The sequence below is a fragment of the Apteryx rowi genome, unplaced genomic scaffold (genome assembly GCF_003343035.1).
Source record: "Apteryx rowi isolate R43461 unplaced genomic scaffold, aptRow1 scaffold_165, whole genome shotgun sequence".
Lineage (NCBI taxonomy): Eukaryota > Metazoa > Chordata > Aves > Apterygiformes > Apterygidae > Apteryx > Apteryx rowi.
Window position 1 is genome coordinate 1,589,871 of NW_020447919.1, and position 72,089 is coordinate 1,661,959.

Here is a 72,089-nt window from a genome sequence, read left to right on the forward strand (position 1 = left end):
GACTTCAGGAGAGCAAACTTTGGCCTCTTCAGGGACCTACTTGGAGGAATCCCATGGGTTAGGGCCCTAGAAGGAAGGGTGGATCCAAGAGAGCTGGTTAATATTCAAGGAACACTTCCTCCAAGCTCAAGAKCRGTGCATCCCTRTGAGTTAGAAGYCAAGCAAAGGGGGCAGGAGACCTGCRTGGATGAGCAAGGAGCTCCTGGCAAAACTCAAACAGAAGAAGGAAGTATGCAGAAAGYGGAAAGGGGGACAGGCCACTTGGGAGGAATATAGGAACGTTGTCAGAGTATGCAGGGATGTGACGAGGAAGGCTAAGGCCCCTTTGGAATKAAATCTGGCAAGGGATGTCAGGGACAACAAGAAGGGCTTCTTCRAATACATCAGTGGCAAAAGGAAGACTAGGGAAAATGTGGGCCTGCTGCTGAAGGGGGTGGGCGCCCTGGTGATGAAGGATACAGAGAAGGCAGAGTTACTGAATGCCTTCTTTGCTTCAGTCTTTACTGSTCAGGCCAGCCCTCAGGAATCCCACACCCTGGAGGCAGGAGAGAAAGTCTGGAGAAAGGAAGACGTTCCCTTGGTCGAGGAGGATCAGGTCAGAGATCATTTAGGCAAACTTGACATCCACACATCCATGGGTCCCGATGGGATGCACTAACGGGTGCTGAGGGAGCTGGCRGATGTYATTGCTAGGCCACTCTCCATCATCTTTGAAAGGTCATGGAGATCAGGAGAGGTGCTTGAGGACTGGAAGAAAGCCAGTGTCACTCCAGTCTTCAAAAAGGGCAAGAAGGAGGATCCAGGGAACTACAGGCCACTCAGCCTCACCCCCATCTCTGGAAAGGTGATGAAGCAGCTCATCCTGGAWGCMATCTCCAAGCATGTGGAGGAAAAGAAGGTGATCAGGAGTAGTCAGCATGGCTTCACCAAGGGGAAATCATGCTTAACCAATCTGATAGCCTTCTATGATGGAATGACTGGCTGGGTAGATGAGRGGAGAGCAGTGGATGGTGTCTCCCTTGACTTCAGCAAGGCTTTTGACACTGTCTCCCATAACATCCTCATAGACAAGCTCAGGAAGTGTGGGCTAGATGAGTGGACAGTGAGGTGGATTGAGAACTGGCTGAATGGCAGAGCTCAGAGGGTTGTGATCAGCGGCGCAGTCTAGTTGGAGGCCTGTAGCTAGCGGTGTCCCCCAGGGGTCAGTACTGGGCCCAGTCTTGCTCAACTTCTTCATCAATGACCTGGATGAAGGCACAGAGTGCACCCTCAGCAAGTTTGCTGACGATACAAAACTGGGAGGAGTGGCCGATACGCCAGAGGGCTGTGCTGCCATTCAGAGAGACTTGGACAGGCTGGAGAGGTGGGCAGAGAGGAACCTCATGAAATTCAACAAAGGGAAGTGCAGGGTCCTGCACCTKGGGAGGAATAACCCCATGCAGCAGTACAGGTTGGGGGTTGACCTGCTGGAAAGCAGCTCTGCAGAGAAGGACCTGGGAGTGCTGGTGGACACCAAGTTAAGCATGAGGCAGCAATGTGCCCTTGTGGCCAAGAAGGCCAATGGTATCCTGGGGTGCATCAGGAAGAGTGTTGCCAGCAGGTCAAGGGAGGTGATTCTCCCCCTCTATTCAGCCCTGGGGAGGCCACATCTGGAGTACTGTGTCCAGTTCTGGGCTCCCCAGTACAAGAGGGATGTGGCACTACTGGAGCAAGTCCAGCAAAGGGCTACAAAGATGATTAGGGGACTGGAGCATCTCTCTTATGAGGAAAGGCTGAGAGAGCTTGGCCTGTTTAGCTTGGAGAAGAGAAGGCTGAGAGGAGATCTTATCAACGTGTACAAGTATCTGAAGGGAGGCTGTCAAGAGGATGGGACCAGACTCTTTTCAGTGGTGCCGAGCGACAGGACACGAGGCAACGGGAACAAACTGAAACACAGACACTTCCATCTGAACATGAGGAAAAACTTCTTTACTGTGAGGGTGACAGAGCACTGGAACAGGTTGCCCCGAGAGGTTGTGGAGTCTCCTTCTCTGGAAATATTCAAAAGCCGCCTGGACACGATCCTGTGCAATGTGCTCTAGGTGACCCTTCTTGAGCAGGGGGGTTGGACTAGATGATCTCCAGAGGTCCCTTCCAACCTCAACCATTCTGTGATTCTGTGATTCTGTGACTCTGTGTTTCACTTTGATCCCATCTGGTTCCAGGTGAATGAGCTGGACCCCTAAAAGCCTATGAATATTAACTCCCAGAAGCTGTAGTCTGATTCACATTCAGAGAGGCTGCGCTGCTCCTCTCTCAGCTTCATGCGGCTCCCTGGACACCTAAATTGAGAGCTGCGGAGGGCAGGTCCCGGCACCAAGGAGACATGGGGCTCGTGGGGAGCCGGAGCGCCCTGCATCCAGCCCCAGGAGACAGCGCTAGCTCTGCCCATGGCCAAAACCGTCAGAAAGCTCAAAGGGAGCTATTTGAACAACAGTGAATTATGCTGTTAAATGTTACATTGGGTTGTAGGACAAGGCTCAGAGCACTGTTGGAGAGATGACTGGGGCTGTGCGAACACACAAACATGCCTCTAAACAAAACATGCCTAGCTCATTCCCTTTTGTTGGTGCAGTAAAAGCCTTTCTGGAGTACAAATGAGCTATTTCAAATTCCAGTTAAATAGGATGCACAAAGGCCTGACAGTAATGTAGCCAACTTAATACATTATTTATCAAATCCTGAAAAGAACTTTTATATAAAAGTCTCCCTTTATAAGCTGAGAGGAGCAGAGCCGCTTCTCCCGCACCACTTTCCAGTGAAGGAAGACTTGTTTCCCGTCTAGTCTCTAACTAACCCTTCCTTCAAAGTGCACAAAAACTCTTCCCCATGTCACAACCCCAGCAAACATGCAGCAGCTCAGTTGTCGAATCCTGCTGTCACATACAAAGGCCAGGGGTAAATGTAGGCTGGAAATGAGAAGACTTCCAAACCAGTGACATTTCAGAACAGCTTCTAACAGGAGTAACAACAGGGGAGGGGCAAAAAAAGAAAATCCAACTGCATTTAGGATGAAGTTTGATCCCTCAGTGAAAAGAATTATATGATTATACGATAAGGGAGGAACTGCCCAAAGGCCCTTCCAGTCAGCTGTTCCTACAGAGCAGAGTTGTTGTACATTAGTTTCTTGCTTTCCTTCCTGCACCTCACGCACTTGGCTCTCCTAGCTCCATTTCCACAGAGAGCATTAATCAATTACAGACAGTTTGTAATGCAAAAAAATGACTGGACTCCAAAAGGCAGAACCTTCTGGTTAGCAACATTATTCATTTTGATATAAACAACTGTTAGATTATCAGTGATGATGTTAAAAACAAGAGGTCTTACACTGAACTGTTCATGCAGATATATGTGGATGCACACACACACACACAAACAGACGCTTTTTAATTTACAAATGGTACTGGGCCAAAACTTTAAGATGCAAATCTGGGGATCACGAGCTGATTAGCCAATAAACTCTTCAGAGAAATGAAGGGTTCTTCTGCTGTAACTTGTATGCAGACTTATTGCTGGGGCCTGAGATATAGGTAATGGCTTTGTTTTTCCCTGGTGTCTTCCTGTGACACATTACACTTGTGCTTTTTGATCTTTTACTACAAACTGTAACCTGATTTAAAGTATTGTATAGTTCAAGGTGAGTGTTGACATATGGAGTAGGCATCTAGTTCACAGGAATCCAGAACATCTATTACCCAGTTGCCTTCCACTGCAGAAATCAGTTTAGCTGGATAATTTGTTCTAGGTACCTTTTTCATCTTTCCATGTTCTTTGCTGCACTTAAATCAAACAAAGAAATAACAAGCATTTTTTTCCCAGTTTTAAGTATTACTGATCTTTCAGCAAGTATAGCTTTCGTGAGTTCTCCAAACATAGAATATGCTGGCTTTCTTCTGGAATTTTAATCTTAGAAGGAGATGTATTAGTAACAGAGCTTCTGCCTGAGAAGGAGTACTATAGAGTCAGGTGCTGTGAAGATAAATTCTCTCTGTTCCCTTTAGGAATAAAAATAGTGAATGGGAATTGAGCACCCTTTTACTGAGTCAGGTGCTATCATGTTTATGGTCTTGTAAACCACACACTCCTCTCTAATTTGTCCTAGTAACCCCTGATCCATGGTCAAGAGATGCAGCTAGCATCCTGATCAGATGAAAGCTGCTATTCTTTGCTTGACTGAGCCTTCTGCAGACACTACAAGCTTTGCTGTATATCATCTTGAATTGATGACTGAGTCATTGCTGCTTAATAACACATACACTGAATGATAATGTTCATGTTGCCCCTGTCACTGCAGGGAGCAACAGATTGTCACAGGAAGAGAGAGAAACAAAGCAAAGAGACTAATGTCATTAGAAGTCAATAAATACAAGGGCCTAGTGACAACAAGTCCAAAACAGAAGAGGAAAAAAACCCTAAACAAACAAAAAAAATGGAAGGAAAACATTAAGAAAAAGCAATTCAGAGTCATAAAGCAAATTAAATGGAGTCAGGATCCATTTACTCCCAAGATGAAACACAAAAATGTTAAATCATTTTTAATTGGCACTTAACTATCGGGGGACATGTCTTTTATGTATCCAAATCCCATATTTTGATTTAATTTTCTTGATAACCTCCTTCCAACGGAGATATCTTGGACCGTTAAAGAAAAAGGCTTCAAGTACAATCCATATCAGCTGGCAAAATGACTTTGTTTTGAGCAGGAGAACAGTTACCTCATCGGACATGTTAGCTTAGACTCTGGTGTAGATTTTAGCTCTCATGAAGTTGATTCAGTTCAAGATGATTAAATGTCAGCAAGAGTTAGGTTTGTCTACAAGAGGAGATTTACTTCTATGTTACTACTTTACCTCAGCCAGCACGAAGTAGCCATGTCCAAAGAGCCAGCGTTTATTTCATTGTGAGTCATTGCTTCCACATTTAGAGGAATTTCCTCCAAAGCTTGCACTTAGCACTGCGGGCCAGTATCCCATAGTCCTCTGTATCACAGGACTGTTTATGCAGAACTCATAAGGATAAAAAGGGGAATATAGCCAGAAAGTCACTGCATGCCTCATCCAATAGTTAAACTTCAAAAATCTCGTGATTTCTATCACAATTCCAAAATCTCATCATTTGCCCATTATGGGCAAAATGGTATATATCACCAAACAAGGGCAAAGCTTCTAGCCTARATGACGTAAATAAGCCATACGTATCATGGAGGAGAATGGAGTAACACTGGTATAACCTCACTTTAAGCAGTGCACATCTGCTTGGTTAGATATTGATTATTTACTTTTGAGCATACTCCTCTGCAAATATCACTGCCACATATCTTTAGATCTCTGCTCCAGGCCTGGCATTGATTCGCACACCGACTGGCTGCCTTTTGAAGCTTCTGGCAGTATGTTTCAAAGTCCAGATTAGTCACAGAATGGAAAGCATACCTCCCAACTGTTCACATTAACAAATGTTATTCTTCTGGGATGATCTGTGGTGACATTATAAACATGAACATAACACTTTATTCATGTCACCAAAACTCCGAATAGAATAATCACAGCCTTTTTTTATTAGCTTAACCAAAGGTCTCTCACGACCCTTATGACTGAAGTGCACATTCTAGTGTTTTTTCATATTTCTAAAACCCTACTTTTTGAGCTTGGTCTAATTTCTACTTGAGCCATAGGGATTCTTTTGATTCCTTCAAACAGGAGTTAATCGGACCCACTAGACTGCTGGACGTGTAAGGATAAAATTCAGATATCCTCTTTTAGATGCCCAAAACAGCATTCCAGAGCATGGGAGGAGGAAGATCACACATCAGCTTCAAAGAGCAGTAGAGAAAGGCTTCTTCCCTGAAGCACCTAACCCCGGATACACAGCCATACTGGTTCCTACACTTTGGATCACAAAATCATAAGGGGCCATAATGTCACAGGAGAGATTTTATGTGCAAGACAACTTTTATTTAAAAAATTAAATAAGTGAGTATTTTCCAGTCAGCTTAGTTAGTTGAACTGCCCCACCAAGATGTCAAATGAGCACTGGGACAAACGAAACAGTAGAAGTACAGATTGAGGACGGGAGCAACACCACCCCTTCCGGTGGCAGCTAACATCAACTCAGTCACCTCATGAAATCTCTCTTGCAGATGGGTGTTTGCCTAAGCAGTCAGTCACCTTGTAACTCCAAGGCAAGGTTGGGAGACACCAAAATCAACACAGCAGCCATGGGCACTTTAACTTAAAGTTTATTATTTACAGAGTAGTCTAGAGGGTAGAATATTTAATTAGGTTGCAAGATACTTAGTTTCACACTCTCCTGAGCCTGTGCTACATCTTCACCACAAGGCTACAGGCCTGTCCTTAGCCTGATACAGGCCTGATGGAACTGGACCATTGTACAGGCAAGCATGAAAGAGGGATGAGACAGGGAGGAGAACAGAGAATGTGTCTTTGGTTCCTGGAGGTCTGGAGACCCAGGCAGGACAGAGGAGCCCTGGCTCTAGTTTCTGCTGCCCTGGAGGGTTTCTGTATTGGTTTGGGATTTTTCCTGTAGCCCAGTAGTGTGTAATCCACCACACCCAGAAAGTCCAGGCATCTGGGACTAGAACCTCACCCTTCACATTGACTGCCTTATCCATCACAAAGTGGCTTCGACTTGCTTGCTGCCTTTCCAGCCCTGTGCCTCCATCACTGTTAGTTTGAAACACAAGGCTGCTCTGCCAAAGAATTAACCTCCTCTATAACTCGGTGGTCAATGACACATATTCCCTCTCCAGCTGTGCTGCATGGCTTGGTGCCTATCCACAGTGGAAGACTTGATGTCTCAAGTCCTAAGCAGATGGAGGGCGCAAAACCCCGCACTGAGCCAGGCACTCATGCTCTAGCCCAGGCAGGGGTTCAGACTTGTCCCATGCCTGGTGTTTCCTGCTCAGTGCCAACTAAGGGAAGAGGAGCACTCACTCTCCTCTGCTGGCCCTATAGTAAATCTAATCCTGCTGCTCTGAGTCGCTGTGCTGATGCCAAGTGCCTATGTTTCAAACACCACAATAGCTAAGCTGGATGTCTGACACACATTCTGAAAAAATACCATTTTGAAGCAGTCCAAAGCAGAACTAATTTCTGCATTAGGCAGAATATGTTAAATTTGTGCCTCAAGTTTCCTTGCTCTTGCCTTCTTTGCCCCCCACTTCTTGACAAATGGAAGGATTTATAGTGCTCATTACTGCCTAGAAATTTCCAAATTAACATTTGCAAACCTCTTAAACCAAATTAGCATAATTAAAAAGCCTCCATTTCACTCACTGTCACATTAATCATTAAAAAAAAACAAACGCACAAGTCCTCAGAGAAACTGAAAAACAAACTCATTTCACCAAAGCAAGCAGGAAAAAAACATTGAAAACAGTCTGAGATTTGGAGAAAATAACCCAGAGATAGTCAGGGGACAGGCCCTCGGCAGAGCTGGTGCTCACCGCAGCCCCAGCGCAGCGCGGGCAGTTGTTTCCCAAGTGTTGGCTGTTCAGGAGAATGTCACCAAGCCGGTTCCCATCAAAACGAATGGTGATTCATCAGCTGAAATTAAAGGGCTTTGCTCACCAGCTCCTGTTGGCTGTCAGGCTAAAAAGCACTCGTTCAAGCAGCTCTGCCAGCAAGTCTGAGGAGGCAAAAGTGTCCAGAAAGGTTGGAAGACGGGCACTTCCATCGGTACCATTCACTTTGGGTCTGTGCACCCAGAGCCCAAAAGGCAGAGCCGAGTCGGTTTGCTGCCCCAAAGGGCAAACTGTGCCTTGTCCCCCATGACTGCCCCCAGCGCAGTCATGCTGAGCTTTGGGGCAAACCATCCTCCGGCCCCCAACTCCTTCCAGCCTGGGTGTGAGAAACCCAGGTAGGGTGACAGAGGCCTGCCAATAACACAGCACCCAGAAATTAAATGATTTGGGGACCCAGAGTAGCCATCGGTATGAACCAGACAAATGGGTCACTCCTCAGGCTGCCACCAGTCCTCATGCTGCTTTCTCCCCCAAGGCATCACTCCCACACTGGCCGTGCCATCCCTATGACCTCTATAGTAAGAGGTATAACCAGCTTCATGGCTCACTCCCACTCTGCTTACAGTGATGGAAAGAGTGAGGGAAAAAGCTACATTTCCCTAAGGAATTTGAGAGTCACACTGATACAAACATGCCTATGGTACACCGCAAGGGAGGCAGGCAAGGGGTGAGGCTCTCCTGTAATTGTTTCCCTTATCTTTGTAATGAGTAAGTTACCACGTAGCAGCTGATCTTTCTTTAACCTGGAGGCTGCAGTCGGTATAAGCTGCGTGCTAATTTCGATCTTTACTTCTGCAGGGACAATTGATGTTTGACACAGCAGAATGAATATAGGAAGGCTGTGTAAAATATATGGATGATCCTTTCTAACCTGTGCTTTGTTTTGCTTTCTTTTGTCGGCTTCTCACTCACACTAAAGCTAATCAGAGCGCAGCCCCCAACAGCTCAGACCTGCAACTCTGGCAGAGCCTGAAAGATTGGGTGGAAAGCTGGCCCAGCTGACAGTCCTGCATTTATGATCCAGAGCAACACTTCCCCTTCTGGCAGAGCTTAATGAAACAGGGATTGAGCAGTGGAGCTGATGCTGAATTCCCAACAGTGGCAACAACACTAGAAGAGCATGTATCAACGCTGACAGCAACTGTTTGCAATGCTTTTTCATTATAAGCTTTATTTTCTTTAATGTAATATTTGCTTTTTGGATTCCCTATGACTGATTCAAAAAAGTTTTTTTCTAAAGGCTGAACAAATATCCATTTCCCAACTTTTGATTTATCAGGGTAGAAAATAATATACATTTCCCACCTAAGGGAACCCTATGCATTTTTGCCCCATACACATCCGCTCCATACCATAAAGGAAACTGAAATAGTCTGTCCTTTTGAAACCTGACAGGTAAAGAACAAGGAGGTTATGTATATATATGGTGAAGAAGAGTTAATGTTTTCATACCCTTGCTGCTTTCAGTGAACAATTTTGGAATAAGGAGCTGGGGGAGGGGGGATAACTTCCCACTACAGTCTTTGCAAATGAGGACAGCAGCAAAGGCGTGTTTGTCTTTACCCTCCCCATGCTTGGGGACTGCTCTACAATTAACCTGAAACAGTTAACATCTGCAGTCCATCAGGGAGCAGGCTGCAACATGAAGAACCCTACAAAGACTAGGAAAAGGGCATTAAAAAAAAAAAAAACTTGAAGGGGGAAAAAAAACAGGAGATTTTGCACCATTTGCCTTTCACATTTTAATAGTCTGATAATATGTGGTGGTCACTGCTTGCAGGGGAAAGCTGCCTCACTTGGAAGGGCCACATCACCCTTGTGGCTCCTACCCCCATTTCTGTGGACACCTTGACTTGCTCTAGAGCTTTCCCTGATGAAAGTTTATGAGATGTGATGGCCGTTTTCTCTGGTAGTAGTGCCAGTTGAAGAGGTCTTCACTGTCTGTGGGGGTGCTTCCTCAGCCGAGGGAAATGGAGAAATAACCTTCTTCTCCATGGTGGCAGCCCCCTGCCCTCATGCACTGGGTCCCTCACAGCCCAGTGGCGGCAGCACCCCCTGGCAGCAGGAGCACCAGCAGGGACTGTGCTGTCACCAGAAGAAACTGGGATCAAACCATGCCCTCACACTGCTGAGGCTTTTCATCCATAGACATTGCGTGGCAGCATTAAGCCCTTCACAAAGCGGGGCCAGCTGAAGCGCTGAAGACTTTCATCTTGACAGAATGAGCTAAAGCCTTCATTGTGGCGCTCTACATGAAATCTAGATTTCATGTATACAATAGAAGGCAGCGCAGAAAGACCTCACAACGATGTGTTTAATCCATGGGATTTCTCATTGCATCTGATAGTAGCCTCACACTGACTGCTGATTAGACCACATGAAGGATCAGGTTTCCTTGCTGCACATAATCTCTACCTGCGTGAAAGGCCTGTGACAGACCATGATATATTGTCATGGAACATAAGGCCATAGATCTATCTGAAGGAGCCATCAACATTTTAAACCTCAAGGATAGAACTGAAATGATTTATTACCACAACCCACGAAATAAAACAATCTCTTGAGGTGAGTGTCTGGGCAGCCAGTAATAACTCTGAGTTTATTAAGAGACAGGCAAAAGAGGAAAAAGAAGTAAAAGTAAAATGAATTTCCCCCTTTGGCTCAGCTTCCACACTTTAACAACCACACACAGTGACTATACACAACAACAGCCATGTGAAATACTGAATTATGGAAGAATTATTACATCTGAGCTTTTATTGATTATTCCCGCCCAGCTCTTTTCTTCTTCCCTAATACAAGGTCAAAACAAGAATAATACTGTAGTTACTAATCTTAACTAAACTTGCAAAATGTTTTTTGCCCATAAACAACCATACTGCAAATAAATAAACAACATTTGAGAAGTGCCGAGGGAAATAAAAATGGATTAAACTGAAACAATTACATATACTTTCTGTTAAGCAGACCAGATCCACATGTGGTAGCTTCTTATGTTCATTACTCCAGCAGTCCCAGTAATATTAGTTTGTCAGGAAATGCTTCAGGTAACTAAGTGCATATTACATCAGATTTTACAACATCGTTGAACACATTCATGTCCCACGACACACAATGTGGGGCTTGATCAGGGAAGGCTGTCAGAGCGCAGGATCCTGTTTTGCTGGATTTCAGATGTGCAGTTCCTCGAGAAGCATCAACCAAACCAAATCCTCACTGATGCCAAGGAGAGTCCTGCCTCCAGCCTTTGTCCCACGACCATGCATTCCCCCTGCTACCCTCAGGCCAACAGCCAGCACCAATTAGCTTGATCAGAGACCTGGCAGGAGAATAACCCTGATAAAAATTTGAAAAAAAATGTAATGCCAGCACTAGGAGGCATTACAATACATAATCATGTGGATACAGGCAGTTTAACTCCTTCCAGTGAGCTCCTTGTTTATGTCCCTTAGGGCTCAGTCTAATGCCATGGGTTTCTCCCAATGCCTGTGTCAGATCTGTCAGGCCCATGCAGATGTCTCACGTGCTCAGGTGGCCCTGGGCAGCTATGGTCAGGCAGCTGAGCCAATACATAGCTGCTGTTTAAAGGGAAGCTCAGTCTTTCACCTCCTCACAGTTCATGGGGCTAGAGAGACTGCAAATACTCCCTGCAGAAGCAATTCCCCTCAGCTTTCCTGGGATGTTTCCAGGCAGATCAGAGCTGGTGCTGGTATCATCTCTGGTATGTCTAGAAGACACAGGGTCCTCTTCAAAACCAAACCAAGGAGAGGAAGAAAAGGCCTCAGGAAAAGGGGGAGGGAAAGAGCCTCTGCAGGCAGACCTGAAACTGGGCTCATCCTCTAACACAGCCAGGACGGTCCATTTTCCAGGAATGGAAGGAGGAAATGGTTTCTGATACTTCCAAAAAAGTAAAATGTGAAAATGAGAGTGCACAAAAGAAGTTAACCCTTGGGAAAATAAAGGCTGACCCCAACATACAAACCATAGTTATGCATTACCTCCTCCAAAGCCTCACTTTTACAAGTAAACCAAAGCACAGAAAATCAAAGCCTTGCCTGCTGGTACCCAAGCAATGTCAAAAAACAGTTCAAGTCTCCCCAGAAAACTGCCAGGCTTGAAAAATAGCAATCCTCACACAACCACCCCAAAAAGTACAGGAGCAGGGCCAGGATGTTTTGCAAGCAAACCCATAACTCCACTTTCAGGTGCAGGCCGGTGTCCCTGCACTAAGGCTTCCCCCAGCAGCTCAGCGACCGCTCCCAGCCCCGAGGCCTAACTTCCAAGCCATGATACCCCTCTGGCCATGCCTCCCATAGGAGAGTGTGGCTCCGGCCCTGGGGAAGCATCACCACTGGCCGTTGGCCAGCAAGGGAGCAGCAGGAGTCCTCCTGCCCAGGGACGCCAGGGCAGCAATGCACAGTTTTCCTGTCCTCTGAGAATAGGGACCTGAGAAATGCCTCCTGCCATCTGGATATCCACCCAGTAGTGGATGCGGAATCCAGAGGGGAAAGTTTTGGGGACCTTCCCGGAGTTATGACCTGCTCCTGGGCCATTCGTGGTAAGAGCAGTTAGTTACAAGCCATTTTCCGCACAATTTATACCAATGCTTTGCATCATAAAAAAGTGGCTTGCTTCTAATGCAGCGAAAAACAAGAATGTTGAGTATCCTCCAATGCCTTCTAGTTGGTGAAGCAAAAAGCAGGGAAGAGGTAAAGAGTTTAATCAGCCTCCAATTCATTTTTATTGTTAGCAGATGCTTCTACTTGTTAGTTCGTGGAGGCCACTTCAATTTCTGTTTTCCAGTCTCCCAAATACCAAATACACTGTCAGCACTGACAATGACAAAAACACAGATGACAAAACCCAGCAATGCTCTAGCACATGACAGCACCGCTCTTTCCCCTGTTACTGCCCTAAAAGGGCTGCTCACTCCAGGGAGCGATTCTGGGGGCAGCACGAGAGACACGGGCCGAGCGATGGGGAGGCTGGCGAGGAGGAAGCAGGTGTAAGCAGCAAACGTGGCTCTTCAGAGGAGAGAAATTGAAATTTTGACACCTGCTCCATTGCTCTCCTGGAGCCCATGTGTGTCTGAGTCCAGCCGCAGGGCTGCGGGGCTGGTGCTTACCTTGATGGTGCGGTACCAGGGTCCGGAGAGGGGCCCATTCCCAGCGCTGGGGCCCCCAAAGGTCACATTCCCGGCGGCTGGGTCCCATGCGGGGAGGGCATCCATYGCCCACCCTCAGGCCTCTGCGGAGCAGCCACAGGAGCAGGGCCGCGGGCAGAGGTGGGTTGAAGGGCGCGCTCACTTTGAGAGTATTTGTGGCAAGAAGCATAGGAGAGGAAAGCRGGTTTTCCAGCAGGCTTTGCTGCTCCTTCCCCGGGCATTCAGGTGACTTTTTTTTCTCTGCCTTCCCCCATGCCCCACCCTGCTCCGAAAGGGCAGCCTGGGAATTTAACTCCTTCAAATCAGGGCCAAAATCTAATGGCCAAATTATTCATTCCTCACTGCCAGGTTGCAAGAGTTGGGGTGGGGGGGATCCATAGTTGTGTAGTCGTTCACATAAATTCTTGCTTCTGTCCTGTAACCTTTATTTGTAAGCGTTTCCTGCATAGTTTCTTTGCAGAGATTTCAGGCACTAGGTTTGTTTCCAAGCTGTGACTTCATTCATTTGTTCTGTTAGTTTTGATTTAATCACTTAAGCTCTCCTGCGGAAAATAACAACTTAAAAAAACTCCTTAAAAGGGAGCAAAACACTTGGGTTAGTAAGGTAGGAACTTAGCAGAATTACATGGGGGACAGAAGTGGGCACCTAGAGAAGTTATAGAGCAAAAATGAAGCCACTGCATCTTTGGGCTCAGGACAGGATAACTGCTTGTAATCTAGATAGCTCATAAAATACTGTACTTTCGAAGTATTGGGCCATCTCAATTTATACTGTCGATCAGCTGGGCTTGAAAATGCCCAAAGCCCTGACAATGTCTTTAGCAGATGAGGGTCAACAGGCAGTTGCTATACCACCCGCTACAGCTGAGTTTTCTCCTGCCCTTATATATAAGAGAAGAAAAGGGATTCATTGCTCATTTTCAGTGGTACTGGTGGTCCAGCCATCAGCAAGCTCCATCAAGAGAGAGGAGGACAAGTCGGCTGGCAGGAGAGCAGGCTCAGGAGTGAACTTCCAGCAAAGAGATATTAGAGGTAACAGAAATAAGAAGCAGCAAAGCTGACTGCAGAGAGAGAGAAGAGGATACAGCCCCTCGGTATAATTAACTTATTTGAAAAGGGGAAGAGCACATAATTACAGGAAAGAAACTGAAGTTAAATCAATACTCTCCTGCTTTCCTACATAAACAATGATTGCATTAGCCACAGGGATGTTATCTGAATCCATCCAGAAGGTAAACTGAGGTATGGGAAAGGCAGAAGTGGCAAGGTAGTGCTTCAGTTAGATGATGACATAACACCCCAAAGTATGAACCTTGCATTATACCAAGAAATGTTTTGTTCATGTGTGTGGTATAACTTGAAATACTGGTTTCTGTGATCACAACTCCAGTGAATCTTCTGTAAGCACTGGAACTAGGTGCAGCCCTGTGTACATAGGTACACTGAGAGAGAAACAGCTTCAGTATTTCATGGCTATGTAAATTGATGCAGTCTATTTTTACAGCATTGTGTAATTATGCTCTGGAGTCTAAGCTTACATTTAAAAAAAAAGTTTCTAGGCAGTTTGGATTACGGTTGCAAAAAACCCCTTTAAAGTGGAACTGGAGTGTAAACTGCCACAGTGATACTTGCCTGGATCTAGAGAGGGTTGAAACAATAGCTCTGAGGGATGTGTGAATGGACCCATTCTTCTAACTGGAGCATTAAACTGGAAGTCTGCTGACAATTTAAGTGTCAACATCAGCTACTTCAAGGCGGATCATTTTAGCAGAAACACCAGGGTAATGTTCTTATTTGTCATCTTCAATTTGCACTTATTGGATAGCAAGTCCTGGGGCAAAGAGGAAAAGCAGCAACTGGTTGTCAAAGGTTGCTGGCCTGAGGAAAGGCCTCTGATTCCTTCATCCAAAGTCACCTCTGCCCCAGCTCAAAATGTGGAGCAAAGAGGGTGACACTTCCCCAGACTGGTGCCTAAAACTGTTTTTGGTAGCCAAAAGCCACAGCAGTCCTAATCAGGCTGCTAATGACCTCTGCAGTATTGTTCTCTGTGGCCCCAAATGCCCAAATTGGTAAGAGATTGAAAAGGAGTGTAAGGGAGTGGGAGGAGAGGAGCAGTCCAAACTAACTTTCAAGGATAGTTCTTGTTTTGCTTCTTTCTCATTGGTTCACTGTCTGAAATTCAAATGTGACTGTGATTTTCTGCTGCATAAGAAAGCTATTGGAGCAGGTTTTCTGTAACGGTGTCTAAGGTGAGCCTTTGTTGAATTGCTTTTGAAATTGGTCTAGCAGTGATGGAACACTGTTCTGCACTGGGTCCAGACATACCCGCTCTGTCTTGCCTACACTSTAGGGACCCTTTTGGCATGCTTTATTTGTTAAAAATCTCAGATTGCCTTACATGTGTTATTCAGATGAATTTAACCTTTCTTTGGGTTGTAAGCTGGCCCTATTAAGAAAGTAAACAGCATTTTAGAAGCTATTTCTATTCAGTTGCCACCCTCTATTATTAAAATCAAATCAGTAAATGTAAATGTTCCTATAGCCGCACATGGCTGGTTTTCAGGCTGTAAGTGACACTGAACTGATTGACATAAATGTACTTGGGACTGACACTCAAAATATTCTAAGGAAATGCCCCATGGAGTAGAAGCAGAAGATGGGGACTTTGCAGGATGTTTTGACTGAGAAAGTTATTTCTTCAATGGAGCTCAGCTGTGCTGCAGTTTTCTGTCCAAAGTGAAGTTCTGTTTGAGGTTCCTTCAAAGCAGGTGTGTCCTCTGCCAGGTGAGCTGGCAGAATAGACTAGAGCCACTTCAAACCATGAAAATAAAATGTGTTTTGAGCAGACACTACAATAAATTAGCAAGACAGCACAGCAGTGATTTGGCACAAAGTGAGTCAGGGTCATATCACCAGGGCTGCAATCAGACTGCACCATGTATGGTTCCATGTATGCATGTGCATTTTGGGTTGTTGTCCTTGTTGCACTGTAGGGAGTTTGGAATAGCTCAGGAACTGCCTCAGGAAAAATATCTTCAAAAACATGGCCTGACTTGCTATTGCTGGCCTGGTGTGTCTTCCCTCCAGGGCAAAGGCAATAGCAGCACTGATCTGTGTTGGGTTAGGGTGCCCGGGCCACATCAGAATCAAGCCAGGACTGGGCCACCTAGTTCCCTGTGAGCAGCACATAGCAGGAGGTAGCTAGCACCTGTGAAGACGGGGTGGATGCTGCTTGAGTTGGTTTCATTGCTACAGAATGTCTAGGATGATTAAACTAAGACGTTTGAAAGCTGGCAATCTTTGGCTCCTCCCATTCTATCGCCAGTCATTCTGGGGTAGGAGAGACGGCGTTGCACAACCTGGGAAATGACATCCACCTTATGTAGTACATCAGCCTGGGTTACTTTGGAGCAATGGAAACACAGAAACTATTGTGGATTTCAATTGCGTGAGTTCCCTTTGATACTGTATTCCTATCTGATATTCCCTGGCCAAGCATGGGTCTTTATTAACAGAATATGACATTATTCTGTTGGGTCACAAGGATTTGCAGATTGCAATGGATGCTTTGTCACCCTTCGGTCCAGATGATATGGGAAGGTGCCTGGTCCATATAGAACTCCAGCCCAGTTGATGCTCGGACCACATAAAGCAATGGGGTCATTATGCCATCCTTACTATACACCTGCCTACCTCTGGTTGCCTTCACCTCTGGAAGTCATCCACATATAGTTTGACCTGGCACCAGGGTCACTTCCGTTCAGACACCCAATGCACTTGGGTGTCTGAAAAGGAAACAAGATGGCCTTTCATGTTTGAGAGGAGCTCAAAGCTCTTACTAAGGTTGTATTATGTTTGCTGGGTACCCTACAGATTTTGCAAGAGCTAGAAGAAATACAGGAACAGAATGATGCCCAAATAGAACAAGCTTCCAAGAACCTGCCCCACTGCCAGTGAAAGGACCAATTGTGAGGAATGCCGTGGTTCACATCATCAAAAATTCTCCTTTGCTAATTGCGCTTGCACCTAGCAAGCTCTTTTTTCTGCTGGTGCAATTTCTGGTGGCTTCTGAAAACAGCGTAATGGAAATACTACTTCAGATGACATGACAGAAGAAAAGTACAAGGACTTATGGAAAACAACGTATAAGCAAAAGCAAAATAGAAACCGCATAAAGTTGAACTGGAAGGGGAAGAAGTAGTCTGATTATCAGAGGAGTCATTTAGCACAGTCCTAGTCTAGCATAGGTCTCCGCTCAAATGGCCAAGCTAATATTACCTTGCTCCTTGCTCAAAGTCTATGTTGATGTACATTATCTTGATAGGAGCTGGAGTTGCAGTGAGCATTCACCATGGTTGCTCTGGAATGCTTCTGGAGATGCTTTCTTGCTTGTCCATGCCCCATTGCTTCTCTGAGTCTACATTTCATCACTGTAGTTAAACTCCTTTAGATGAGGTAAGAATCCGCATCCTTGACTGTTGGGCATTGGTCACAGTTACCAACACTCCCTAAGCCAGAACACAAAAAATGCTATGTTTCTCCTCTGCTGAAGAGGATAGTAACCCTTCTTCCAGGATATTTAGGCTTTTCCACCACCATCTGCTGCGAGGACAGAGCTCTGGTGATGGTAAGTTCACTGCTAGGATGGATGTTCCCAGCTGGGTGGTGCAGCGTCAAGGAGATGGCCTTGACTTTGACCTGTCATTCAGAGGGCATGGCTGCTAGTGTCATATTAGTGCCACAAAGTGCTAAACTTGTGCAGGATCCTCAGAAATGTTACTGAGTTAATTGTGCACCAGCAGACTTCTGCTGGGTCGGTTACTGTATGTACTCATGGAAGTCTTGCTGGATCTCCCATTGCTACTCAACAGGCCTGTCTGCCAGCATCCCCTTGCTTGCTTTCATTATGCATTTCCCAGAGGTGACTGCCCAGAAGCCTGTGATTAGACTATTGTGATGAACTTCTGGCAAGATAAAGTGAAGACCTCAGTGGTACCTGAAGACCTGAACCTGTGAGTTGGGGAACCATCCGAGGGCACGCTGCAGGCAGGGCATATCATGCATAGGACCACCTGTGCAAGACACATGCAGATACCTGGTGATTTTAACAAACAACTTTCATCTCCCTTCTCCCAGGAGCTTTACAAGTCCATGGTGCAAGTCTGTCCTGCTTCGTATGCTATCAATTACAGTTCTGATTGGAAGTTGCTTTCCACCTTGAAGTCTACAAATATAAGAAAAACAGGAATCCAGGTGTCCTGGAATCAAGATGTACTTTAAAGACCTTGGAGAAGACTTTTGTCCTTCCTTTCTGGATGATGGATCAATGAGAGATTTGTAGACTTTCGACATTTTCATTTTCGCCTTTCAGACCTTACCAATTTAAGCTTAATCCTGATCCTTTTGAAATCAATGGCAAAGCTCCTGCTGACTTCAAAAGAGCAGAACTGAGCTCTCGAATACTTTAAAGAACAATTTAAAGCAAACAAACCTAAGATGGATAAGAATTGCATTTTCTTTCTCTATTAGGCATACAACTTATTTTCTCCAAATGTAAACATTACCTGGAGAGCTAAGCAGTGATGTGTTTTTTATTATTTCTTTAGTAGGCTACAGTACCCAAAGTATATTCCATGCATACCTCATCATTTAGGAGCCAAACATAGCTATGTAAAGTGAGCAGCTTGTTTACAGTAGGCCCTTATGGCTTGCTATCAAATTAGTGGCAAATCAGGACTGCAGTAAACAGAGGTCAAAGATCAAACGCACAATTTCACATAAAGTTCCAGACCATGTACACAAAATTTAAAATGCAAAATCTTCAAATCACAAGACCATCAACCGCTCTTAAAACTAAACAAAAGCAGGATAAAGACTGGAAGAAATGAAATTTAAATGTGATTTTAATCCAGATTTTAACGGAACAGCTACATCATGGATATCTTTTAAACTATGACAGCTGACTGTGCTACTTATTCTCACTTGCCATGAGACAAGGTTTTGGTACCATGTGTCACTCACTGGTTAAACATGCTGTTTTGTATCTTTTTTTTTTCCGATTCATAGTAAAGATAACATAAATTATACTAAAAGTGCCACCTTATAAAGATGTGCAGTGGCTCTGTTCTTGTTAATGTCCACGGTAGTTTTACATCAGTCATTTCTCCCTATTCAGTATGGGAAATGATAAGATGCAGTTTGCTCCTTTTTGTAGTGGAATGACTGTGTTTAAATGCAGCCAGCTCACTCGACTGGAGCTCCCTTGCTTACCTGGCAGCCAGTCTTCAGGTAAGAGATCCAGGACTGTGCTAGTCACATACATGTGCACTGGGCTAAGTGCCCAGTCTGGAAAGGTTTAGGAGGTGTCCTTGGTTTTCTGATCCATCTAAGGGAAAATAAGAATGCAGACTCCTTAAGACTGAAACTTACTTGTTTAACGAAGATTTGGTTACTGAATGCCACCAGATGTCAGCATACACTATACGATTGAAAGCAAGTGTCTAAGACCGCTTAGAAATGAATGGTGATAAAACTGCCTTCTGTCTAATGGAAATGATGTATCAGATCAGCTTTGTTGTGGGAAAATTTATGGCAAGGATTAGCTGGAAGAAATTGCGAGGTTTCACTCAAACGTCTGCTCAGTTCCTCCACCCTTGCGGGGTGCCCATCCACCCCACAAGAGCTGGCGGTTTCTCCTGCCTTCCCTCACCACTTCACTAGCTGGATCTGCCCCTCCGCCTCAACCCGCCTTTCCCAATCTACATCCCCCTCCCCCCCGGAGTTTCCCAGCACGGGCCTAAGGACCTACATTTTCCTCAGATCCAGGACAAAGGGAGAAACTTGCTGTGGATTCAAAGAAGTGTTTTTCATATGGATAGTTAGTGAAGATACACCTCACCCCAAATACCATAGCAATATCGCTCTCATCTGTGTAGAAACAAGAGAACTCACTGAGGACGTGGGAGCAAAGAGTGACTAGTGATGACTTTGGAAAAAATATGTATAACAGGGAAATTATGGCATGTTTTTCTTTTTCCCTGATATACTCTTTCCAACTCTGGCTGAAGTTGTCCTATGGACCACCCGGTGTGATACCTGTACAGAACAATTGATATCATTTTTAGACTGTAGTTTATGTACATGAAGAGTCTATATTCTGCTACTGAAATCAATGACAAGCATCTTCAGATTAAGGGAAAACCTGTGGGAGCCTTCAGCCAGGCTTCCTCCCTATCTTTTGTTACCTGTCTTATGGCAAGACCTTGTAATACAACCAAACATGCCCAGTCTACATCCTGCTGCCTTGACAATTTAAATTTTGCAAAAGCTGGGCACACATTGTAAGCTTTCCTCTTCTCATAGCCATATGTACTTTTTAAAATAGCTATGGCAACAAAGCTTTTTGTTGTAGCCCTGTCTTGAAGAGGCCTTTCAAGGTATTTTTCTTAGTGAACATGTACAGAGCAGAAGACATTAGTCTGCCGCACTAAATTTTGACCTAAATCTACTGTTGTCTGTACAAATCCAGAGAAGTCCAAGAACATTGATCTACCAGAAACCATGAGTTCAAATGAGGTGGCCAGAGTCCTGGTGACAGTCAAGCAAGGCTACATTCATCTGGATCTGGGAGTCAAAATGCCATACAGCTGAGTTTTCCAGGACATGTCCTCACTTTCTCTCCAAGACATTTAATTGAATTTTGAGGATTTCTCTGTGTTTGGCTGGCTTTCTGGGTGTACAGCAGCTTTAGTTAAGGCCCAGTACATAACTCCAACTGCACTGGCACCCCTCCAGAACTCCCAGCTGGGGCTACCGTGCTTCAGGAGATAAATTCTGCTGCAGGCACGTGCTGTTGTCACCATGCACCAACACAGCCTGTCTGATGCTTTTGGGCAGCTTCAGAGGTTGTACATTCATAGAGAAGAAGCAAAAAGCACAGTGCTTCTGGACACTATCAACTCTGCTGCCTACATACTATCCAGCTGCTTTGCTCCTGCTCAGTTGGTCCGGTGCATCACAGAAACATCAGATGTATGTACCAGAAGCATCTCTATGCAAACCATCTGTGCAGCAAGCCTACTGCACACGCGCATGCAGTTTCATAGACAAGCTCAGGAAGTGTGGGTTAGATGAGTGGACAGTGAGGTGGATTGAGAACTGGCTGAATGGCAGAGCTCAGAGAGTTGTGCTCAGTGGCACAGAGTCTAGTTGGAGGCCTGTAGCTAGCGGTGTCCCCCAGGGGTCAGTACTGGGTCCAGTCTTGTTCAACTTCTTCATCAATGACCTGGATGAAGGSACAGAGTGCACCCTCAGCAAGTTTGCTGACGATACAAAACTGGGAGGAGTGGCCGATACGCCAGAGGGCTGTGCTGCCATTCAGAGAGACTTGGACAGGCTGGAGAGGTGGGCAGAGAGGAACCTCATGAAATTCAACAAAGGGAAGTGCAGGGTCCTGCACCTGGGGAGGAATAACCCCATGCACCAGTACAGGTTGGGGGTTGACCTGCTGGAAAGCAGCTCTGCTGAGAAGGACCTGGGAGTGCTGGTGGACACCAAGTTAAGTATGAGGCAGCAATGTGCCCTTGTGGCCAAGAAGGCCAATGGTATCCTGGGGTGCATCAGGAAGAGTGTTGCCAGCAGGTCGAGGGAGGTGATTCTCCCCCTCTACTCAGCCCTGGGGAGGCCACATCTGGAGTACTGTGTCCAGTTCTGGGCTCCCCAGTACAAGAGGGATGTGGCACTACTGGAGCAAGTCCAGCGAAGGGCCACAAAGATGATTAGGGGACTGGAGCATCTCTCTTATGAGGAAAGGCTGAGAGAGCTTGGCCTGTTTAGCCTAGAGAAGAGAAGGCTGAGAGGAGATCTTATCAATGTGTACAAGTATCTGAAGGGAGGGTGTCGAGAGGATGGGGCCAGACTCTTTTCAGTGGTGCCGAGCGACAGGACGTGAGGCAACGGGCACAAACTGAAACACAGACACTTCCATCTTAACATGAGGAAAAACTTTTTCACTGTGAGGGTGACAGAGCACTGGAACAGGTTGCCCCGAGAGGTGGTGGAGTCTCCTTCTCTGGAGATATTCAAAATGCGCCTGGATGCAATCCTGTGCAATGTGCTCTAGGTGACCCTGCTTGAGCAGGGGGGTTGGACTAGATGATCTCCAGAGGTCCCTTCCAACCTCAGTGATTCTGTGATTCTGTGATTCTGTGATCATCAAGGAAATTCCAGCAATCCAAGAGCAAAAGATTCATCAGGTCTTTCAGCCTTGTCCACAGCATGAGCTAGAGCAATCTTGAGGATGGCTCTATATTGGCTCAGTTAAATCTCACCTAAAGAAAGGGAGGTCCCTCCTAGGTCTTATGTTAGTGTCCTAGTAAGGCTAGGAGACATGGAGTCACTGATTGCCCAGGAGATTTTTGACACTAGGGAGATCTCTGAGTGACTAGCTAAACTGACTGTAGCTATAGTTTGGGGAAGACTTTGAAGAGGATAAGATAGGCATGTCGCTTGAAATCAGTGGAATATCCTTAAACAGGATTTAGGTGCCTATGTGCCTTTGAAGATCTGACCTGTGCCTCAGTAACCTTATTCCACTGAATAGTCCATTGACTTCAGAGGAAGGAAACTGCATATTATAAAATCTGTATTCCAAAACCACAGTGAAACCAGCCCTGGAGGCAGATACTTTATGTATTATAGCCTTGACAACACTTACATATGGTGGCAGTGAACTGAAACAGGGCATGATAAGGTCCGATCTGGATTGGATCTATCTGAAAAAAAAAGTGATTTAAAAGTAAAAATTATAGTATTTTGGTAAATCCATAAAATCCCCACAATATTAAACATAAAAAATAAAATAACCTGAAGCAATCTCCAGGAGAACTGGACTGAGAAACCACTGGTTTCTTCTCTCCAAAAAATAAATTGTTAACATGAATATCACATATGTATATGTGTGTGAGTGTGTGCTGGGAGCAGGGGAAGAGCTCAAATATGTTTAATAACTAGTCAACTGATATCACAAAGCTTGTATATACACAATATTGCTTGTTAAAATATTTGGGGAATTGAGAACAAGCTTTCTTCACATTCCAAAGAACAAAATCTTTGTATGCTTTTACATTTTAAATTAAGATTCAATATTTTTTCCTCAGAAATTATGATTTCCTAAATGTACCATTTTGCCTTATAAAAATAGATAAAATAACCTGATTATAAACCAGTTTTTATAAACACCAAAGATCAAAGTCCTGTATTTTTGCTTTAACTAAAGAAATACTTACTGCAGTGTTTCAGAATGCTACTTTAATCCTTGTAAAAACATCAAACCAGTAATGCTAAACCTGTACAGATCTTTAGAGATGTGGATAAACTTTTTGGATTATTTGGGCAGAACAACAGTAAATAATAATAAATTAAGAACATGGTGATATACTTCTTTCTCAGAGAACATCTTCACTTACATGTATTGACACAGATATTTCCTGAAATAGCAAGTAGAGATCCCTGAAGCATTGATGCTTCAGTGATGGTGATGAATTATTATTAGATATAATTAGGCAGAATTCTAAGATTTTGCAAGGGCATCTTTGGAGGGGGGGTACCTTTTCTTCAAACAAATGATGGGTTCTAAATACTTCACTGAAGAAGAAACTAACTGTATTAGTGGAGAAAATGCATATTTTTTCCTGTGATTTGTTTTTTTTCTAGATGTGAACAGTTTTGTTAAAATATGTATTCAAGTTCTTAAAAAACAACTCATAAATAAAATATCTCTATCATCAGGGATGCTGCACGAGATTTATCTTCCTTTGGGGAAAGTATATCTTTCCCTGCCAGAAACTTAGTTCTGTATTTAGAGTCTGCAGAACATTCCTCTCTATATTTATTATATTTTTAACCATATTATAATAATTTTAAGATGAATAGGTCTTTTTTTTTTTTTTACTTCAGACTGCGTGACAGTGTCCCTTTTTCAACTTAGACATGAGGAACTGATCTTTGTTCTGAAAATACCTTTTTATTATTAGAAAGCCATTTGCGTTACAGAGTTTACAGACTGTTTATGATAGTTTTGAACATGATGGAAAGAAAAAAAAGAGCAGTATAAATTGAAATCAAGCTGTTCCAGACAAGGAACCATATTATATAAGGAAAAGATTTACAGGATTTCAATCAAAAGTGGTTTATGTGTGTAACACACAGAGAGGTTTCAGTGTGGTTGTTGTGGATCCTCCAATATCTCATCCAGTCTTCGCACTTGTGGAATAAACGGATTCCACCCAAATCTCAAGTCCGCAAGTTTTTCCTGAGCTCTGTCATATACTCTCATAAGGCAAACAAGCTTTGCTGAGTTTCTCCCAAAGGTCTGGGATCCAACCCCCGATGCATGCGTGGGTGAGGAACAGGGGGTCCACTTCTGTCCATAGTGGAACTAGTTTTTCAACTGTCAGCAGAGCTTCATGGAGAAACCCACTCATCTCTCTCTAAATCAAATGCAGCATTTTCTGTTGTATAAATAAGTTCAGAGCATGCACAGATATCTTCATTTATTACCATGGTTATATAGGTCAGTGTTGTACCCACAAGTTTGCCAGCTCAGGACGTGTCTATCTGAAACATATAACAGAAATTGTGGTGATTGGCTTTATAAATAGCCAAGAGACAGACAGAAACTGTAAGTCAGAGGAGGTTTTAGGTGTTTGACATTTTGATGAGTTTTGATGTTTTCCCTGTTTTACTTGAGGGTGATTTAGATTCTCTGAGAAATGGTATTTTGGAATTTGACACCTATAACGAGTTTCCTTAACTTTATACGCTGGACGCAAGCTGTGTTCACCATTCCTGTAAAGTCTTGTCTCATCCCCTGCCTTTTCCATTTTTAGATTATCCTTCTGGATGGATCTTTTATGTGGGTACATTGTCCCTTTTCCCCTCTCTCCTGAGATATGGGAATGGCAAAGTAGAGATTATGCCATTAAGGCTATGAGGGTTTTCTCAGAACACATATAGTTCACCTGTACAGCTCTTGAGTTTGCTCCTTTTGAAAAATCCAAAACACAGATAAAAATTACTAAAAAGAAGAAAAAAATTCTTCTAATTGCTTAGTTAACAGGGTTACGAGGTTAGCTTGGGAAATAAGGCTTCCTGATGGACGGACAGACACCCCGCCAGCATCACAGCCCTTCCCAGGGCAGACACAAGTGTCCATTGCTGGTGGCAGGGGTGGCAGGGGCATCTGGGTGTGCTGCCTCGCAGCTGGGACCGCTGCACGGCACCTGCTCTCACAGCCAGCCAGGCCAGCCACAGGCGGCCGCAGTGGTGCGCCGGGTGCTGCAGTGGGGCGTCCAGGCGGCAGGCTTCTGGTTTTGCCTTTAACATCAGTACGTTTGGTAGCATTGCGAGGACATTCAAGACAAAGTTGTCTAAAATACCCTTTAGTTATTTTTGCCTTATCTATCATTGATTTTGAATCTACTACCATTAGCAGTCTTATCACTGCTAGAACTGTTTGGAAAATGGATTTTTTTTTTCACTTAATAACAAACACAACTCARTCTCTGGTTTTCAAATGAACATTCAAAAATTTTTCAGGAAAGAAGGACTTCCCACCAAAAAAGCAAAAGGGATAACAAAAAGTAAAATTTTCATTTGAAAAAAATCACTGGAAACTGTTTTGACCAGGCATTTAAGTTTTTGTCGGTCACTCACTCACCTCAGTTATGACTTGCTAGACATCTACTTGCTTTTATAGGGCCAAATATTATTTGTTTATTTTTTATTTGTTTCCTTTCTATGTATTTCTTGTATCTATTTGGAAGAAAACGTCAAGAGTTTGGAAATACAGGCACAGTTCTAGCAAGCGTTCCATGTGTAGACAAGCCAGTGATTTTTGAATAGCATGTTGCAGGGATCAAGCTATTTGTAATATATTAGTTCAGTAACGGTAGCTCAGTTTTACATTGTCTGAAGATGTGAATACAGATTTCACAAAAGCTAATATTTTCAACAAGGAAGAATATATTTGGTTTCTCTTACTGTTAATGACTTGGATTCTGGTAGTACCTACAGTTCCCCAGCATGGACCAAGACCGCACTGTACAAACAGGACAAAATGATAATGCTTCCTCCTAATAATTATTATCACATGGAGACCGACAGCAACTTCTGTTTGCTCGGAGCAGTTTGATTCAATGCTCCAAGGTACTGAAAGCAGCTATTTCTGAAACATGTTAGATCTCTGCGTGCGGTCATATTATGACCAGTTTGTTTGTTTAGGGTTCCCCATGTGTAGCATATTGTCTAGTGGCACATGCTTATTTTCCAGCACATGCTGGTGCTGCCAAACTGTCAGAAATAAATTCCTTCCTTTGCAAACACTGCAATATCTTTGAAGTGGTTCCTTGTGAGCGTCTTCTCAGTAAAACTGCGTGTGATACTAACCACGAGGAAAAAAATACACAGTAATTGAAAGCAAGGTGTTTTTAAATTAAATAAGGAGAAGCATCTGTAGGGATGGCTTAAAAATTATGTCCCTATAAAGACTGAACTCTTACCCACATTTTATGCTTCTTGTTTATCATGTCAGTGGAGAATAACGATAGAGACTTTCAAGTGACTGGAGGTTTCAGAGGCTTTCATTTTTGTTAATTCATATAGCAATGCTACATGGGGTCCTGGCTTTGTAGGAGCTTCGGAAACCTCCTCTTGAAACTCTTGTCACCTCAAGGCACTTCACTAGAAACTGAAGACTCTGAAATCACTGTCTGCTTTCCACAGGAGCTTTGGCAGTGCAGTGTAGCGTTAAATAACATGCAGGGATATGTATGAAGCAAGTCCAAGGGTAATGATGCACTAGGGGAAGGGAACCCCATGACAAAAGTGATCTTCCTGCCATCTCAAATGTCAAGGACTGTCCCCCATTTACCACTTTTTTTTTTCATTCCAAAGATAACCTCGATTTCCTCTGCTCATCTCTCAGCTCTCCAAACTTTGTCCTTGAACAAGGATTGATCCTAAAGGATGTGACTGATCCTGAGGTTTCACAGATGACTTAAGGCAGTCTAATGGGGGACGGCCACTAAAAGAGGGTTTCCTTTTCCCTGATCCCTCTTCCCTGGCTGAACACTCCTTCCCTCTTCTCATTGCAGCTCTAGCAACCCTGCAGTCCTGTGGAAAATCAGAGGCCTGCGCCGATCCGACTGAATGTTTTTTTTTTTGGCAGGGTTAGTTTTGTAGTTTTTTCTGCTTACAGTTATTCTTATCTTGATGTAAAATCTTCCTACTTCACCCTATAAATTATGCACACACTACATCATGCAAAAATAATGTGTTACTTAAGTTCCCTCAAGAATCTGGTGTGAGAAGTCCCACAACAACCACCCTTCACCAGGGCCCTGTGGTAAAGTGATGCAACATGTGCACAGGGTGACTGGAGAGATACGAGCAGAGCCTGAATACTTTGGCATGACTTGGGAATAATTAACCTAATCTGGGATACAACCAACTATCCTTCAGTATTTAACCTTTCCTTCTACATAATTAAATCATAGTTTTCCATTTAAATTGTAAATTAACAGTTCTTGTAGATTCTGTTTTATATTTCTGCAGAGTTGCCTGCTAGCAGGGAGGCCATGAACCCTAGCTTTTTGGAGCAACTGAATTTTAAACAGTGGGGCCTCAAAGCTTGCACAATGTTTTGCCTAATTTATCCTTGCCTAGAAGCACTAACTGTCCATTCAATCCCACAACAAAGCGTACACAGCCTGTTAATCAACACTTTCCTACTCCAATCTTGGTTACAGCCTGCCAAAGTTATTGGGAGGAGAGGGGAGAATTAGCTTTTCTCAAACCTGAAAAAATTATCTATTTCTCTGAAGGTCATTAAAAAAAAAAAAACACGTGGGACACTGAAGCATATAGCTGGCAAACAAAAATAATCAGTGTGTCTGCACCATGACATTGAAAGGATCCTTGGGGCTGGGGTTCAGCTCTGCCCCCTGCTACGACGCCTGCTGCGTTTGGCTGAGTCACCCGCTGTCAGAGGAGCTCAGCTGGGAGCAGCATCAGCCTCCGTCCGCTGAGCTCGGCCTCCCAACAGCTGTCTCACAGGCCTTGTTTTGATGGGAAATTACACCATGGTAGTCACCAGGACTCCCGAGCAATATGTTATAACATGATGTAATTTCCCAGTGTAAACCATCCCACTGGTGTCTCTTTCCAGTTATAAAGCCAATAAACAGCATTAATACTGGGCTCAGTTGCTAATATCGCAAAAGTGTCCAAAGATGCCAGCACAAGAAAGGTACAAGTTCTTTTCTTATGCATTTCAAATCCAGTTTAAGGCAAACTGTGACAAGCATGAATGAGACTTCGCACCTATCCTACATGTACAGAGATACACCAACTTAATTATGGCAGCTTTAAATGGATCCCATTAAATCAGTACACTTTTTGAAATTCAGGGTTGCAGATTGCCTTTCTGGCTGCGGACGTGATTGCTGTGATTCCTGTCTTCCTTCTGTTAGTACCCCCTTCCCTCCCAGCAAGCGAGTGTCTCCTACAGTCCAGCTTGTCCTGGGTGACTTACAGAAGTTAAAATTGCTGGTGTGAGCCAATGCAGGGAGTGCCTGGGTCAGGATGCAGGGTGCTGGCACCAGCTGCTCTGCCATGAGCTGTGGGGGATGAGGCATGTGGATACTTGCCGGCAGCACCTCTTCTGCCAGCACAGCCAGATCCCAAACACAACATCCGTCCATGCTGAGGAGTGCCTACAGCCGGAAAGTTGTCCTAGGTACTCCCAGAGGGGAGCAGAGCAAAGGAGAATAGGGACCTTGGCACTAAGTCACCTCTATCATGTAGGCACTTGCATAGGCTCACAGCGCTGAGCTACTTAAAGATTTGTAAGATATATATCAGTAAATATTGACATTCCCCATGCTCTCTAGCAGACCGGTGGTAGTTAATAATTTGCTATAGGCAAAAGCAGATACTTAAAAAATCACAAAGTCTCAGCTTCAGATACAATTTGACATTTGCATATGGCGAGAAGTGCTCTCAGTACACTGTGGTGAGGGACAAAGAAATAGGTATGTGAGAATACAGAAAAAAAGCAATATTCAAAATGACTTCAGTATACTCAACATGTTGCCATACTTCGCAGTTAGTATTTTGCAAGGGTTAAAAGAAGGCCTGACCTCAGCCTGTCAGCAGGGAGAGTAAGTGATTGACTGATCTGCTCGGTCTGGCTCACAACATTTTTTTCTTAAATTTTTCTTTCCTAGCTATTGCTAATTGATAGGAACCCAACATTTTCTGTCAAAACAATTTCACAGTAACAGCAATAAACATTTGTAGAGCTGAGCCCTTCCACAACCTCCTTCCAAGCTAGGTGGATCACTGAACACATCCTCAGTAGATAACAGATTAATTTATCCTTCTCCTTCTTTAAGAGACAGTAAGCAAAGATGCAACAGCCTGAAAACCCCCTATCTCTAGGGAGAGTATGGTCCTTGAATACAACAATGCTCTCAGCTGGAGAACAGCATTTGAGAGACTCTGTTTCCTTCCTATACTTGGATTTCTTATAGTGTGCAGGTAGGAGGGCTAATATATTTCTGTTTGTAGTGGAAACCCAGAAAACCTGGACATGGCAAAGGATGAGAGAAGAAGGAAGCTTGGCATTTGCTTTGCAGTGCTGTCCTACCCACAACTGCAAGTAAATATACATATTCATACTATGCATATTATGAATACACAAAGTCTCTTTGCCAGGCTTCAAGCACCCCTACGGTCTTGTGGTCCTCACACGATGCCCTCAGCTCCCTGCCTGCAGCCATTGCTGACATTAAGCAATGCCCTAAGCAGGTGCCAGTGCCCTTGCTGCGGGAAGGCTGCCGGTGAACAGGGAGCCCACGGTGGCTCTTCCCTCTCCAAAGGCACTTTGATACTTCAGAGCTGGCAGCAGTGATCCCCTTCTCCAGCTGGTGTCAGCAGGAGAGATGGCAAAAAGGCACAGAGTGACCATCACCCCTCTGCACAATCCTGAGTGCTTGAACTGCATCTAACCACCTCTGTGCAGGAATGAGTTTCCTCTGAAGAAGGGGTATCTTCTGGGGCAGCAAGCACTGTTTTAATGCAGTCACTTCCCACAGCACAACCACAATGCAGTTATATCTGTCAGTCATGTTGTCACAAGCCTGGTTCTCACTGGGTGACACTGTGATAGCCCTTATGATACTGATATTTTAGGTAAAATATTGTCTCTACTTTGCCCTTACAACATAACGACAAGAAGAAAAAAAGTGTCCTTTACTGCAAAGTAGTTGGACTTAATATAGGGATTATTTGGGCTTTTGGTGGAAGCTTTTGTTTCAATCAGTTGTCATCCTCGAATGAGAGGACATTAGTTGATGAGCAGCTATAAGTGGCATATGAGCAATGAGATCTTTCGCTTGCTTGCAAAATAGCCACTGATTTCTTAAAGCTCAGTGACAATGCAGTAGCAACCAAAGCATTTTCTTATATAAGCCATTGATCTCCTCCTCGGAATTTGCCTGTGTACCTGCAGATACAGCGTTATAACGGCATAACGCTGAAACCTCTGTGCCCAGGAATAGCACACATGCTGAAGACAGCAAGAGCTGGCTCTAACTTAAAACAGTAAATTTGTGTTTATATTCTTTTATTGCTTACTCATTTACTAAGAGGGAGAACATTTGTCACTTGCTCAGTTTTTCCAGCGCTGCACTGTCTCTCACTCTCTCTTTTTGCATGTTGCTTAGCCTATTTGCGTAGGACATACACGTTCTCTCCTACACCCACATAACTCCCAAGGTCTCAGAAATGCCTACGCCCTTTGTATCCACTAGGACGCTTTTGTTTATAAATTATGGCACAGACAGAGCCCCACCATAAAAAGTGGGGGAGGCAGAGTTCACGCGTTCCTGCGGGAACAGAGGAATGGTGCAGGCAGCACATCCCGCTGCTCCGTGGGGGAACCCTCCCATTTCACCCACCGCTGAACTGCCAGGCCACTCAAGGGAATCTCGGTCATGACCATGATGCTGAAAGCCAAAGCAGCCTTACCCTGGCAAAGTAAGGCTATGTGAAATGCTATCACTGTAAGCAGGACCTGGGGAGCTGAAAGCATCACTTCTCTGAAATTAAACATACCTCTGGTCCAGACGACAGCTAGAAAGAGTAATATTCAGATTAATTACACTCGGGGCCTTCCATGGAGTTGCAGCAACAGAGCAAGCTGTGCTGCAGGCCCCTGTTCTACCCCAGAATACGTCCCTTGAGCAAAAGGCCTGGTCCTTTTGGCGTCCCACAGGAGAGTGGTGACACTTGCCTTGGGTCAGCACCCAAGAGCCCCGTCACCCCGGGGGGCTGTGACACGCAAACCATGAGAACAGCTCCCAAAGCCAAAAACACCCCACTAAAACAAGACTTTCCCTCTTCGTTCTCACAGCGGAGCAGAGCTTGGGTGCGGAAGAGAGCCCCGGTGCCTTGGGCACATGCCTCTGCCCCACGCGGGGTGCACGGCCAGCAGCCTTTGCGGCTCCCCGGGTGCAAGCCTCCCCATCAGACCCTTTCCAGCCAGTGCTGCCGCCCTGGCTCCCTTGTGCCCTACCTGCCTCCTCCACTCCCGTGCCAGGATTGAAACAGAACAACCCTTGGCACAGATTTCTTTTGGTGGCAAAAGTGCCTTTGCACCTAGAAACACAATCTCCCTCCTTGCTCACTGCTCCCCCTTCCACCACCGCCAAGATACTTGCAGGGCTGTGCAGGGAACAGGACTGGAGAAGAAAGACGGATAAACAATGACCTGGTGGAAAGAAAAAGCAATGCCCAAGGAATATTTGGAGTTTGGTGTTACTCTTCAATGCGGCTCGCAAGCAGATCATGGCCCCAGACTGTTGTCCCATGTGACGGGGAAGGCAAGCGGCAGAGAGCAGATGCAAGTGGCAGAGCAGGGCTCCTGCTGGACAAAACAGTGATCAGACCACACAGTCCCTTGGAGCCAGGGAAGGGACCATTTTCTCATTAACAGATTCCCCTCATTTTAAAAGGACTCTCAGTATTCTCCAGGCAGGACCATACACGTCTATCCTTCCTTAGACCCTCACATTGCTTCATTTCCTGCTAGTTACTCGCTAACAGCCTGCTTTGATTTAACTCCATGTGGCCAGGCAGGATATTATCAGCCAGGAAAACAGAGAGGTGCCTGATACTGATATTGATATATTGGTATTTATAAAGAAAACAAAAGGCATATATTTTTCCTCATTCTTTCCTCAAGGGGGTTGCAAATACACCGTAACTCCTAGCAGTAGCACAGTAAGGAAGAGTCCCACCACTGGGGGAGAACAAAGCCAGCTTTTTGTCAGATCTCCATCTTTTAGGAAATGGAAGCATGAAAACTTCTGTGATCTTTCATTTAGGTGAAAAGTTAAGGTTAAAATCTTAGAGGTGTGCCCATTTGTTACCTGACGCTCTAGCTGCCCTCAGGATTTATGAAAAATGGACTGCAGTTTCAAATCCTTTCTGCTTTAAAAATTGCCTTATGTTTAGAGAGAGACATTCCTGCAGTTTTGTCTTTGTGGCCTTCATTGAATTTCACCTAATTGATTTCAGACTATTTCTCTAAATTTATCAAGATCATTTTAAGTTCTTCTCCTGGCCTCCAAAGAGCCTGCCAGCATGGTGTCCTGTGTGAATTTCACAAGCATGTTTGCTCTTCCACTATTCAAGTCATTAATGGAAATATTGAACACTACCAAGCCCTGGACAGATTTCTAAGAAACCCCACAAATGCTGCTTGGCTCATTTGATAGTAAACTGTTGAGAACTACTTTCTGAGTACCTTTCTTAATTACATTTTCCAACCAGTTGTGCATCATCCCCATAGGAACTTCAGCGAGACCAGACTGCCGAGTTTCTGTATGAGAACATCATATTCAAAAATGTCAAAAATCTTACTCAGATCAAGATAGATCACATCTACTTCCTTCTTTTCCACAATGCCAGTTTCTCTTCAAGGAGGGGAAGTAGATTGCTTTGACATGATCTGTTCTTAACAATTCCATGTTTCTCTTTGTTATCATTTCTTTTCCTTCCAGGTAGTCCTATATTAAAGCATTTATTAGAATAACTTTAAATCATAGCTAATCTAGCTAAGTTATAAATCCCCAGGCCCTCCTCTCTCCCCCCCGTAAAGGTAAGCATTTTCCTCTATTCGCAATTCAAATCAATTGCTTCTTGTTCAGAGATTGCTTTGGCTAATTCTTTGACTCTCCAAGCTAAAATTTATTAGACCCTCCTGCAAGCAACATGTCCAGCTCATCAAAATAATCTTTATGTATTCTTACCCTGCTTTGTCTTACGGCACTGTCTCCTTGTTATTTTTAATTACATTGTGCATCTGGTTAAAACTTATTATTTTCCAGGCTTATTTATAGAATCTGATATTTCCTCACATCTACTGCATTTATGGAACCCTTTTTTAACCATTTGTTTTTACATCTCTTGTTGTCGGTAACTGCTTTAAGGCCTTTAAGTCTTTTTCACTGCTGTTTTGTTCTTATGTTGTAATTTCTATTCATCTTAGGAATGTGCTCTTGTTTCTGCTTTTTGGATTTCCAGGTGACAAAGAGCTCCTGACTACAGTCAGGGGAGACTCTTGTGTATGCCCTCCCGTTCCAGATTTGCAAGCATTTATGCAGCGGATGGGGATTCCTGCTTTACAATCCTGGCTCAGATTGCTCTTTCCTGCATTGTTCATTAGACTTTCTAGCCCATTTGCACAGGGGAAAGAATAATCATTTGGCTTCCTGCTTTGCATACAGTTAGTAAAGGGTGTACAAAATCCTCCCCTGGAGGGAGCTCCCATAGCCACCAGCTCCAGCCCCCGCTGAGACCAAGATCCCTTGGGAAAGCTCTGTAGGTTACACGCAGGCTCCTACACAGGCTGCTCCGGACACCTCTCTCAAGAGCGAGGAGATCCTATAACCCCAAAGAAAAACTTCAGCTTAGCCTGGGGTGGGAGATGCTCTGGAGAGCTGATTGCACCCCAGCATAACCCTGTGTGCAGAGGTTTGAACACCGGGGCCAGGGCAGCGACAGGAACGGCAGCTCATGTGCAGGCCCAGCGATGTCTTCGGAAAGTGGTCAGATATTTTTGTTTTAATGATTTTTCTCCACAAAAAATTTGATATTGATATCTTTTGGCAGGAACAGGGCAATGCCCAGAAATTCTCTTTTTCTTTTTTTTTTAGTAATTGGAATAGGATAGTTCAAGGTGTTTTGGTTCAAAGCTAGCCTTTTTCAACTGTAAGTTAACTTGTCATTTTAAAAATACAAAATAAAAATAAAAGCTATTTCTAGGTTATTATCCAGGCTGTGCAGATGAAGAGCTCTGTGGGTTAATGACTGTTCCCTGACAGAGGAAGTGGGGTGCCTCTTGGATGGCATTTCCATCTTCTTCTTCCTCTCTTGAACACTAAATATTTATCTCTTCTTGAGGAGGAAATGTAAGACAGGACATCTGGGCGATTACTGCAGGCCACAAACAGAGCCAAGGTTAGCTGGGTCAGCTTTCAGGACGTAAGCCTGCTTTCTCTGGGATGTACCCTGATGAAGCAGGAAACTTCCTACTCTTCAGCAATTTTCAGAGGAATTATAATAAAAGCCTTAACTTCAGGCAAGGCTGCCTAAACTTGACACAGCAAAGAAGAGGAACCAAGCAGTTCAGATCATGGACACAAATCAACTGAGGGGGTGATCAATTGACCAACAATTTACCCATGTAAAAAGTGCATTTTAAAAACACAAGGTAGCTATTCTGGTTAGCAACATTCCAGATAGGGGTAGTGAAGCTCTGCTTATATCTTAAGTAGCATCAGATAGCTCATTTAGCTTCTGAGATACGTGGCAGAGAAGTAATGGCAGGGTCTGGCCCTGCAGGAGTGTGACCACTTTTAAGAAGTATAAAAGTCAAAGGAGTTGTTGGTACTGAAGATATCTTCCCAAGATGTAATCATGGAAAATTCCTTTCAAGAGCTGGTGTTTAGACCTCAGAAAATGCACAGCAAATTGCATTGTGATTTATTTGTCAGTGTCTTTATAGGTTGGGCGTTACTTCACCCTGCAGCTGGAGTCAATTTTTAATATTTAAAAGTGGAAAGAAAGCAAAACCTAAACACATACAGATCTGTCTGTTTTAGATTGTACTTTTCCCAAACATTACTGTTTAGAATTGAACCCTGAATAGATTTCTGCAGAGGCCAGCTGGCAACACAGAATTAAAATAACTGGGACTGGGTAGATTATATAGAAAGACCTCCTAAACTGCAGTTAGCTGGTCTGGTATTCATAGTCACTCCAGAAATAAATCTAATCTTTCCCCTCTTCTGATAAAGGACATAAGGTTCCTTCTTCATTTTTTTTTCAGCTCCATCTCTTTCTCTCTCTTCCTCTCTTTCTTTCTTCCTTTCTTTCTCTCACTCTTCCACAGCAAAGTGCAGCACAGAGTAGGTGTGGTACAGTGCATTCTTTAAATACAGTAGTTACTGGTTACCATGAGAGCCTCCTGAAAAAACAGATAAATAGAGTGAGGTGGCAATGATGATTTACATCACTCTTGAATCACACACATTCTGAGCAATTAATGGAGAAATACATGACAAAAGAATTTTCCGGTGCCCATCAACTTTTACTCAGTTAGCCAGGAAAGGCTAGCAAAATAACAGCTGCAGTAAGAAGCAGATCCTATTTCAAAGCCTATACTGTACCTACGCTAGAAAACTCAGTCTCCTGTGGTTCGTGCTCAGGCTTTGTTATGAAGTTGTGCCTGGTTTGCTGTGGCATTAAATGAACTGACAGGCCAGTGCTTAAAGCACAGCTCTGAGAACCAGCATCTGGGAATTTTATTGCCTGCTCTGCCACCAATGTGCCAGGTGATTTCGAGGCTTAGATGTAAAGACAAGTTACCATGATATAACAGATAATTGTGCAACAGCTAAGCCACAGTAACTGTTGATGCATGTGTTTATATCCCCTAAGTCTGCCATTAAATGCCAGGTAACAACTTAACTTAGTCCACAGTGAAAGAGATTTAAGTTGCATCTGCCATGGGCTGAGAGCAGAAACGCAGACACAGCTCAGCAGATGCATGGTAGGTTGTTAAGCCCATGTTACCAGCTCCTGTGTCTGAGCCCTGGGAAAAATCACTTTGCTTCTTCACAAACTGGGATAACACTGCCTGACTTGCGAATGTGAAGTATGTTCCCATAGTCCTTGTTAAGGTCTCAGAGACTCTCAGATGGACAGGAGTAATGGAAATGTTTTAGTTGCTTTATTCTTATTGTGGATCCACCATATAAAGAAACACACATTGCTAAGCTTATTCCCAGCCTTCCTCTTTTTTTTTTTTAGGGAGAGGTATCTGCGGAAGAATTGCTGTGCCAACTGCCAGCAGCTTCCAGCTTCTCAGAGTCCCTCTGTGTTATAGGAGAGCACACATGGAAATAAGAGCGTCTTTGAATGGCATATCGGACTTCATGCACAATTTCAGTCTCAAAGTTCCTGGTGAGTGGCCCTGGCACCCCTGCAGGGAGTCATGGATATGTTTACCAACAAAAGGGCTCTGTAATATGCAACATATGGAGGTAGGAAAAACAACTCTAATTGGGAAAGGCACAATCCCGTTTGGTAACATTGTTGTACCCCTTAATTGTATTTTATTTACTCTCTGTTCCCTACTGAGTCATGGTAGATGCCAAAAGCCAGGACCACCAAGCAAAGCTGGCTCCTTTCCAAAAATGTGCCTTGCCTGAGTGGATTCGCTCTGTGAAGGATTGCAGGGAGATGTTCTCCTTCAAAAATTTTTATATGATTGGAAGCGATGTTGTGAGATAGGCAAAGAATGCTTCCAGCTGAGAAAGGCTTCAGTTTCCTGCCTGTCTAGTCCAGAGCAAGAATCAGTTTTGGCTGTCTTTGTGGAGCTGCTGCCTGCAGACCACAAGGCTCTCGGTTCAAGCCTCAGCTGCAAAAATGTGCACAAAAGGAGCATTTATTCAGCAGATTCCTCTGTTTGAGGAAGGCAGCTAAAGCAGTGTCTGGCCCGCAGCTGGCAGCCCTAGCAAATGATATATTTTTAAAAAATATCACCTCCTGTGGCTTGTCGTCTCCCTCATGAATTTTCACATCACTTCTTTGAAGATTAGCACAATTCTTAGCACAATTCTTAGCACAATTCTTTGAAGATTAGCACAACTACAAAAGGTTTCCATTACAAACCTTGCAGGATCAGAAGGAATCCTTAGAGCAACTCCTTGTTCTTCAGGGCATCTGGTGTGAACTGGTCAGCTTCATCATGATGGGATTAGTTTATCTTTCAGAAATCTGCAGGAGGTGGGAAAGGTAATGCAGATTGGTGTAGTGGCTAATAGGAAACACCAGTGGGGAAGACTCATTGCTTCATATCTTAGACTCCAGGCATACCCAGTCCCCAGCCAGCCAGYCCCCAGCCAGGCAGCATGCCGAAAGTCTGGAGACTCTATGACTCCAGGGAGCAAGAAGGTTCAATGCCCTGGCTGTGACGGGCCCCAGCTCCCTGCATCGAGTCAGGGATGCTGGCGACCCACAGAGCCACAGGTGGGCTTGCTCGGTTCCTAGCTGCAGAGCCAAGTCTTGGGAGGACTGGGACTAGTCCCAGCATTTCTGCCTGCAGGGCAAGATAGCAGGGTGGGACTGCCATGGCTCCTGGGTGTAAATAGGAAAGACAGGAAAAAATATTTCAGGCCAATTTGGCCTGAGTCAAATTTTTACAACCTTTCTCAAATCAGATACTCTGGTTTTGGATTGCCTCTAGAGACAGAGCCAAGTTCACAGGTTAAAAAGTCTTGTGGTACTAAAATGGGGAACCTGGTCCAAACTACAGAGGTCACCTAAAGGACACCATCCCCATCCCAAACATATATGCAGTGTTATCAGCTGTATTTGAATCTCACTCCCACGAACTGCATGCTGGACTACCTGAACAGAAATGAACAGATTTGGGCTAGATCTACCTTTTTGCAGGAACAATGAAAACCTTACCCAAAAACTGCAAAATGTTCATGCCTATACAAAAATTCTCAAAACCAAGTAAATTAAAGAAAAACATGTTCAGATGAACAATGAGAGCACAGGAGGGGTAAAAGAAAAATAGGTAAACATCTAAGAAAGACATATTAAAAAAATCAGGTCACACACTGAAGTAGGAAGGGTTCTCGCTCTTGAACCCCAGAGCCATTTGAACCACAGTGAGTACATGCTGATCTTTCCCCATGTTCAAGTCTTTATTCTTTCTGGGAAAAAGATGACTTAAATTAGTAGAGTCTAGAGATGGAAGGGTACTTTAAAAACATCTGGTCTCTTGTGCCATGCAGACAGTCTTGGGGGTGATCTCTCCATCATGTCTTTAACTTCTTGTTGAACATACCCATACCCAGACTTGACTGACAGAAAGTCCAACACATCCCTAAGTAAATTACTCTGATCTTAAATTCTCCTTACTAGTAAAAATGCGTACTGTCAGGTACCACTCGTCTGAATGTATCCAGCTGATGAAGAGATCTATTTTAAAAGTCATGTAACAAAGGAAAAAACTTCAAGGAAATTACCAAGTTTGCTCCAGATTCAGATTTAAGAATGGTCTCATCTGGTTAGGGTTGAGGGACGTCTGGCCTGGGTACATTTCTCTAGAGAAACCAGATGTGTGCCTTCACACCCCTAGGCACATAACTGTGAGCTGAGACACAATAAATCTGTTCGTGTTTCCTCTGTTAAGTATCACTTGAATGTAATGGTCTTTCTTGCTGTTGTCCCCCAAGTATTTTAGCCATGGTGTTGTCCCACAGCTGATTTTCAAAACTGAGGCACTCCCAGGAGGGAATCCTCTAAGCAGTACAGCACGGTGCCATCACTTGGTATGACGGAAAAAACATTACCTTCAAAAACAAACCCTCCAACTTTTCTTTGTCAGGTTTTATAGCACAAATAAGCAACACGCTCTAAAGGGTCTTAGAAACACCCTGATCTTCCTTTTCAGCAGTTTGTTTTTAAATACTCCTGAACAAGTTCAACTCTCCCAGTTGGCAAGAAGGGCAACTACAGTGCTATAACATTTAAATTCCTGGGTAAAATTTTGGCCCCACTGAGTCAATGAGGAATTTGCTACTTAATTCAAGAGAGTGAGAACATTACTGCGCTTACTTGACTTATACCACAGAGAGGGACTATCTGCAAAATTGGCTGCAGGAGGCTTTGATGGACCCATTTCATGGACTTTCAAGACTACTGCCGCCAGGAGATGGATTCTTTATGGCTTTTCTGCTGTCAGATACACAGGAGCAAATCCCAAAGCATGAGATGTAAGCATGCACCCCACAGCAGAAATTGCTTCTTTTGATTAAAAAAAAAAAACACAAAACATAGATTATGTGTGAACTCCTGGACTTAGGAGTGCTTCTGAGCATCTTGGTCCAGGTACACACCCAAGCTCTGTCTCCTTCCGTACTTGGTCAAGACCTGGCCATGAATGATGCCTGTCACCTACTACACCTCAGAAGGATGCCCAGAAACAGGGTCTAGACAGAACCACAGTGCATCCAGTCAGGTCCTTGGTGTGGAGAATCAGTGACTAGTATCTGAGCTGTACCATACAGCCTGTCCACCACTGCATATAGACATGACTAGTGATGGTCCACTGCAGCTCTTCATTTCATTATTATTTGCATAATGCTAATCTTGACCTGTGGAATTACAGTATATGCTAGGGGACACCACCTGCAAATGTAGAAGTGACCTGTGAAACCCTCAAAAGTGAAAGTTCTGTTTTTATGCTCAGTGTTACATTTGTTGCATTTTTATTCTTGATTTAATTGCCAGGTTATTGATGATGATAATAGTACTTAGCACACTCCAGCAAAATATCTCAAAATGTTTTGCAAAGCAGGGCTGTGCATTTCCCTGCCCCATTTTACAGATGGATAAACTGAGGCACAGAGACACCATGTTGTTTTCCCAATGCCACACAGAAGGCCAAGGGCAGAGCAGGTCTGCCTCCTCAGCCCAGTCCTTAATGAGTCTGTTCCAGACCCTGAGTCTAACTTGGGAGAGATTTAGTGCTGCTGTGCCTTGGCTGTGGACTTGGGACCTTGCTGGGCTGCTACACAAATCCCTTTTATTTCCATATTCCTATTTGCAGAGATTATACCTGCCGGTTTCTTGCTGCTGACTTCAGTGGGAGTAAGATTTAGCCCATTGCTTTACACTGTTTGATACAATTCAGAAGGAAAAGGCCAAAAGAGAGGGGACCTTCACCAGTTATTGTTCTTCCAAGGGAATGTCACTGGTATGACACACACTGAGGACCTCCAAGAAAGGGGACATGCAAATGTGCCAGTGAAGAGGGAGCTGGCAGCTATTCTGTGCAGTCCCACAGTCATGCACAGCTGCACTGAAATTGGCCTTGCATTTGTGTAGGTGTAGAAAAACCTGCAGCCTAAATTCCACCTATCTCCTTATGTCAGTGGGGGTACCTCTGACAGTGATTCATAGGACCTAAATAAGGCAGTAAGTAGGGAGCTGCTTAGAGCTAGTCAGCAGGAAATGTTAGGCACAGAAACGAAAATGGAATTTAGCTCCAGTGGTATAATATAAAAGATCTGTCAGTGACCAACTCTCTGCTTGGGTGGTTCCCCTGATGGTAGTTTGCAGTTTCAGTTATTACTTGAAACAAAAGAATGAGGATAATAAAGATTTCTGAGTCTGAAATAATCTTATGGGGCTTTTAAAAGTTGTGTTTTGTACCAGCTTTGTGTTAGGCACAATCCAGTGGCTTTTATTTGCCTGATTGCCCTTGACTTCTGATATATGCACAGTACATGGAGATATTGAATTTTACAAGAAACACAGGGATGAAATTCACATTTATTCTTCATTAAAACACTCAGCATGGAATGTCAAAGGTCTGTCAGTAGAAAGTGTTTCTTGAAAAAGAAGCACCTCAGATACAGCAGGATCAAAGTTTTGCTTTGAATTTAGAGACAGACACTGTCTTTCCAAAAAGCAGCTATACTCACATGACTAGCAAGCAGTCCAGAACAAATTGAGTTTTCAAATAAATTATGCTCTTATGCCAGCTATTGTGAAACTCTGAAAACCTACGCATGCTTGTAAATAGATCACACTTACATGGAAGGAGATCTCTAAATACACTCTGACTCATGCAGCTTAAATATACAACGATAGATAGTACACTGCACTGGGATGGAGTTTCTTTCAGTGTTACATATTAACAGACTTGTGCTATGTGGTATCACAGGGAAGAGTTGATAAGAGCACTAGGGCATGAGAGTGGCAGATTACCTGGGGGGTTTTGAGGAGTAGAGATCCGACTGCCACTTTACTTTCCTTCTCAGTAATTACTAGTAAGTCTAATAATTATCGACAGGACAATTTTAAACCTTTGAAAGGTCTCATTTCTCTCAATAAGGAAAGAAAATGTATGGCCCTCCTCAGGATATTGTACTGAAGGCTTTTGAATCTGCTTACAAATGTAATATAAGACAGTTTTTATTCTTCTGATTCCTTCTAGTTATGAATACTCTAAAATGAATTGCTTACAGGCTTAAAGTTAAGTGCATGCTATGTGCTATGCCAGACTGCTGCTTTGCTTGAGTGTTTTGCTACCTTCTCAATAGAGTGGGCTAAAGCCCTCAGCTCTCTTCCCCAGGGTTTTGGCATTTAATCTCACAGACTATGCCCACATGGCTCTGAAAGATGATGGACGCAGCAGCCCGTGCACCTCCTGGTCACCTGGCTGCTACTTGCTGCTGCAGCAACACCTCATAGCAGGTCAACACGCCAGCTCTGGTCAGACGTGTGCTCCCACATCCTCCAGAGCAGGAGTGCAGGCTTTACCTCCGGCTGCACCATGGACGGCAGGAGTGAGGAAGGCTGGCACAGCCACCCCTCCTGGGGGTCCTGAGGCCACTGTTACAAGACAGGGGAAACGTAGCTCTAGACACACAGATCCTGCTTCAAAGCTTGTTTCAGCAGGGAGGAATCTCTCCATGGCCTTCAGAGTGTTTAGAAATCCAAATGAGCTCTGCTTGCGAAGAACAAAGACTCCAGAGACAGTACTGACATTTTATACATTTTTCACGTTATTCCACAACAATGAGGACTATAAACATCCTCTATTCAGAACTGAAAGATGAGATTTTAAAACGTGAATCTTTGGCAATTTTGGTAAGGAAGTTGCCTGGAGCACTGAATTCGGCTGATGAGTATACTTGCAGGCTTGTTTAGCCACAACAGGAAAGCATCAGCAAACTTTACAGGGAAAAACAAAGAATTTTGCTTTGCACATCCACCCTGGGAACCTGCTTTTGGCCCCATCTATTTATCTGTACATGCTTGAGTGCTTTCTTTAACTGAGGCTACAAAACAATACAAACTATTCACTCTGAGGGAGGAAAGAAACTCCTGAGAGTTCTGCAGCCTGAATTTTGAGCATCAAACACTAACATCATTAATTGCTTCCAAGCAAGCTAGCAAAGCCAGAACGATGCACAGACATCTGTGCATGAACAATTCACGTTGAATACATCTAGGAACATTGGGGCAAGTCTATTTGGAAGGCCAGTAACGTTCGCTCGGCAAATCAGTCACTGCCAATTTTATTCACTGTGCTGTAATTGAGAACACCATCCTCATGTTATAGATTTGGTGATCATGGACCCTGTTCAGAAAGGCTTAGAAGCACAAAACACTCTGAATACAGACTCTGGCTCTTCACTGGGGTTTCTGCATGTGAAGGACACCTATGCTCATCGGAAGAGACTTCCCAGCAGTAACTGTCAAATTTTGGCACCATGAGTTTTATTTGTGAAAGGAGAACTTTAAATCCATTCTTTGAGTTGGAAAACAACTGAATATAAGTGTATGATTCATCTTGCTGTTTGGGGAGCAAATTATAACCAATAACCTCTTTTCTCCTGTTAAAAAAAGAAAGATCATACAGAAAGAGGTTAAAAACCATCATCCGCCTGTTGAGCTGGTGCCTGTGTTTCTCAAGTTACGAGGTGCATACATTATGAGCCTGGAGGGATGCAGAGTTTTGAGTGCATTTAGATGCCTTCCATTCTCCTTGCCATTGAGATGTTTGCTGACAACCTAAAAGGGTGGAGGCATCTCTGCAATTCTCTCTGGGGGCTTTTAAGGTTTATTTTATGTTTGTGTTGCATTCTAGGCTTGCAGCTGTAGTTTTTCTACTGTCCTTTTGATATTATTGTTGACCATGAGTTCATTTCCTCACCCAAACTGGCTTGCTCCTGTTAGTAGCCATCCCTTTTCCTCACAACATTTCATCCCTCAGTCAGTGTGTCTATGCCTCCTGAGTGGAAAAGGGGATACTCATCTTGGTCACCCCAGCTTTCCCCTTGTCACAGGCAAGTATCCTCTCTGACTCTGGCAGAACTGTGCAGTCTAGGGGCCATGAGAAACAGAGAAGTCCACCTGAGACAGGGGGCAGGACCACCACCAGCTTTCAAAGGGACCCCCAGTACAGCCATTAGTTGTGGATCAGGTTTCCCACTGGCAAGATGTATGGTTTGGGACCCACCACTGATGGAGTGGCCTGGTGCCCCTCTGACCAAGTTCATCCTGCAGGAGAAGCACATCAGAGTGAGGAAACATTTGAAGGAGTCTCTGACCTTTTACAGCTCACCCAGGAAAAGAAGGGTTTGAGGGTGAGCCTCACTGCCTGCTCTCCAGAAGAAAAATCTCACAGTGAAATAGTGTGACAGCATGGGAAGAAGCTTGGAGAGACTTAGCCCAACCTGCCCACTTATCTTGAACTATGGCAGCGAGGCCCTTTCCCACTTCCACTAGGTCCGTGTGAGCATCTGGTGACCCCATGTTCACCAGGGCCAGTGTAAGGAGGAGCTGGGTTTGGCTGGGTTTGGCTTGAGCGAGGGCCAGACCTGAGGCAGCCACACCCCAGATGGCTTCAGCTGTCACCTAGCTGCTTCTGAAGTGTCCGTAAATGCAGAAGCTCAGCTTAAAAACAAAATGCAAACAAGCCCAAATTGCTCTTTCACCTGTGCTGGTAGTAATGCCTGTAACAACGACACTCATTAACTCAGTTTCCCCTATTGCTTTCCATTTGGTTTCTTGCCGCAGCATTTGTATTCCCCAAAGCTGTCAAACACTCAGGAGAAATACCTAAAAAAATAAATCATGACATTTGTTTAAGTAGGAGATTAAAAAAAAATTAAGCGACCCCTTCACTGTTTGTTTTTTCCTCTGTCTTCCAAGGAATGAGGATGCATATGCATCACATGTTTTGAGTTTTTCCTCTAGTGTCCTTCCTTTTTAAAATAAAACCTAAGATTCTCACTCAATTACTTTTCTCTACAGCTCTAAGAAAAACAGAAATGTGATGACTTGTGTTAAAATCAGTGTTGGCAGCACTCTCATCTGTTGAGCTTTTCCAAGGCAGAATGTAGCTTTGCCAATAGCCCAGAATATGGAGAAACACATAGTTGACTCAGAAAATCACAGTCTGCTTGCTGGCTGCCTCTTAATCTAAGGGTCTATTATATTAGTAGGTAATGTTCCTTGGCAAACTGGTTGTCACATGGATGAGGAAATGTAACCTTCACTTCATGGGTGCACAACCCGTTTGAGCAGATAAGCCATGAAGACTTGTCAATGTCAGGTAAGATCCTGTTCCAACCCCTCCAAACCTCTCCCCCAGCCCTAACATCACATTGCCATTTGAAGAGAAGGTCTTGAGACCACAGTCCTTCTGCATAGAACTGAGCTCTCAGAAGAAGTAAAGCAGGGCAAGGCACCACAGCCTTTCGGCTCCCCATATGACCATCATGCAGTACCTCTTGGCTCCCTGGCCTTTCAGCTTCATGGAAAAACTGTCTTGCAGGCCACATGTTGCCAGTAGGCCATGTGTTGAGCAGACCTGCTCAGTGCCTGCTCCCTGTCCAGCAAAAGATGCCTTCAGTCTATAAGCCATTAAGCAGTTGCATGCTTTTAAGAAGGGAAATACTTAGAGACTGAGAGAACTTTTAGAAAGTGTCTAAAAGAGAAAAGATATAGGTGTGGGAGAGAGACAAAAGTGTGCATATAGCTCTTCCTTGGCAAACACTGAACACACCTTTTATCTCACCCTCAAATGGAAGATGACAACCCTTGGAGGTTCACAACATAAGGAAACACCACAGGGAGTTTGGGATTCCAAGCCATCCCTTCTTAGCTTCCTGCTCTGATACTTAGGGCAGTGCTTACGTGTTTCTGCTTTGTCATCTTAGAGGTATCTCATCCTCTACAGAAGATGGCATTCAATGCTGAACGTTCACTGACAGCATCAGTACTTTCAAACTTTCTATGAGCAAGGAATATTCCGAATTCCCCAATCTTTGCCAAGAGAAGGTAAACAAGCACGGTGTAAAATACCCATATTTTAACAGCACCCATTTTATATTCAGACTCAGGACTTAAAATAATCCAGTTAGTTTCATTGCTGTTTATAGTTAGTTTCTGCTCAATTTCCTTTCCTGGCTTTCCTGCAGTAACTCAGCATGGCAGTGCTTGGGCTGCAAATTCTACAGGAAAATGGTTAAATCTGAGTTAAAATTTGTTTCACTAAAAATACACTCACAGCTCATACAAACATATTTATTGATCCTGTTTTCCAAAAGCTTCACTTGTGAACTAACTGAACTTGACTACAACCCTCTAAGCTTTTGATGGTATGGATTTTCCCAGATATTGCTTACTGTCTGTTTTTAATTCATATGCATGTTCCTGAGCTATGACAACTGGCTGATTTATTTTTAATATCATTGCTGCACATGAGCAATAAGGGGTGGCACTGCTGCATAAACCCACAAGCTTGCCATGAGCCTCTTCAATTAAAAAGGAAAAGAGCAGATCCCTTCCACCAAGGAGAAATTATCAAATCTGGGAGAGAAACTGCAAACATAAGAAAGAAGTTCTCACATGGTTTTCAACCCACATAGGTTTTTTTGGCCACTCAAACGCTTGTTATAATTGCCAGCCAAGCACTATGGAGCAAAGTCCAGCTCTCCTGGTACTGATCAGAGCTGTCATGGCATTCTGAAATAAATGTAAAGCTGGCCTACGTAGCCAGATGTGGTTTTCTCGGTTGCACAGGATCTTTGGGGAAGGACAGGAGTCACAAAATGGACACATGTAGGGCTACTGTAGCCCTTCTAATGCTCCTTTACTCTTAGGGGAGGAGAGGGCATTTGACAGGTGAGGGTCACAGTGGACTTGCACAGGAGGCAACCACAGATGAGCGAGTACCATCCCAGGGGCTAAACAAGCACTCCCAGGCTGACCCAAAGCACCATTTTGCTTCCCATTTAACTGACATGAGTATAAATAAAGACCTCCTCCTCCTCCTCAAAGGCACCAGCTCTCCAGTCTGCTGGAGTTTAGCGGGACCAGTGGCATGAGCATGATACCTCCCCGATGATCTGTGGCGGGAGAAGCCGACTTCTTGGCTTCTCGGATCTGGGAGGTGCTGATGACTTTGAGCTCTCTGGGCCACAGCAGTGAGACACAAACCGACCAGTTATAATATCTACAGGGTGGATGGATGTTACAGTTTAAATTTTTAGACCTGATCAAGGTTTATTCAGTCAATTTAAAATATACACATGCGAAGTGTAGTTCTTTTCCAACAGCTCCACTTTGTTTTTCTGATGGCATCATATCCTTGGTTGATAAAGGCAGCTCTGTATAAATAATATGCTTCAGTCTTTGCAAGGCACCTGATCTAGCGTTACACAATGTTTTGATGAAAAACTGGAATTATAGAATATCCATAAAGTAAACATTAAGCTGATGAGGAACCAATATACCATAGTGACAGCCATTATCAAATCAGTCTGGCTTTATTCAGGCTCTTTTGGGGTGGGTGCCGAGCTTGGCACTGGTTGACATCTTCACCAATGATCTAGAAGCAAAAAATCATTGTTAATAAGATATTTGGTAACAGGAAGATTGGTCAAGTGGTAAATTGTGAGGGTTGGACAGGTACACAAGAGAGATCTGTACTGACTGAGAATCTGGGCTCATTTTATCCAAATACCTTTTAATAGAGCTAAATTCCGCATTATACACTATTGAACAAGGAATGGAGACCAAATCTTTGCAGAGTGGAGGGACTCCAGCCTGGGATGTGTGACTCTGGCAGGGATCCAGAGGGTCACAGTAAACAAGTACCTTACCAGAAACTCCCAGTGCAATGTTGTAGAGGAATCATTCGTGAGTAAAACTAACTGAAATTTGCTGCTGAGTATGGGCACTAGTGAAGATGAAACCACAGTACTGTATGCCACCATCATTTTCTTTCTCGAGTTTTTTAGAAGGCCTCTGAGGAACTGAAGAAGGTACAAAGAAGAACCATCAAAATATTGGAGGGCTGGAGAAAATACCTTGTAGTGGGAGACTTAAAGATATCAGGCTGTTAAGCTGGTTTAAAAAAAGAAGACAAGACTAATTTAGAAGCACCTTAATGGCATAAAATACCAGATTTGAAGGGGCACTTCGTTTTCTTGGAGAAAAGCATAATGAGAACAATGGATGGCAGATGAAGTCACATGAATTCACATTGGAAATAAAGCACAGATTCTTACCAGTGAGAACAATTAACCACTGGGGGAAAAAAAAAAATTGGAAGGAACGGATTTTCCATAATTTTCTCATAATGTCTCCTGTTCAACACTGGACATCTTTCTGCAAGTTAAGTTTTAGTAAAAAACTAGTTGTTGGACTCAAAATAGAAGCAATGGGAAGTAACTGAATAGCTGGGGATACACAAGAGGCTGGGCTCAGCTGGCAGCCCCTTCCAGGCTTAAAAATTCTCTGAATCTGTGAACTGTGTTGCTAAAAATTTGCCTCATCTCATAACAAGTGTAATAGGCACAGAAATGTTCTTGGAATGGATGACCATAATTTTTGACTGGCCAGTGATACATATCACTTAATGAAATCTAAAATGAGGTGACAGATAGTATCAAAACCACCACTGATTGATAGAAATTGTTCAGATGTATGTTGTGAGCCTCTGCTGTTATGTTTCTTTGTTTGTATATTTGCTGAAGGATTTCTTGGCCAGCAGAGGTGATTATGTGCCTCATTGTATGGATGGGAAGAGAGTACTCTTTTCATGTAGATGATGCAGACCATGTTGATTGTAGTAGTCAATTTATTAGAGAAGCAAGTTCCAAAACACATACCATTTAGTTGCTTGGGGATTATAGTCAGTTGCAATTTTTCTGCTAATTTAAGTTACTGTAGAAATAAAAATATTTCCATGTTGATTTTATTTCAAGAGCAATGAGATTGCATGTCTAGTGCACAGCTTTATTTGACAGAGAAACTTGCATCTGTATTATATCTCTGACAGCTAAAGCATTTGCTTGCAGAATACTATGGAAAGGTCATGATTACCAAGAGAAACATAAATGTGTATGCACTTACTAGCTTATTTGACTTGGAAGCTCACAGCTAGATATAGCTGAACAGAGTATTGCAATTGGTAGGAATATTTCTCAGAGAGGGATGTAATCAATTTGTGATTTTTAAAGAAAACCATGAATGTATAGGCAATCTAATGTTCTTGCCTACAGTTGGCTTGTTGGTCTGTGTTACATTATTTTCTGCAGCAACTGCCTATTATAAGATTTGTGAAGGTCCTGCTGATTCTGAAAGAGCAAGTTTCTTGTAGACAAATTGAATAATAATACCATGTTCAACACTTTGCTTTCCACTCTGGTAGTGATCAATTTAAACTCTTCAGGAAAGAAAAGCGTTCTTGTTTGTTGGTATGTCTGTGCCTGTCTCTTCCCTCAGCGGATAATAACAGATATTTCCCCAGCGCTGGCTTTGTTTAGATTTCCAGAAGATGTAGCAGTGATTCCACTGAAAGACCCCAGAGAGGGGAAAAGTTCACTTCCCCTGGGAGAACTCAGCATGCCTTTGAAATCATCCTCAATCTCAGCTCCAACTGTCTTTCTCTCCCCCACATCACAAAAATAGCCTTTGAGTTCAAAATGATCACATATTCATCTTACATAAAATGCATAGGTTCCCAGAGAAGCTCATGTCCTACTTGTTGAGCATTTACAGACTGATTTCAGTCCCTGCTCATGGTGGAAAAATTCAGGGCTTGTGCTACTGTTTTAGAACTAATACATGGGCTAGTGATGATGAGAGCGATAGTATTAGAAAAAGCAATGGGAATAGTACTTCTATTAATGGACCATCAAAGATCACACTGACAAAATGAATGCCTGTTTGAAAATGGAGCTGGAATTCTAGGTATTAGGTGTATATCGCCTGCCAAGTCTAGACCTAGTACTGTGTTTGAGACCTAAATCACCTGACATATAGCTAGTTTTGGACAGATGCCCATTCTCAGGCGTGAGTTTTATGTGATCAGTGGAGAACACTTGGAGCTGCTCTTCCTTTGAATGTGTGGATGGCACAGGCACACAAATTCTTGAACCAAGTGCATTACTATATATTTAGCCCATCAGTCCCTGCAGTGGCATCACATAGATGAAGTCAGGCAGACAAGTCCGCTATAGCTTGCTTTTTCTGAGGGTTTGACACAGTGTGCATCAGATGCTTACCATGGAAGTCCTGCCACTGCCACTGAGGATGCAGCAAGGTAATAAAGTTCTGGGAGTGATTTTTCTTCTCTCGACTGTGCAGGGAGAATTACAGGAAAATCCAAATCCATTCTTTTCTGCCTGGCTTGCCAGCTCTCCGATAGCTCCCCAGCAAGCTAAAAGAGATCAGTTTAGGCAGTAGTGGTCCTTGAAGGTTCAAAGCACACATTTCCCCCATGTTGCTATAGGGGATGAATAGGACAAGATATGTGGTCAGAAATAAGACCTGACCCTTTATACATCCACCTTACCATGTAGTCATTTGCATTTCAGCAGGCAGTGGTGTAGGATGCTGCAAGATTGCCTGTCGTAGAAGTGGTAATGAAAGGCAAGTTGTATTATAACAGGCAAGGTTGGGCTGTCAGACAAACTACCACATGCTGGAAAGGCCCCAACTGTTCTGATAACAGGAGGAATGGCAATATGAATTGTGGATCTCGTGTGTGTCCAAAAAGCAGTGGAGCACCTCCCTTTGTACAGTGGCACTTATTGCAGTGGACCCTAAGCAGAACCCCACATCTAGTCCTCATCCAGTCCCTGGCTCACAGGATTCAACCCCCGACCGTGTCCCTAGGTCTGCTAACATGAGCAAGAGAAGTTTCTGTGCAGCTCTCCTTGCTCCTTTGCTAGCTGGCCTAAGCTTTTGGTAGCTAAGTCACCTGCAGATTACCAAAATCTTGCTTCTACCTGCTCCCCCTCTACCTCCCGGAGTTACCAGGAACACCTCAGTACTAACAGCAATACACACCTGAGCAACACTCAGTTGTTCAGCTGAGGGCAAGTGGCCACATGAGCACAGAATTTGTTATTGAATTAGACTTCCCAGTCCAATGTGTTTCTTTAAGCAGGGCCCAGTGTCTCCAGCAAAGGTGCTCTTGTAAATCATCCAATTAGCAGTGCACTGCTGGTCATTAGGCTGCGTGGGGGCAGAGGAGTCCCTTCCTGGGAGCAGCTTTCTTCTTCTGTGCCTTCTGTAGGCAGGCTGTTAAATTTTATTCTCTGTACGATGCTCTGAAGAACACTCTCCCATCAAAGGATCCCTGTGCTTTTCTGTTTCAGCCATTGCTTTTATTCACACATACCTGTTTAACACAAATTCAGTATCACAGCTGAGTCCTGCCAACCCACCACCTTTCACAAGTTTCCCTCTACTGCTTTTATGATCTTTCCTCAACATGAGGGCTCAGCCAGCACTGTCAGGCACTAAGGTGGGCCCTTCCATTCTCCTCTTCTCTCCAGTGTGTTCCTTGCAAGACAGCACTACAAAGACCAGGGTTAAGCCTGCAAAGGGGAACTTGCTTACCAAGGCAATCTGCACCCTGCATTGGGCACACAGACTTTGATTCATTCCATCTAACTTAAATGAGTTGCCTAAATCAGGAGCCAGGTCAACTTTGTATCTCAGACCCATTGGATTGCCCCAGGAGGTGACAGTTTCTTCCCTAAGTGCACAGAGAACCTAGCTGGGCTCAGCTCCTGACTGGGGCATCTCAGTTGAGAGCCTGAAAGTGGGGCATGAATCCAGACCCAGGGTACCCAGTGAATCTGGAAGGGGCTGCAGAAGGCAGATCACCGAGTGGTTGGCTGCCAAGAGTAGTCAACAGGCAACCCAGGGCAGGGGAAAGGTCTACTTCTTACCCCCCTTCACATGAAGACACTCTACTCTGGGCTGCAGCTTGTGCAAAATGTCTAAACCTGAGGATTTTCACACTTAAAAAATCCTGGGCTCAGCCGTTCCTACTGGCCAGCGGGAGGCAGTGCCCAACTCCATGTGCTAGCTAGCTTGGAGCAGACAGCCTCTGACCTGCCTGTGCCTGCCGGCACCTGTGTCCTGGGAGGCAGGCAGGGACAATGCTCAGCACAGACACTGTATAGCTGGTTGGCATCCCCCTAGGTTTACCACCTAATGCTAATTTCAAGCAGGTGTTCACCTTTCTTGTGCCTTTCCTCAGGGACCTAAGATGTCTCCAAGATTAGACAGGTACTGAGCAGGTGTGTGTGAGGAACCATATTTTGTACTCTGGCTCTTACAGACCCATGTAGACAGGACTCATGTATCCGAATCCTTTCAAGAACCCAGCCCCAGAACAAAGTCTCCTTGCTGGCACTTCTGAAGACCAGATGATTTTCCAACTCCAACCCAAGCCTTGTACCATTTGGGAGGCAGCTGATTAGTCACAAATGGGAACTAAATGCAACTCCCATCTGTTGAAAGCGCAGTAGATTTTTCTATTTTTCCAAGGGAAGGAAGTTGTCATTCTCTACTCCTTCTTTTCTTGCTTCCCAAAAGTCTAATAGCCAATGTGATTTGGATTAAATGGAACTCATTGAAGTCCTCCTTATCTTTCACAAGGAGAAACGGTGTCCTGGTATCAATGTCCTGCTGTGGTTCAGTAAATCCTAGTAGGAGGCTATTTAATCAGCAGGGTCCAAGCTTAGAGTTTGCAAACAGACCTTAAAATAAAAAGGCAGAAGTGAGCTAAACTGAACAGGCAGCTTGGCATTCCTTAACACAGAGGCAATTTGTTTTCATAGCTTCTATAACTACAGCCTCTCACCCCTAGGCCCATAAGCACCAATCAACCTTCAGGGAATCATTAGCTTAAAACACCTACTAGCAGATTTCTTTCAGGTCTCGGGAGTACTGGGGACTGTAAAGCTTATCATTTGGCATTCACTACATCCTTAACCTTTCCAAAAGCAGCTAGAGAGAGCAGAAACTGACAGAGGGCCTTTTAAAAATCTTTTAATAGCTGCTTTCTCCATTTGTGCTTATAGTGACCATAGATGTTGCAAAAAGCGTTCTAAAGCACTCCAGGCTTCCCTGGAGCAAAGATTGGCTGGTGCTGGGTATTGTAATAGCAGCACATTGTTCCACAGGTGCAAAGTCATTCTAAACCCTTCCCTTTTCCTCTCTCCAGAGACCAAGGCTTGCCATAACTTTCCACATCAAGACTTCCAGGTCTGCTGTCATTATTGCAGATGTGGTTACGGCACAGTCTGTGGGGCTGGGAATTACACTGGCAGCTCACTACTGCTGTGTCTCCACACTGGGAACCCTCTGTTTAGAATCACCATGCTGGCTGAAGAGTAACATTTTAATGATGTTTGCAGTTCAATTTTATTCAAACCATGGGCAGCTTTACCCATTTAAACATAGCACTTAGGCAACATGGCCTGTTGCAATTTGACGTTTTGCCCCTTTATAAGCATGGTCATTCTGAATATTTTTCAACCATGTACAGAAAAGTCCAGATCCTCCATGGCAGCTGAGACCACTCAGCACAACCAAGGAGCAAGGATTTCCAGGACTAGTTTATGGCTTCTGGTCCTCTGTTGTACTCTGGCCTCAAAGTGAGTTAGAGCAGCTTAGTACCATGTAACAATTTTGGTCCTCAAAGGATTCACTGCAAGACAGAACACTCCAGTCACCCCCCTACTCTAGTACACGTGTTCCTATTAGAGGCTTAGGTATAAAATAAAGACAAAAATTTGGCCCTTAAAAGTCATAGAAATATGTTTTTTCTGCACTTTTATTCCCACAATACCCAAGAATGAGGACCTCTGTGCAACATTTGTATCAACTATGCCAGAGCAAGGGTTCATGTTGTCCTCATTCCACAATGGGTAGACCCACGGTTACAGCTATCTTGGTTACATGTTTTTTACATGAGGCTGACAAAATCACCAATATCCTTTGATAACAAAAATAGTATGTTCAGTTAGCAGCCCTTAGCATTTGAAAATTCTTTACAGAAAGCATGTGACTCTACAATGAGACTCCTGTTGAGGCCAAGAGAGCCAGATCTCATCCATAATCACCAGTATCTCCATCATCATCATCATCTGTTAACAAAGCAACAAGATGTACATGTTCTGCTCCTCAATTCAAGTGACAAGAACCAGCCCACCCATTCACSAAATGGTGCAAGGAAAGCTAAGGAAATGCTCTTTTCTGTGGTCTCCAGGCAGGCACCTCCCAGAAGCTTCCTTGCCCAAGGAGCGCCCAGGACATTTGAGGGTTTCACACTCTGTCACAAATATTCTCACAGGAACCTTCCCAAGAGGTGGTTCACAGAGTGACCTGTCTATCTTCCTCACATGGCTGCAGAAGAAGAGACATAAAACCTAATGTACTAGACCTATTCCTGGCCGATCTGGCTGCTTAGCCACAGAACAGTGTGAGAGCACCAATGTTTGTCTTTGCTTCTTTCTGAGCAACTTTTTAAATTATATCCTGATCCTGACAATCCAGACATAAGGAAAATGTATTGTTGGTTGTGGGTTAAGTAGAACCCCCTATGCTGGGGTTTAGACAGGCATCATACAAATCCTGTTTCATCCAAAAACACCCATTTAGCTGCTATCTTTATAGGAATGATGCATAACCATCTTTCACATCACAGCCTGTCCTTCTGACATGACTCCTAGCCATCAGGCTTTTAGGGAGAGTCCAACATGAGACCTTTAACCCTCCCCCAGAAAGCTGTCCTTCTGTCTTGGTCTCACAGACTTGCTTATCATTACAACTAGCAACCATTATTTTGACATTTTTGTAAGTTTTTTGCATCCATGCGCACTGTCCACATTTTACTGCTGTTATTTCTATATTCTATTTCTAAAATGTGATCTTCACCCTGAGGTTTCTGATTCTGCCTCATGCCTGTTAAGATTTGTTAGGTTATGTGGTCAAAGGCTCATCTCCACATGCACGAAGGAGTCCAGAGGCACCACAGCAGGTGTGGGACGCCAGTGACCCAGCTGCAGAAAGGAAGGCCCTCCCTGGTGCCTCCCGGGGCTGTCCCAGGAGGGCCATCAGTCCGCAGCCAGGGGTGATGCCAGCTAGATGGGTCGATGGAAGAGGCTCTCCAGGACACTTTACAAACTAAGGAGGCCTGCTGCTGTGAGGTTTGGGGACTTAATATGGGATGCAGGGAAGAGCATTTGGGGATTATACAGAAGTCATTGTGGGATGTTTAGGGGAAAGACCATAGGTGGGGAAAGGGAGAGAGCAAGGTGGCTTCAGGAGGAACAAGTGTGGGAAAACAGAGGGATAGGGGATAAAAGGGGCCAGTCAAGTGTAAACAGTTCTGGTAGTGTGCTTGTCCAGCCATGCCCTGAGAGAGAGCAGGGACCCAGGGGCAGCTACTGCATAGATTGAGTGTCTAAAGCCAGCTGATGGAGGGATCCATATTATTTATATATTTTTTTCATTTGCCACTAATGGACCTTCATCCTGAACAGCCAGAGAGGGGACCAGGATGAGGCCGTTGGTGCTGTTTGTGTTTCTGCAAGTGCTGAGTGTTTCTGTCTATGCTGATCTGTGTGGTGGCCATGTGTGTATGTATATATGTGTTGTATATGTGTGTTTGGTGCAATCTGGCAACAGGGAGCTGCAGCAGCCTCACCTCTCTAAGGCTACTGGCTTTGGTAACCCCTAACAAGATTATTTCTGGGTCCTGGATCCTGATCCTGCCTTCTGCCACCTTGCTGTGCCTCCTGTTTCTGATTATTCTGCTAGGCCTTGCTTCAGTGCTGACTGATCCTACTCCTGGGACCTTGCTGTCTGTTTAGACTCCTTTACTCTGACTTTTGCTCCAAACCCTGGCCTAGACTCCATCTTGTCCCTTGCTGCATATAAAGTGTCATCTATATCTGTAAATTTAAAAGCACCAGAGCCTGTTCCTGGGTGCTGGGACTCAATGACAGTAACTGTGAAGTTGTAAGAACAGCCCTTGTCATGACTTGGATCCTTACCAGCAAACACTCCTAAACAATTTGAAGGCATGATTTGGGAAGTAGCTCAAATTAGGGTTTGCAAATAGTCATCCTTTTTTGGAGGCTAACGCAATGTAAGACAATAAATAAGGCCCATCCTGTGCCAGTTAGCCTCAGTGCCAGAGATTCAGCTGGGGCACATTTAATTTACAAACAGAGCTGTAGGCACAGAATGCTTGGATCCCGCACCCTCCCCTTGGTTCTCCTGGTCTGGTTAACTCCTAGCTTCCCACATCCTCACTATCAGCCAGTCAGGACTATGGTCTCTGGCCCCTGCTTTCAGCCCAGCTCCCTGCTGGATCAAACATGAGGTCACGCAGCCCCCTCCTGGCTCAGCTGTACCTCTGAGCACACCACCCTCTTGTATCCCTCCATCGATTTGCCCAGTCTAGAAGCTCTAGCTTTTGTCTTTACTACCTATCAGTTTTTCCTGTTCAAGAACCATGAATATCCACACACCTTGCTCACTATACACCTTGAAAACTCTTTTTGCAAATTCTCTTTACCACAAAGCCTATCCAGAGCTAAGTCACTAATGGGCTGAGACAACCACTCATCAGGTTGTCCTAACTGTTTTATTGTTTCTTTGTACTCCCCCACCCTGTCAACCATTTCCATCCATCTGATATTGTAGCATAAAAATTCAGTGTCCTCCCTAACCTCTTAAAACAGAGAGTAGACTAAAGCTATCACAGACCAAAGCCACTATGGCAGCAAGTTAGGAACCTGCAGCTGAATGGGAAGAGTTGCTAAGTCACCTCTCTCCTATCAAAAGATTCTTTTTTGCAGTAAGAATTGCACCTTTCTTCCCACAGATCCTTGACCAACTAGTGATCTAGTGTAAGGGTACGGAAGGTGGGAGAGACAAAATACATCTTTAAAAAGAGAGAATAAGGCAACAGAGAATAAGGTAGCAGAGAAAAATGAGGGCACTGAAAGGCTTGAATTTTGCCTCTGAGAAGATAAAGGGTGAGAAAGTGAGCTGTATTTCTCATGAAAAGAAAAGATTTTTTGACTTGCACTTCTCAGGCATTTTTCTTCATTACTGTGAAGCCCACTGGTGCTAACAGTGGATCAGAAACCCCACACACTGTTTCTCCTCATTACTTCATCAGGTGTCAGTGAGGCTAATCCGCACATGCCTGTCTTTCCTGTCAAGATCTTAGCAATTCCCCTCAGTACCTTCTCTCCACTAACCTGTATAGCTGAGCCATAGCAACAAGGTGCCAAGAAGAGATGAGCCCCACTGGTTCCTGTTACCTGACCCTGCCTTCAGAGAGCAGGCTGCTGCACTCACATTACAGTTCCCACTGCAGTGTTGTCTCTGCTGGAGATCACATTTTAACTGCATGATTCTCCCTCCTGCCTCCACCCTCCCAGATAATTTGCAATTTGTTTCTCAGAATTTGTCAGTGACAATCTCTTTCCTCTTGGTACAAACTCAAGACCTTCCTAAGAAGAGGGATAAAGTATTCACTGGTAGGAGACAGATGAGAGCCAGCATGGAAAAACAACCAGCTGGTCATCATGACCCGCATTCTACGCTGCTAAGGGTGTGGATTAATAATACAATGAGATTAATAAACACAGGAAGCAGTGAAGAGCATAGGGAAAAAACCTTGCTGGCACAAATGGGAGCACATCCCCCATCACCAGTGGTGGTGCATTTGCTCCAGCATGAAATTCATCCCAAAGAGTCAATAAAGACTACATCTTGCCAAACAAACATGAACACTCCTTTTTTATTGAATTTCAAGATCAGCAAATGAAGGAAATGAAGAAGCAGCCTATAGCCAGTCCTGAGAAAAGCCTCAGAACAAAACATGACTTGAAAAATGAAGGCAAGTTGGCTGGGAAATGAGTCCTGTCACAGAGATTGAACACAGGCTGTAGGTCCATAAACAAAGAGGAATGAAAGATAAACATGAATATAAAGAGCCGATGGGAGAATATCTGGGACATGGATTGGGTGTGGGGAGGGGAGGAAAGGAGGGCTAGCAATCTGCACTAAGTCTGGTTTTATTTAATGTCTATTAATGATCTGGAAGGAAGCAGTAAACAGCACATTCATTCAATTTATATTTGATATAATGACTCCTATGAATTAGAGAGGTGTTGTGTAAACCAGTGAGGACAAGACACAAAACGCAATAAAACCTAGACAGGCTGGAAATAACAAAATGACAGTCAAGTGCATGGGCACAAGCCAATAATCTTCAGGAGGAAGAATAAACTAAAATGCAGAGATTAAGTGGAGGAATGCACTTAAAGAAGGGAAGCAGGATGTCCTAACGATGGCAGAGACCAACAAACTGGCTGTGAGCTTGTGGAACAGACTCATCCCAAAGGAAGCAAGAGGGTAAGTATATGAACCTATTGATTTATGAGGAATTAAGTCAATCAGATGAGTTTGGCTGCATGACTGCTGAGAAAAGAGAGCAGAGTGTGCCCAGGCATTAATGTTGAGACAATCTTTTGGAGATGAGGAACCACCCAAGGGACCTATGTATTTATCTGTTTATGTGTATGTCTATCTATTTGGACAGTGTAAACACCACAGAGGAGGAGCAGTACTGATTTATGGAGTGGGGAGGAATAAGGATCAGAAACAAACTGAAAGAAATATAGGCTGGCTCAGTGACAGGGTGAGTTGTATTGCCCTGTGAAACAGCTACCTGCAGAGGGGTCTGACATTTCTTCACTCTGAATCCCTTAAAACTAGATTGTAGAAAAACATCTGAGAGAACATATTCTAGGAAACAGATTTTTGTCTTTGAGAGGATGGACTGAATAAATACGCAGGAAAATGGCAGCCACAGTGAGTGCAGTCTGGATAAAAGGGGTTGTTTGCACTAATAGGTCTCATCTGTTGTAAAATCTTAAGAAGAGGTAAGCCTACCTCTACCCAAAACTGCCTGCACAGCAGTTGTCTGGAAAGCAAAAATGACAAAGCCAGGGGACAGCTAACGAAAATACAAGGGCAAGAGAGAGGCCAAGGAACTAAAATGAGCCACCTGGCAACAGGCACCAGCTCGGGTCTGCATCAAGGGACCTTGACACTTAACAGCTCAGTGGTTGGCATATTCACCAGAGGCATGGGAGACCTGAGATTGCGCCCCTTTTGGCAGGCTGTATTTGAACCCACATCTCCCAGCTCCCTGAAGAGCATCCTAACCATACAGGCTGGCAGAGGGAGCAGTGGTTACCAACCCTTCCATTTAAGCTTTTACTTCTTGTATCCACTCAAGTCTTTACTGGGCTAGAGACAGGATGGGAAATGAAAATGCTGTTCTCATTGTATGGGAAGGTAAAGATCTAGCTTGCAGTTCTCACAGAAAACGTTTCAGCATTCAGCAGCTTCTAACAGAGGAGTTACTGAGCAAAAGGAAAGCATTTACACAGTGCTTTCTCAGGGGGGAAGAGGGAAGGAGGGAATCTGAAAGAGCTTCAACAGAAGAAAAAGGCAGGGTGACAACTTAGGAGATGTGAACTTCAAGGATGACTGCTCAGCACAGTGCAGGTTTGGATGGCTCTGGAGGCAGGACCAGAAGCAGACAATTAAGAGGAACTTGGCTGGCAGAAATGCAAATGCCTCAGGAATTTAGACAATCTGAGGGTAAAGTGGAAAGGGCAAGGGAAGTTTCAGATCTACTTTTGGATATGGGATCAGTTAATCTAGTGCTAACATCTTGCAAGGTCATCGTTTCAAGGCAATAAAGCTCCTTCATGCACCACAAGAATATCCAGGATATCCTGGAAAATTACCCTTCATTTAGATAGATAGCTCCTTTTCCCAGACAAGCAGCTATAATACATTATAAAATGAGATCTCATGATTTGGGCTGAAGGGAAGGAGAAAAGGAGAAAGACTGAAAAGAAATCTATTGATCATCATATTTTCAAACATAGGACACTGGTAACTGGCTTCCCAGCTGTCTGGAGAAGATAAGAACAAAAGAGAAAGTGAGGAAATTTTAATATATCACTGGTGATGTAAGCATTAGACTTGATAACAAGCTACAGTTCTTTACTTAGACAATAGTCAATTTTAAAAATATACACAAAAATGCCAATAAATTTTCAAAAAGTAATTAGCCTTACTTACAGAGCTGGGAAGGTGCCCAAACTCCAGATCCTCTTAAGCAAGGGCAAACTCCCACCATACAGAATTGTAAGAGCTGTTCAGTCATTAAGTATTTCTACTTTAATTCCCTTTACTGTACAGACAGTCCCTGAGTGAAACAGGCATCTCCAAGCTTAATGCAAAGAACAGAGTTCAACCACTCTCACATTTAAAAGGTTTCTTCTTATGTTTAAGTAGAATTTCCTGTGTTTGGGTTGTGCCCATCAACACTTGTCCTGTCACTGGGCACCACTGATATTAGTCCAGCTCTGTCTTATTTACACAGCCCTGTCAGGTATTTATATACATGGATCAGATCCCCCCAAGCTTTCTTTCCTCCAGGCTGAACAGACCCAGCTCTCGTAGCTTCTGCTCATATGAGAGATGCCCCACTCCCTTAATCATCTTTGTGGCCCTTCACTAGGCTCGCTCCACTAACTCCATGTCTCTCGTACTGGGGAGTCCAGCACTGGACCCAGCACTCCAGATATATCTCACTAGGGCTGAGCAGAGGGGAAGCATCACATCCCTCGACCTGCTGGCAATGCTCTGCCTAATGCAGCCCAGAATGCTGTTGGCCTTCTTTGCCACAAGGGCACATTGTTGGCCCATGGTCAGCTTGTCCACTAGGACCACCAGGGCCTTTTCTGCCAAGCTGCTTTTCAGTCAGTCGGCCCCTAACCTGTACTGATGCAGGCCATTTGTCTGGGGAATTTTTAAATCTCTTTGGAAATAAAGGAATAGCCTCAGTTCTGTCTGCTTTTCCACGTGTACTGTGATGCAGTCCCCTAGATAAACATGTCTCCATCTCTGCTGAGGACTGGGAAAGCAGAGAGATTTCAGCTGTTTGGAAAGGCTTTTTAATGGTAAGAATAGTAAAGCAATGGAAAATTATGGAGGCAGATTGTGAAAATCTGTTAGTGGAGTTTACCTAAGTACGTAACAGGAAAGTATTAGGCCTAGCTGATCCTGCTTTCAGGCAGGGGAGTGGATTAAATGAACTTTTGGAGGTTTTGCTACAGTTCTCTCCCAATTCACTATACGGAAATAGGGGCATTGCTGTTTGAAAAATCTTATCCTGTTATTCAAGGTGTGGCACCCATCATCTGGCACTGCATTGAAACACACATTCCCAAAAAGGCATTTTACGGCCTTATCCCTGCAGGATCTTAATGTTCTGCAAACACTAATAATTTATTTTCACAATGCTCCTATAGATGCAGAGGGAGTATTTACCTTCTGTGTTTACTCATGTGTTTACAATGGCAGCTGAGGTATAAAGAAATCAAAGTCAAAATCACCAAAAGAAACCATAAACTTTGGTTTCTAGTTTGAGATGCTTAACAATTTTTCTTCAGGATCTATAAAATTTCTTCAAAGTACAGTTCACATAATAGTGAGTGTTCAGAGTATCCGAAATCAGATCCCAGTTGTCAGGGTTTCCAGAAAATCCATTACCATCTGTGAAAAGTTTTGAGTTAAGTGACCTGCCCAGCATTACATAGCAATGATGTTCAAGACAATAACAACGAAATCCATAACAGCAACAAAATCCAATACTAGGACAACACTCAGTTTCCCAAACCTCAAGGCAATCCTTTCCTATCTTTCCTCTGCCATCACCATCCAAATTCCTTGGTTTCTACAATAAAGTAACCATAATTCATTCCACAGCAGGTCCATCCTGTACAGTGAAAAAAAAACAGGCTGTGGTCATGTAATTACAAATTGGAAGATAATGCACACAATGGGCCTGAATTATGACAGCTTTAGTTCTGACATTCTTTAGTTTGGCTTGACAATTATTATATTTTTTTCTTATGGGTTTATTTTTTTTTATTGTTGCAAGTTGATTTTTTAGATTTTTACCAAAGCAAACTGGAAAGACATTCCTTATATGGAACCATCTGATCCACAGCTGAGTAAACAGCAGAACTGGGACCTTTGCACCCACAGCACAGTTCAGCTGGTATATGGAGATACAACGGCACAGCTGGTGATGATGATAGGCTGTTATCTTCAGATGCTTTTATTATTTGCATATCTTCAAACAGGTTTTGTGCATTTCAGAAGAAAATAGTGGTATTTCTCCTTTTCTTGAAAAAGATACTCTTCAGACAAATGTACCTATCTTTCTGTCACACCAGCTTCTTGCCCTCAAATTCTGGTTAATTTTATAGGCGTACCAGCATTCTGGCTATTCTCCAATTATAAAAAAATAAAGCCATGTTGTTAAAAGAGGCTAGTTAGCTACATTTGGCTCTTTTGTAAGGTACAAAAAAATCCCACTGTGGATCTCTAACTGAATAAGAAACCTAAGTATCTTCTTTCTGAAACTGTGCATAGCTCCTGTGCTGATTTCTGAACCTAAAATAAATCTGAAAGCATAGATCTCAGTTCTGATCTTCCACAGGTTTTATACACATCCAATTTCACTGACCCCTGTAGAATTATTTCCAGGTAACACCAGCAAATAACAATAGTGTTATATAAAGGCTTTTTTTTTTCATTTTAATGTACCTAGCTTGTTTCCCGTATTAAAAATTCATAAATCACCTAATATATATGTCTATACATAAAAGCCTAACTCATTTCTTCTACCTGGCAATGTAAATCTCTTACCTCAATCAAAGTCAATACAGAGGCACTAATAGAACAGTTAGATCTGAGTAGTTCTGATTGTTTAATACCATTAGGCCTGTATAGAAGTGGGTCTTCCAGCTCTAAATATATAGAATGACTGGAAAAGCTGAACATATGTCCCTGAAGATGAAAAAGTGAAGGTTGGGAGCATTGCATTTAGGACGTAGAAGCAACAATCACAGAATCAGTCATCCAAATGGTATTATCAGTAATATCTCAGTAGCTGTGTGAAAGCAGACCAGCTGAAAGGATGTGTTTAAACATGCCAGATATGTTTGGGATATCTTACATTGCTGTCCTCAGAAGTGCACTGATAGGTTTTGTATTTAGGGCTAGCTAACGTACAAAGTAAGTCAGTACATGGGGAAGCTAGAAGAAAGTTTCACAGAAAAAAACGACACATATTTGTCCTCATCAGTGGTATTTACAGCCCCAGTGACTTATAGCATAAACCCATGCAACATTAGATTTTTACAACTTCTTTCTAATGACTAGGCAAAAAAACTCAAAATGACACAACTCTTGAGGAGGTCTTTGAGCCAAGTTCAGAGCTGATGTAGCTCATAAAACAGCAACCATAAGCAAAGGGAACAAACTCTGACTCCACAGATCAGACACGGTGGTTAAGAAGGAACACAAGTCCTTGAATGGTCATAAATAAAGCACGTCCAATTAGTATTTGAGTCATGTCCCTACTTTTTCTTACACTCTCATAACCAACATCACACCTACTGACTATCATACTTCTAGCTCTGTTGTTCTAGTAACGACGCTTGATGTGTAATTTAAATACACTCTTTGCCTGCTTACGAAATGAACCCTGTGTGCCTAAGAGCCAAGAGGCTTACCATATACCTGATACACAAGAAATGCCCTGTTCCCTGCAGTCATTTGACAGGAAAATCTGCACTAACAAATAGTCGAGATTTTATGATTTCATAGAATCACAGAACAGCCGAGGCTGGATGGAGCCTCTCGAGATTGCCTAGTCTAACCTCCCTGCTCAAGCAGGGTCACCTAGAGCACGTTGCCCAGGACCGTGTGCTGTCAGGTTTCGAAAACCTCCAAGGTTGGAGACTGAACAACCTCTCTGGGCAATCTGCTCCAGTGTTCAACCACCCCCACATTTAAAAGGTTTCTTCTTATGTTTAAGTGGATTTTCCTTTCTTTCAGTTTGTGCCCATTGCCTCTCATCCTCTCGCTGGGCACCACTAAGAGTCTGGTTCCATCTTCTTTACATGCACCCATCAGGTATTTATACACATGGATCAGACTCTGCCGAGCCTTCTCTTCTCCAGGCTGAACAGTCCCAGCTCTCTCAGCCTCTCCTTGTATGAGAGATGCTCCAGTCCTTGGTGGCCCTTTGCCAGACTCACTCCAGTAAATCCATGTATCTCTTGTACTGAGGAGCCAGAACTGGCATATTACATCCCTTTGGAAGGGAAAGAAGACATTTCTATTCTAGTCTAGTCTAGTGTAGTCTAGTCTGGTCTAATCTAGTCTAGTCTGCTTGTCCTGTTGTGTTCTAGATATTTCTTCTGCACTCACACTACAGAAGCTGAGCACCTTCCAATGGGGGAAATAGCTGGGCTCTTCTGCTTGTTTGCTCTTTCATTCCTTCCGCAGGTAAGGAGTTTGAATGTCTGAGCTTGGGAGTCTTTCTAAAAAGCATTTAATGAGATATATTCCCATAGAAAGAAGAAGGTCAAAGCAATGTGCCTGCAGTGAGGGTTGGCATACCTGCTGCTTTTAGTCCTACTGAAGTTACCTTTAAGAAGTAGCCACAGTAGTGAAGTTATAGTGACATGGATTTGAATATAGAACAGCAATTCAAGTACAGTTCTGGGAAAGTATATGATTTGCCAATTTATGCTAAAGTCCTTGCTGGCCTGTCTGTATGCTGTTGTTATCCATGCGACCCAGAGTACAGCTAGTGTGAGAATGCCTTCTCTGCACAGTAATCACATGCTATTTTGGGTATGTAAGTAAATCTCTAGTGTCTTATTTCTTCTAGGGATGACCTATACTCTTGGGCCAGGCTCCAAGAGAACTCTCTGTCCTTCACCTCACCACTGCTGTCCCTCCGTCTTTGCAGGGTTGTGTCTCTGATGCAAGTCTATTCAGGTTAACATAGGAATTTAGCTAGGGGAACTGGATATGCAGATGAGAAAGGAAGTTTTCCTGCATTTGTTGTTTGGCTGAATTGCAACAAGAATACCTATCTAGAAAGTATTTCCTGTTACTAAAGGCATCGCTAAGGAATGTATAATTCTTAGCAGAACTACTGCCCTTGTTCTACACAATCCAGATTTCACTTGATGATATAAATAAATAAACCATGAAATGTTCAGAAAACACAAATCACCAGTCCATCAAAATGCCTGATAAATTAGTTCAACAGACCGGACTACAGACCTGTTTAATGAATCATCATCACCAAGAGTAAATAAATTCAGATTAAGCAAAACTTGACTGAATCATGCTGAAGTTTGGCACTTAGCAAAATAGATCAGTCTGAAATCTCGCAAGAGGAACATATAATCTCATAAGATTTATAAGTGTTATTGCTCACCACATATGTTTCTAGGTTACTGTTTGCTGTGCTAAGAACTGGATGCTTTGAGTATATGAAGGCTTGCCTGATATTACACATTTTAATCTCCTCCAAGAAACTATTCTCTTTCTGCCCCTCTATGGGGTACAAAATAAACTTTTACAGTAGTAAACTTTCTCATTACTTCCTTTCCTCTTGTAAAATTCCCAGTTTCTCCCAGGAGGTTATCAATTCCATGTGATTATTCAATATTGTTAGTTAAAATATCTGCAGCATGTTGTGATACAGTCAAAATGTGAATTGACTGAATGCTAAATTCAGTCACTCTGCTTCAGCCATCCAAAAGAATCCTCTTTTTTTTAATTCTGTGACACTATCCTCACACACCAGTCATTGTATTAATCTTTTGGTAGCTGTAGATTAGCAATGGCCCATGCCCACAGAAATCTTTTAAACCACAAATCAAGACAAGAAATAATTTGGCCACTTTTTATCAATAATTACTTAATATTTATGTCATGGCAGTATCCAGAGGTTACAATCAGGGTAGAAATCCAGATGTGCTAACTGCTACAGAAATGGGAAGGTAAAGTCATTTGCAAAGCAAACTTATAAATTATAACCACGTGCAAAACTGACATCAAGTTTTCCTTTGGTGTAATGGTATAAAAAGTCAAATATCTTTGCATTTAAGTATTACATCATGCTGCAAATATTGGCTAGGGAGAGTTGCTATTATCAACCTTAATATACCAAGAAGTATAATATGCTGTACAAGTTCCAGAGTAATGCAGTGGGTGATTCAGCCTTGGAGAGCAACCTTATTGTACAGAATGCTTAAAAGAAAAAACTGGGATTTACTAGCCAGCATTACATGGACTGCTGATCAATATTATCAGAATTTGATTACTTGTAGCCTGAGTGACTTTCTACAGGCAACAAAACCCCATGTCTTTATCCAACCAGGTGCATTTACAGCCAGAATACTATTCTTCTCCCACACCCATGTTTTACTGAAGAAAGTGACAGAATCTTTGCAGCACCAAAAAGACTATATCTGGCTGAATTTTAAATATGTTCAGTGCAAGCCAGTCTAAGAGTGCTCAACAGAAATAGCCTCTACAGCTATAGAGACAAAAATAAACTCATAAAAGACTAATTTTATATCCAAATACTGCCCTAAAGGCTAAGAAACGTTGGCGATTATCATATAAGCAGTGCGCGCGCACACACACACACACACACACATATATATATATACACACACACATATATACACATATTTACACACACACACCAAAATAATGTTTATCACTGTGTGACTTTAGGCTCTGAAATAAGCCTGTTCATGGTTTCTTGTGATATACAGAAGTAAGATTCACCAAAAACACATGTCCTTGGTGGCCCTGATGCTTCGTTCCATCTGTGGGATAGAACTGCTTTTCAAGGCACCTTCTGGTAGCTGCAGGGCATTGCTCAGACAGACGTTCTTCTCTGTCTGTCCAGGTGGTCTCTGTAGCGCTAAGTCAGCCCAATAAATTAATCCCAACAATACTCTACTGAGAAGTGAGAGTAGAGTTCCACTGCTATTTTCTCCACTACTATGCCTCAGAGAAGGCTGTCTGAGATACATCTTAGCATGCATTTTGTCCTAGGAACTGCAGAAAAACATTCTGCAAAGTATGAATCTATGTAGAGTTCTCTCTGGAAAATACGACACAAAGTGGAACGTCCAAAAGAAAGTACAGCTGGTGTATGCTCTTGGCAGGGGGCATTGGGAAATGAGAATGGAAGAAAAAGGGACAGTGGAGCAACTCAGAAGGGAAGAAGAGCCCTTGTAAGAGTGGAACAAGTAGCACTGCATCTCAAAAAGCTCTTACTTCCAGACACAGCAGCAATACATCTGCTCTACTTGTGGCAGATTGTGTGAGTCACAAATAGGATTTCACAGCCAGCAGCAAATTTGTGAGCCATAAAACCCACTCCCTTCAGTTACAAAGTGATCACCTCACAGGGATGTTGTAAGGCCTGTTCAACTGATATTTATAGAGTACTTTGAGATCCTGAGATGAAAGTCAATATAAAAGGCTACAGATTTTTCATAATGTTCATAGACCACCTGCTCAGACCAGAAGCATTCACTTTTAACAGTGCTTGATCCAGCTACCAATCTGATATCTCCACTGGAATTTACTAAAACAGATGTGGCTGTCACATTTAATCTCTCTTTTACTAGGAACTCTGAGAACAAGAACTCCTGGAAAAGGAAATAAAATGAATTTCATTAAAACTGATGGTGAGAAGAAGCCCTGTAATTCTGTTCCCACAGCTCATGGATTCTCCATCTGTACCTTTCAGAAAGCTGCCACAGTGACTAACTCTACTAGCTTCACAAATTAGACCTGACCTAGATTCACTGGAGTCTTTGTTCAGCAGCTGGTTAGTGTAATATTCTGACTGCAGCAATGTTCAGAATTGCTCTATAAAGCAGTGATTTGAAAAGAAAAACAAATAAAATGAAATTCATGTTTTCCTGTATTCACAACATGCTAGCCCTCACTTGACTTTATACCAAACAAATCAGTCAGTGAGTGGAATGGTAAAGTTTAGAATAGTGCTGTATTTTCTTAATTCCATAGTATGCTCTTGAAAAAAAAAATTGCTTCATTATTTCCTCTTACTCTTTATTATAGAACTAACAAACTCCAGGGGAGCAAAGGAAAATATGATTCTGAAAACCAGAGGTGGTTACAATTAAGAATATCATTTAGTGCTTTGTGGAATTAAGGTTATAAAGTCTGAAGTTTAAAATCATGTTAGCTAAGGATAAAACAATTTGGAGGCTTTTTTAAAACTGATCTGAACCATATGAAACTCTTCAGATCATGGATCTGGACTTGCATCCCTTCAGAATAAGGTTTCCCATGATGTTTTGGACTTTCTGCATTGTGGATAGAAACTGAGTACAGATGTCCCAACATGTTTCAGAAACTTTAAAACCATTTGTTCCATGATAGTAGTGGGAAAAATTAATTCGAATCTAATTTAGCAATCCATTTTTAGTTTTTTTGAATTGGCTTGTGCTTGTCTTAAATATAATACAAAAACATCAAAGTGAATTAAATCCAAAGGAAATAGTTTCTTGACCCTTCATCCACTAGTGAGAGATTTCTTAGCAGCCAGAATATGTTTGGTGACATATAATGATGTGCATACTTCCAGTTAGCCCTTCAGATAGATGAGTCTGACTTTTAGGACAAATTACAGCCCAAGTTGCATTTGAGATATATTTCAGAAAAGGTACTTCCAATGCAAAGTTACAGCAAATGAATCAGAGATGGACACTACTGCTGCAGAAAGTTCATTATTAATTATTGAGGGGTTGGTGGGTGTTCTCGCATTCAAATGTAACATAAGCATCATCCAGGCTAAGAAAAAGTTTTTGAATTCCTTTTACTGTGTGGGCTGTTATTAAACAATAAATGTTTAAAGCTGACTGTTTTCCACTAAGGAGATTGTTTTTTTTTTTTTTTAATCTATAGCAATCACGGTAAAGCTCTGCATGACACAAAATACTTGTCTTTGTGTTTTAGTTTGTTCCAAAAAAAGGAGAAATTGCTAAAGGCATTACCGTTATAGAAACATATCTTCTTGACTGTGTATGATGGTCATATATGTCCTAGACAGTGTCTTCCCAGGCTACCTGCTGCAAACAGCTGAAGATAGATTTATCCTAAATTACCAGCTCACAAATTCTGCACGTGATGGTATATGAGGCAATGTTAAATGGTCCACACTACACAGACTGGGAGAGCATATTCACAGCACCTCTTTTGGGAAGCTTCAGGCAACTAGCTAGCTGTGATAGGCCTTTAAACTCGCTCCCTACTAACAACGCTGGGTACTGAGGATGTATCTGTGCTGCCAGTTTGGGATAATTTTTGACCTTATGGTCCTACTATTCTGATCATCCAGGATCCTTAAGCTTCTTCACATTCATGCTGACATTAGGGGCAAAATTTGCTCTTGTCTTGGTGGAGAAACCTGGGAAAACAGGGTGAAGACTGCAGAACTGTGAACACTGGAGCCCTGATGCCCCAGAACTGAGTCCCTCACAAGCAATATGAAAACAAAGGAAGTGTTGTTGGTTGGCTTCATACAAACCAGTTTTGGTACCTCAAATTTAAAAAATTGAGAACAATATGTGGGAGGCAGGAACCAGCAGCTTTTGACTCTGTTCTGAGCTGCACAAGATGTTGTCATCTTGTCATCGGGAGTCAGGCAGGGTCAGAGGCCCTCCTGACCCATGACCCTCTGTGATCAGAGCTGAATCTCAGTGCTTATGATAGCTCCCAAGAATCTTTCCACCCAAATCTCTCCTTCCTCAGGCATTGAGGCAGCCAAGGACCCAGAAGAAGAGCCTTCTCTCAAGCCAGAATAGGGCCTCTCCCTTTCTCCTAGCATTGCCATCCAAGAGCACACCTGACACCAGATAAAATAGTGAAGGAGCTATTTTCTTGTGTGTATTTTGAGACAGGTGCTTTTGCTCCTAGGGACTAAGGATGTGGTGCAGGACAGAAAGCACTTGTATTAAGGGATATATGGTAAATAATGTAGTGGGCCGCCTATGACAGACAGGAGATAAGCCTCAGATGGAAATGATGATGTTATACAATAAGAAATGTTCAACAACATTGAAACCTTTTCTCCATTCATATGGGGCAGAAACTGCAGGCTGCTCACAGCCCTTTGCTGTGTTCATTTGGAAAACTGCAATGTTCAGCTGGCACTGGCTGCCAAAAGTCAGTTACTGTCAAACTAAAAACACAGCCTGGGCCATTGACAACAAATCACAACACAGGCAAACACAACAATGGACATTGCAAGTACCTCTCCAAGAAGGTTGTTCTTGCCAAGTATTATGGGGCAGATCGAAGAGTAGATCCAGGACTTCTAAGAGGCAGAGTTTGGTGAGCCACCAGGAATTGCAGCAGCAGGCTGTTTGGGCAGCCAGTGAGTAGTAGCAGGAGGCAACCCAAGGGCATCATGCTTCCTCTGCTCTTTCCCTGCAGAGCCACTTTTGGGAGGTGCAAGGAACATTGCTGGTATGCCTGCTTCCCATTCCCTTTGTTGGTTTGTATCATTTCATTCACTGATTTAGTTGGGCTTTTAAGATTTCCATTTGTAAAATAAATATTTTGGACAAATGAACTGCTGTGTTCTCTCATGCTTCCTTTTTTTTTTTTTTTTTTAGGTTAAGCAAAGATTATTATTATTATTCCAGGCTCTACCTGGCCCACTGTGGACTAGCCCACAGTGTGCAGATGGTGGCCATGAAATGATTCTCTTCAGACTGTCCTTGTCAATATCATTAGTGACAAGGCTACGAAATAACAAGCTGACTACCTGGACCCCTATGGAGCACTCCTCAGTTGTACCTGAGGCAGACAAGTCAGAGCAGGGGGTGTCCTGGAGAGGTCTGTGCTAACAGGGTGCAAAAGGTGGTGGAGGAGGTCTCATGGCAGGGAATATGCTGTATTGGTGTGACTTCAACAACATGAGTGCAGCCAGCATGCATTGCTTGGTCAGTGATGATGGCAAAGGCAGAGGTAACATACCTTCAGGCTCTTCAGGGTTATGGTAAGTTGCAGGCAGGAGTGTGAATTCCTCACCTTTAGTATTTTCCAGTGACAGTTTGATGATAGGAATTGGACACCCATCAGAAACTGGGAGAGGAAGTCACTGGTCTAAGAAACTGTTTTTGGCAGCAGAAGCAGTCTATTCTGGCTGCTACCAGCACAGTTTCATTGTTGTTATTGTTTACCTGAAACACAGGATCAGCTAGTGGTCTCCTAATTCCAAACTCTCAGAGACAGGTCAGGAACTGCCAAGAAGGAAGGAGATAATACTTGTCCACATGGCAGGCAATGGCTGCAACACTGGAGCTGGTCCATCACCACAACACTGAACAACCCTTCCCTGAAGCTTACTAACCTATGTAAAGTCCTGAATGGCCCTTGGTTGCTCCAGGAGGTTAGTGGAGCCTACAAGCTTGGATTAGTTAACCTGAGAGGTTTCTCCTGCCCTTCTGCATGCCTGTTTCATACTCAAAATCAGTTTTCCTCTCATACTGAAATAGATTAAAGCTAGGGGAGGGTTTATCATATTCATGCTTTTTGAGTAAAATATTTCCAAGTAAGGACTATTCTTCCTGTTTGTATTCAACTTGCTTTCTGGATTTAAAATAGAGATGCCTGTGTCAAAGATATATACACACACATATATGGGAACACAAAACTATCATCTCAACTATTCTTTTTAAAATAAATGACTCAGATTAGCTTTGGGTGAACCTTTTCTCACTTGCTTCAAACAAGTAGCATCTTCCTCATCTTCTCTAAGTGGTAACAAGCATGTGCACAGAAGAAAAATGAAGACAAAACACAACGCACCATGTAAGAGTGTTCTCAGTGAGTGCAAATCAGCTGTGAATATATAAGATCTGGGGATCTGCCCAGAGGAGCTATGCTGTAGCTGGATTTCCCATGGCTCTGTTTTCTAGATACACAGAAGTCTGAAAAGGGTAGGGCAAGAAAGACATGGGTAGGTTCCAGAGGCAAGTGAAATAGCCTTCAAATGCTCCAGGTTAGCCGACTGACAGCATAGAACCAGATTTTTTAGTCTAACTAAAACCAACAGCCATAATCCTGATCCAAGCAAGACTCTTTCCTCCCCATTTTTATTCAGACAAATATCAAAGAGGTTATGCTCACTTCTGTCTGCACCAGGGTCATGGGGAAAGTGACAGATGCACTGTATTAGCTCATCACCTAAAATCTGAAATTGCAGCCCTGAAAACTCTTCTCGCCTGTTGCTTAATAGTACTCGAAATGCTTAAAACTCCAGAGCACCACCAAGCATCTCATACAACGTAGGACATCTACATTATATGACAGTAGAGACATCCGCATCTGAGCTAGGCATTGGCTGTGTGTACATTAGTAAGTAGTATGGCTCATTCAGAGCATCTCTGTAGAGTGAAAGCACTTCGTGCTGAGGATAAAATGTCCATGTTATACATGATTCAGAGATTATTTCAGACTAGCACTAGTCTGGTCCTGTGGACTGAATGTCCATTTGTCATTGAAGTGCATCAGACATGCTCCTGCAGCTCAGTTTTGCATTTATTTATTTTTAATCCCAAGGGAATATAGTTCTCAGACTCAGTGTAAACCAAAGCACAATCGTGAAGCTGATCAAGAGGGTCACTTGAAAAGCACAATTCCAATCTCAAGTAAAATGATGATGTAAAAATATCCACCGCAGGGTCCTCTAATATACTGTCAGTGGAGTCAGTAGGTATGGTTCATTTAACCTCAGGCATCAATGTTCAGGGGGAGACAAATGGTTGAAATTCTTCAGTCTGTGCTAAAGGAAAGTCAAGATAGATTATCTGATGATCCTTTCTT